Source organism: Homarus americanus, unplaced genomic scaffold (genome assembly GCF_018991925.1).
Source record: "Homarus americanus isolate GMGI-L3 unplaced genomic scaffold, GMGI_Hamer_2.0 scaffold39155, whole genome shotgun sequence".
NCBI classification, from domain to species: Eukaryota; Metazoa; Arthropoda; class Malacostraca; order Decapoda; family Nephropidae; genus Homarus; species Homarus americanus.
The window spans coordinates 13,351,730-13,423,818 of record NW_024737042.1 but is presented as its reverse complement, the minus strand read 5'-3'; the positions used below and the strand labels follow the sequence as shown (position 1 = coordinate 13,423,818).

General features: G+C 43.9%; 1 protein-coding gene across 1 annotated transcript; it reads left to right on the top strand.

Moving 5' to 3' along the window:
• The first annotated feature begins 28,737 nt into the window (after window positions 1–28,737).
• On the top strand, window positions 28,738–59,397 carry LOC121872805 (keratin-associated protein 16-1-like). Its single transcript, XM_042375862.1, has 8 exons — window positions 28,738–28,755; window positions 31,945–32,095; window positions 54,595–54,762; window positions 57,286–57,499; window positions 57,657–57,845; window positions 58,293–58,466; window positions 58,885–59,043; window positions 59,247–59,397. The coding sequence occupies exons 1-8, from the start codon at window positions 28,738–28,740 to the stop codon at window positions 59,395–59,397; spliced, it is 1,224 nt and encodes a 407-aa protein (XP_042231796.1).
• Window positions 59,398–72,089: the final 12,692 nt, after the last annotated feature.

Here is a 72,089-nt window from a genome sequence, read left to right as displayed (position 1 = left end):
TGGGAAGTATAAATGTTGAGTAAACACTGAGGAGCTCGGGCGCAAGAACTCCGAAGGACTTGAGACGGCGGAGGAGGCTGAGCCGAAACCTGGAGGATTAAACAACTATACTGACGTGTGTTTTGCAATTTAGTTTGCTATCTATAGTGACGCAGAGGAGCTTAGTGGACTCCACAACCCGGAGTGTGTTGGGGCCCAAAGTAATGGAAGGAGGTGAGATAAGGTCGGAGGAGAGGTTGTTGTACATAACCTTGGTCTTGGTATGGTTGATGGTGACGTGATTGTTGGTGGCCCAATTTTGGAGACCTCTCAATCAATCCTGGAGGGCGAGTTGCTGAGACTGATCCCAATGGTGGAGTCGTCAACATATTTCCAGCGAGCAGAGGTTTCTCTTGCGGCATCATTGATAAGCATAAAGAAGCAGAGCGGTCCCATCTTGGTGCCTTGGAGGACGCCACAGGTGAGTGACTGAAAAGTGGAGACAGATCCTCGGAAGCGTACGGCTTGGCGTCGGTCACTTAGGAAGTCTGTAAGCCATGGTATAAGACTTCTTCGAAACCCGAGGTCGATAGCTTTGTTGGTGATTAAATTGTGGTCGACTAGGTCGAATGCTTTGTAGAAGTCAATGAAGGCGACATTCACAGACGGTTGAGGAAGTTTTCATATTGCCAAATTGCTGAGGATCTATGGCGCTTGCAATATCAGCATAAGCCCAGTGAAGCACGAAACTTTCACAGATTAAGCTGGGTATTGGGGTGATGGCAATGGGTCGTAGCTCATTTAAGGATTGTGGGCTGGTTGACTTGGGCACTGGTGACACATATGAGGTCTTCCAGTCAGCTGGGCATCTACTGTCAGTGGGAAAGGAGGCTGGTAGGTAAGCGGGGAGACTGGTTGTGTCAAGCCGGGGGAGTGTCTGGCATATATTTTCGAAATGGTTGTTTGATTGCTCACCTGCGTCACCATTAGTGAGATGGCTACGGAAAGGGAGGGGGTGTGTCTTATGTTTAGTCCACAGAGTTTTTAAGCTGGTGTTGGTCTGCTTCAGGTGTTGCAACTTGGTTCGGTAGTGGGACTTATTTGCAGTGCATATTTCACGGATCACTTGGTTGCGAAGGGACCTGTCGTGGTTGTGGTCATTGAGATAAAAGGCGCTGTCTCTCTGCTGCATAAGTCGTTTGATACGAGGTGTGATCCAGGGCAAGTCAGCTGGGTGTGATCTGATGGACTTTTCAGGGAAGAAGTGGTGGTGAGCTTCCGTGGTGGTGTTGGTGTATTTTATTCAATTGGTGTTCGCGTCATCCACACTGATTACTTCACTGCCCGAAGAGACGCACTGCAGAGTCAGTAATTGGCCTGTATGTCTTGATGTAGGGTCTCTGCACTTGCCTGGTAGTGGGAGCTGGGGACCAGAGCACTGATAGGTGTGTGCTACACCTGATAGGAGGCATTGGTTGAGGTGGCTGGTACTGGTCCGCTAAATCAGTTAATAATATATAAGCCAAGAGTATTTTGACCGTGTGTGGGGAAGTTCACAACTTGTGATAGTAACAGCTGGTCCTGGATATCAGTGGCGTCAATTTCTTTATAATCCCTGCCTAGTACTAGCTTGGCATATGGGTACCTAACCCTGAGGTGGTAATGAGGTGACTGATAAAAGTGTCTCTAGTGGGTGAGTGAGGCGGGTGGTATGCCACACAGTATATGATAGAAGCAGTGTGGCGTTGGTGGGCACGTACCACAACACATACCCATAATTCCTCCACATGAGCTGGCATGAAGGGCGTAGTTCATCTTGACAGACGAGGGCAATGCCCCCTCTGCATCCATGTGAATGAAGGTGATGAAAGAGTTGATATCTCTCAACGTAGCACGTTTTAGGAACAATTTAACAAGCTTCACATATGGTAACGACGTTGGCAGCGACTGATCGGACTGTGGTTACCAGTTCGTCATATTTCTTATCTAAGGAAGTGGCGCTAAAGAGCAGTAAGGAGGTTAGGCTGTACCATATTCGGGGAACTTTAGTGTAGTGGTACGATCCGTCAGGCGTAGGTTTCTCTGGTTTTATAGTAGAGGTGATGATCCTAATGGGCTTCTGTTTATGACGTTCTTGTCTACAGCTGTGAGCATGGAATATACTCAGTGATTTTAGTTGCGCAATAACACTGCCATCAGGATAACCGGTTGGTTGAACGGTACCGCTCTTGCCTTGCAAGAGAGATGTCACGGGTTCGATTCCCGGGCCGGTGGAAAGTTGTTCGGACACACTTCCCAGCCTCCCTTGGTCCCTGTTCACCTAGCAGCAAAGTAGGTACCTGCTGTAAATCGAAAGTTGCGAATTCGTATTCAGGGACAAGTTGTTGGAGCTTTCAATAACTTGCTTAAGACATAAACCATTGACTCTTCAGGCTTCTTCGCCCTTGACTCTTCAGGCTTCTACGCCCTTGACTCTTCAGGATTAACATAAGAACATAAGAATGGAGGAAACTGCAGCGGGCCTATTGGCCCATACTGGGCAGTCCCGTTTACACCCAACCCCTATTGCTCATATAAGCATCCAACCTATGTTTGAAGCTATTCAGCGTATTCGAGTTAATGATGATATTTGGTAACTTGTTCCATTCATCCACTACTCTGTTTCCAAACCAGTGTTTACCTATTTCACGCCTAAATCTAAATTTATCTAATTTAAAACCATTGTTACGAGTTCGCTCCTGGTTGGATAGTTTGAGTACCTTTGTAATGTCCCCTTTGTTTAGCCCTGCCTTCCACTTATACACCTCTATCAGGTCGCCCCTCGCTCTACGTCTCTCGAGGGAGTGCAAATTAAGATGCTTTAACCTGTCTCTATACTCAAGGTTCCTAATGCCGGGATTAGTCTTGTCATTCTCCTCTGAATTCTTTCCAAGGATTCTATATCCATTCTGTAATACGGTGACCAGAACTGAACTGCGTAATCCAGGTGTGGTCTCACAAGAGCAAGATACAGTTTTAGGATGACCTCGGTAGTCTTGTAACTAACACTCCTTTGTATGAACCCAAGTACTTTATTAACCTTGTTACGAGCAAAAACACATTGTTTACTTGGCTTAAGGTTCCTACTTATCATTACTCCTAAATCTCTCTCGCAGTCGGATTTCTCTATGGCATCGTTTTTCATCTGGTATCTGGTTTCCCTGTTTACATCTCCTATGCTGAGTACTTTACATTTGTCCATGTTGAATTTCATCTGCCATTTTTGAGACCATTCGAAAAATTTGTTTAGATCTTCCTGTAGTTTTGTGGAGTCCTCGTCAGATTTAATAACACGTCCTATTTTAGTGTCATCAACAAATTTGCTTATGTTGCTGTCTATGGCGATATCTATGTCGTTTATGTATATAATAAATAATAATGGTCCAAGTACTGAGCCTTGGGGAACTCCACTTGTGACGTTGCTCCAATGGGACTTAGTGCCATTAATACTCACTCGCTGTTTCCTGTCCTGCAACCACGCCCTAATCCATTTAAGGATATTTCCTTTACTGCCATGTGCTTCTACCTTTCTAATTAGTCTTTCGCGGGGGACTCTGTCGAAGGCTTTGCTAAGAATGAGCCAAGGTGGATGACCAGAAAACTTAAACATGACATAGGAATAAAGAAAGGAATGTATAAGAAATTAAAGGGAGGGGAGGAGCAGCTCAGAAATAGGTATAATGAACTATCTAGGAATGTTAAGAAAAATGTAAGGAAAGCAAAGAGAGACTATGAAATCAAAATAGCAAGAGAATCCAAGGCGAATCCCAAGGGATTTTTCCAGGTATATAGGACAAAGGTCAAGGACAAAGTTGGGACTTTAAAGTCAGGGAGGGGAGAAGTGATAAATGGCAGTGAAGAAACAAGCAAAGCATTGAACAGCTACTTCTTATCAGTTTTCACAGAAGAAATTTGCGATGAAATTCCAGAGGTGCAACTGATATTTAAGGGAAAGGAAGAAGAGAAATTAAAGAATATCACTATCAGAAAAGAGGATGTTCTTAAGAAGATAAATAAACTAAAGAAAACAATATCCCCAAGGCCGGATGAAATTTTCCCTCGAGTCTTGAAAGAGTGCAGGGAACAGATTAGCGGACCCCTCGTAAACTTATTTACAAAATCATTAGACACTGGAGTTGTGCCAGACTTGTGGAAACAGGCAAATGTAGTACCCATATTCAAAAAGGGAGACAGAGCATCATCGTCAAATTACCGGCCGATCAGTTTGACGTCAGTAGTGGGGAAATTTCTTGAATCAATTATAGCAGATCGCATCCGATCGCATCTAGAGAAAAGCAAATTAATCTACGACTCTCAACATGGGTTTACAAAGGGAAAATCTTGTCTAACAAATCTGCTAACGTTTTTTAGGAAAGTCTTCGAGGTAGTAGATAATGACGAAAATTACGATGTTATTTACTTAGACTTTAGCAAAGCATTTGACAGAGTACCGCAACAGAGGCTTCTGAGAAAAATTAGGGCTCATGGTATCGAGGGGAAAGCTTTAAATTGGATAAAATCATGGCTCACCGATAGAACGCAGAGGGTCAGCATAGATGGTGTTAAATCTGAGTGGGGCCGTGTAACCAGTGGGGTTACCCAGTGGTCAGTACTAGGCCCACTCTTGTTCATAATCTACATTAACGATCTAGATACTGGGATCAGCAGTGACATAAGCAAGTTTGCGGATGACACCAAAATAGGGCGGCAAATTAATTCAGGGCAGGATGCAAATGCATTACAGGAGGATCTAAATAAACTACAGGGGTGGTCTGAAAAATGGCAAATGAAATTCAACACCAGCAAGTGCAGCGTACTTAATATTGGAAGAACAAATACTTATAATGTATACAGCCTTAACAACATCAACCTAGAGAAGTCGACTTGTAAAAGAGACCTAGGGGTACTTGTAAGCCCGGACCTACGGCCTAGAAAACAGTGCGTTAATGTTCGAAATAAGGCAAACAGAGCATTGGGTTTTATATCTAGAAGTGTAAGTAACAAGAATGCAGAGGTCTTATTGCAACCATATCTTGCGCTAGTCAGGCCGCACCTCGATTATGCGGTTCAGTTCTGGTGCCCCTATTATAGAATGGATATAAATTCACTAGAGTCGGTGCAGCGAAGAATGACAAAAATGATTCCTGGACTTAGAAACCTTCCATATCAGGATAGGTTAAAGAAACTTAACTTGCATTCCCTAGAAAGGCGAAGAGTGCGGGGAGATATAATAGAAGTATTTAAGTGGGTGAAAGGAATCAATAAAGGGGATATAGATAAAGTTCTTATAATATCCGAGCAGGATAGGACTCGAGCAACGGATTCAAGTTGGATAAGTTTAGGTTTAGGAGGAGATAGGAAGAAACTGGTTCACAAATAGGGTGGTGGACGAGTGGAACAAGCTTTAGCAACTTTGTAGTAAGTGCGGGAACTCTGGAAAGTTTCAAAGGAGGCTAGATAGATTCATGGATGATAGAGAGTGGTAGTAACTCTCGACAGGAGCTGCCATGCGCAGGCCAACCGGCCTATTGCAGACTCCTTATTTTCTTATATTCTTATGTTCTTAAAGTCGAGATATACCACATCATAATTGTGCCCCTCGTCCACCGATTCGAAAACTGATGAAAAGAATGTTAATAGATTAGTTAGACATGAACGTCAGCTTGTGAAGCCATGCTGGGAATCATTGATCAATCTGTGCTTCTCCAGGTGATTTCGAATAGAGTTTGAATTGATTGCTTCCAGTAATTTGCCTACTATTGATGTTAGACTGATTGGGCGGTAGTTAGAGGATAGTGATCTATCCCCCTTCTTGAAAATCGGTATTACATTCGCTATCCTCCAGGATTCTACGCCCTTGACTGTTTGGGCTTCTACGCCCTTGACTCTTCAGGCTTCTATGCCCTTAACTCGTGAGACATAGACAGAACGCCAAGAAAATAAGGAGTCTTTGCAATAGGCCGGTTGGCCTGTGCATAGCAGGTCCTGTCGAGAGTTACTACCACTCTCTATCATCCATGAATCTATCTAGCCTCCTTTTGAAACTTTCCAGAGTTTCCGCACTTACTACAAAGTTGCTAAGCTTGTTCCACTCGTCCACCACCCTATTTGTGAACCAGTTTCTTCCTATCTCCCTCCTAAACCTAAACTTATCCAACTTGAATCCGTTGCTCCGAGTCCTATACTGCTCGGATATTATATGAACTTTATCTATATCCCCTTTATTGATTCCTTTTACCCACTTAAATACTTCTATCATATCTCCCCGCACTCTTCGTCTTTCTAGGGAATGCAAGTTAAGTTTCTTTAACCTATCCTGATATGGAAGGTTTCTAAGTCCCGGAATCATTTTTGTCATTCTTCGCTGCACCGACTCTAGTGAATTTATTTCCATTCTATAATAGGGGCACCAGAACTGAACCGCATAATCGAGGTGCGGCCTAACTAGCGCAAGATATAGTTGCAATAAGACCTCTGCACTCTTGTTACTTACACTTCTAGATATAAAACCCAATACTCTGTTTGCCTTATTTCGAACATTAACGCACTGTTTTCTAGGCCGTAGGTCCGGGCTTACTAGTACCCCTAGGTCTCTTTCACAAGTCGACTTCTCTAGGTTGATGTTGTTGGAAGCTATATACATACTAAGTATTTGTTCTTCAATATTAAGTACCTTTACACTTGCTGGTGTTGAATTTCATTGCCATTTTTCAGACCACCTCACCAGTTTATTTAGATCCTCCCTGTAATACATTTGCATTTGCATCCTGCCCTGAATTAATCTGCCGCCCTATTTTGGTGTCATCCGCAAACTTGCTTATGTCACTGCTGATCCCAGTATCTAGATCGTTTATGTAGATTATGAACAAGAGTGGGCCGAGTACTGACCCCTGGGGAACCCCACTGGTTACACGGCCCCACTCAGATTTAACACCATTTACGCTGACCCTCTGCGTTCTATCGGTGAGCCATGATTTTATTCAATTTAAAACTTTCCCCTCGATACCATGAGCCTTAATTTTTCTCAGAAGCCTCTGGTGCGGTACTCTGTCAAATGCTTTGCTAAAGTCTAAGTAAATATCATCGTAATTTTCGTCATTATCTACTACCTCAAAGACTTTCCTAAAAAACGTAAGCAGATTTGTTAGACAAGATTTTTCCTTTGTAAACCCATGTTGAGAGTCGTAGATTAATTTGCTTTTCCCTAGATGCGATCGGATGCTATCTGCTATAATTGATTCAAGAAATTTCCCCACTACTGACGTCAAACTGATCGGCCGGTAATTTGACGCTGATGCTCTGTCTCCTTTTTTGAATATGGGTACTACATTTGCCTGTTTCCACAAGTCTGGCACAACTCCGGTGTCTAATGATTTTGTAAATAAGTTTATGAGGGGTCCGCTAATCTGTTCCCTACACTTCAACACTGCGGGGAAAATTTCATCCGGCCCTGCTTTCCTGTTGGGAGCTGTAAACCGCTTCGCGCTTCACCTTACACAAGGATGTAGGTGTCAATAAAAAAAAAAAAAAAAAAAAAAAACACATTGGTGGTCCTTGTCACTGGCACTTTGAAGGTGACCGACTAAGTGCCCACGGTCTGGTATTACACTGCTGTGAATCATGCTTGTTTTTGTGCTTTTCCTTGGAAAACACTGTCGGATCACTTTTGGTAACCATTCATTGCACAGATCACTTGAATGTTTTGCTGATAAATCCCGGTGTAGTGTGTTTGGTAGGGTGTTAGGATATGGCAGGGGGGAGCGGGCAGGGCCAAACAGACTTGGCCAGGCTGCCAGTCAGAAGTGCCTACAGAACACATCTTACTTTTATTTGACTTTTACTTTTTTTTGTCTCACTGAGGGCTGACTGATGTGCATACGTGCGTGCGTGTTTGCGAAGGTCTTATTGAAACCCAGTCACTCTCAATTTACGTAAAGTACAACAAACATTTCTGATGGAAAAATATAAAATTAATAGAGCCAATACAGTACATCATTCTGAAGTTATGCCATTACAAAATATTCTTTCATACAATTTCCTTATAAACAATTACTCTGACCTCACTAGGGGAAAGGTCACGGCAGGGTTAGCTCCGGAGGGATAATTATCAGATATGGCCAGTGCTATGTGCGGTCTTGGGTATGAGAGTTTGTTGACCAAACTGGAGTGGTCCATTGAAGAATTGGCGAGGGCCAAGTTAGAAATTGAGAGGGCCATGTTGGAGAACCTGAAATTAAGGAAAGAGCTGGCGAAGTTAAAAGGAGAGGCTGGACGAGTAAAGCCAGTGTCTGACGAAAAATCAAGCGAGTGGAAAATTGTGAGTAGTGGGAAGACAAAGCTGGTGGTGAAGAAGCACACGAAGGATACAACAACAACGACAACAACAGCTAAGTGTACCAACCCGTTCAGTCCCTTGATAGACGAATTGGACGTTAGTACAGTCAGGGGCAGGGATGACAAGGAAGGTATAAAAACTTTAATTGTTGGTGACTCACAGGTAAGGTACATGGACAGGACCTTTTGTGGTAAAAACAAAAACTGGATGAGGGTGTGTTTGCCAGGAGCTGGGGTGGGGTATATAATTGACAGGATGGACAATAACTTGTCTGGTAATGGGAACAAACCCATTATCTGCCTCAGTGCAGGAGGCAATGATATTGGCCGGTGTAGGAGCGAGGAACTTCTTGATAAGTTCAAGGCAGCCATAGATCGTATTAGGACTAAGGGAGGGATCCCTATCATATGCAGTGTCCTGCCTAGAAGGGGAGTTGGCATTGAATGGTTGTCAAGGGCAGTTGGTGTCAACGACCGTCTTGACAGATATTGCAAGTCAATATCAGTCCCATTCATTGACAACTGGGACAACTTCTATGGCAGAAGGGACCTTTATGCTAGTGATGGGGTGCACCTGTCTAGGGATGGAGTAGCAACCCTGGCTGGGGCTCTAGAGGGGGCAGTTCAAAAGATATCGAAGTCTTTAAACTGCTAAGAGAACATATGGGCACGGGGGTGGAGGAGACTGCAGTGGGAGCGGGTAAACAAGGCGAAAGATTACAGGGAAATAGTGTTAGGAATGATGACAAAACTAAATTAGACAGGGAGTTTAAAACTAAACGAGGTAAGGGGAGGACTCAGAACACGACTAACTTAAATGTATACTACGCTTAACAGTAGAAGTTAAGGAAATCAAAAATGGATGATATTAGGCCTTGTAGGTACCAAGAAATCGATATAATTGCATTCACTGAAACATGGATCAACCTAGACACACACGTGAATTATCAGGTCGAATACCAAATTGCGGATTACAAATTGTTCCATACCGATAGGCCGTCCAGGAAAGGAGGCGGAGTAGCCATCTATGTCAGGGATAATCTGAAGTGCGAAATAAATAAGGAAATAAAAACTGAGCGGAATACAGAAACAATTTGGATAGAATTAATCAACGGTAGGGAAAAATTAATCACAGGAGTAATATATAGACCTCCCAATCTTGATAGAGTTAATGAGCGACTTATCTGGGATGAAATGCTCAGGGCTTCCATACACAACAAAGTCTGTATAGTAGGCGACTTTAACCTTGGCCAAATAGATTGGACTGACCTTACGGGCAACTCAGAATCAGAGGATTTTCTCGAGACGATCCAGGACTGTTTCCTAAGTCAACATATAACCGAACCCACACTGGGTAATAATATACTGGATTTAGTTCTGTCGAACAGAGAAAACCTCATTAGCAATGTCGAGGTAGGGAACGAACTTGCAAACAGCGATCACAAAGAAATTCGATTCCAGTTAGATTTTCAGGGCAGACGTAAGGAAAATTCCACTAAAGTACCAGATTTCAGAAGGGCAAACTTTGACAGTTTAAAGAGACAGCTGAGAGAGGGGGTGTCGCGCTTGGCCGTGAACCTGACAGATGACACTGACCTGATAACGAGATCTGAGATTGCCGAGTTCCACGATAATTTAAATAGTGAGTTACTTAATGCACAAAGGCAGAACATACCATACAAAAAACTCAGATCAGACAACAATGACCCTAAATGGATAAATAATTATTTTTATAGAACATCATTGGCCAAAGGAAGGCTATAGGTAGAAGGATAAATCGTGGCGAAATTCACCTCCGGGACTATTATAGGGTATTGGCGAGTAGGGTTAAAACCGAGATAAGGAAAGCAAAGAGGAATATTGAGGTAAGGATAGCAAGGGAGGCGAAGACAAACCCCAAAGGATTCTACCAAATGTATCAAACCAAAACACGAGAAAAGATTGGACCAATACGGTCAGACTCCGGCGAGCTCACTGATAACGATGGAGAAATGAGCAATAATTTGAATAAATATTTTTCAACAGTTTTCACCACCGAAAATTTAAACATGATACCTGAGGCACCGACTCTATTCAGAGATAGTGAAGAAAACAAATTAAGTGAGATAGTAGTGACTAGTAACGATGTTAGTAAGCAAATAGACAAATTAAAGCCTAATAAGTCACCTGGTCCCGATGAGATATTTGCCAGAGTATTAAAGGAATGTAAGGAAGAGCTTAGTATGCCCTTAGCAAAGTTGTTTAACATGTCCTTAAAAACAGGTGTAGTACCAGAATCCTGGAGGATAGCGAATGTAATACCGATTTTCAAGAAGGGGGATAGATCACTATCCTCTAACTACCGCCCAATCAGTCTGACATCAATAGTAGGCAAATTACTGGAAGCAATCATTTCAAACTCTATTCGAAATCACCTGGAGAAGCACCTATTGATCAATGATTCCCAGCATGGCTTCACAAGCGGACGTTCTTGCCTAACTAATCTATTAACATTCTTTTCATCAGTTTTTGAATCGGTGGACGAGGGGCACAATTATGATGTGGTATATCTCGACTTTAGTAAAGCCTTCGACAGAGTCCCCCACGAAAGACTAATTAGAAAGGTAGAAGCTCATGGCATCAAAGGTGACATCCTTAAATGGATTAGGGCATTAACGGCACTAAGTCCCATTGGAGCAACGTCACAAGTGGAGTTCCTCAAGGCTCAGTACTTGGACCATTATTGTTTATTATATACATAAACGACATAGATATCCGCATAGACAGCAACATAAGTAAATTTGCTGATGACACTAAAATAGGACATGTTATCAAATTTGACGAGGACTCGGCAAAACTACAGGAAGATCTAAACAAATTTTTCGAATGGTCTGAAATATGGCAGATGAAATTCAACGTCGACAAATGTAAAGTACTCAGTATAGGAGATGTAAACAGGGAAACCAGATACCAGATGAACAACGATGCCATAGAGAAATCCGACTGCGAGAGAGATTTAGGAGTAATGATAAGTAGGAACCTTAAGCCAAGTAAACAATGTGTTTTTACTCGTAACAAGGCTAATAAAGTACTTGGGTTCATACAAAGGAGTGTTAGTTACAAGACTAGCGAGGTCATCCTAAAACTGTATCTTGCTCTTGTGAGACCACACCTGGATTACGATAGTTCAGTTCTGGCCACCGTATTACAGAATTGATATAGAATCCTTGGAAAGAATTCAGAGGAGAATGACAAGACTAATCCCGGGCATTAGGAACCTTGAGCATAGAGACAGGTTAAAGCATCTTAATTTGCACTCCCTTGAGAGACGTAGAGCGAGGGGCGACCTGATAGAGGTGTATAAGTGGAAGGCAGGGTAAACAAAGGGGACATTACAAAGGTACTCAAATTATCCAACCAGGAGCGAACTCGTAACAATGGTTTTAAATTAGACAAATTTAGATTTAGGCGTGAAATAGGTAAACACTGGTTTGGAAACAGAGTAGTGGATGAATGGAACAAGTTACCAAATATCATCATTAACTCGAATACACTGGATTGCTTCAAACATAGGTTGGATGCTCATATGAGCAATACGGGTTGGGTGTAAACGGGACTGCCCAGTATGGGCCAATAGGCCCGCTGCAGTTTCCTCCATTCTTATGTTCTTATGTTCTTATTCAAGAGTATCAGGACAACTGCCCCCTGGATAATTGCCCACCGGACAACTGCCTCCCGACAACTGCCCCCCCTGGACAACTGCCCCACCCCCATAGGACAACTGCCCCTGGACAATTGCCCCCCATTGCCCGAGTGAAAATTATGTACAGCTGACCAAAGACCTGACCTGACTTACTGAGTTCATTTTAACCTACCAGTTTAGGGATTATCCTTACCTTACCCTACCTGATCTGACCTGACCTGACCTGACCTGACCTGACCTGACCTGACGTACTTTGTTAAACCTGCCAGTTTGAGGAGTAGCACTGACCAGTCCGGGGGGACAATTGTCCAGTGGGCAGTTGTCCTAGAACCCAATCAAGATAATAAGACGAAATAACCCTGAGTGGATATTCATATACGTCCATCACTGTCAGTGTTGGACGTGAGAGAAATCATTGTCATGAGATTTGAATATCCCTTCATTTTCATGTAATAGTTAGGATACAGCTACTACCAGTACCCAGGATACAGTTACTACCAGTACCCAGGATACAGTTACTACCAGTACCCAGGATACAGTTACTACCAGTACCCAGGATACAGCTACTACCAGCACCCAGGATACAGCTACTACCAGCACCCAGGATACAGTTACTACCAGCACCCAGGATACAGCTACTACCACCACCCAGGATACAGCTACTACCAGTACCCAGGACTACCAGCTACTACCAGCACCCAGGATACAGCTACTACCAGCACCCAGGATACAGCTACTAACAGCACCCAGGATACAGCTACTACCAGCACCCAGGATACAGCTACTACCAGCACCCAGGATACTAGCACCCAGGATATGAAGCATTACCAGCACCCAGGATACAGTTACTACTAGCACCCAGGACACAGTGCTACTACCAGCACCCAGGACACAGAAGTTACTACCAGCACTCCAGGATACAGCTACTACCAGCACCCAGCACAGTTACCACTAGTACCCAGGATACAGTTACTACCAGTACCCAGGATAGCTACTACCAGTACCCAGGACACAGCTACTACCAGCACCCAGGATACAGTTACTACCAGTACCCAGGATACAGTTACTACCAGCACTAGGATACAGCGCCATTACTAGCACCCAGGGATATAGAAGCATGGCTCAGGCACTCAGGATACAGCTACTACCAGCACCCCAGGATAGCGCTATCACCAGCACCCAGGATACAGCTACTACCAGCACCCAGGATACAGCTACTACCAGCACCCAGATACAGCTACTACCAGCACCAGGATAGCTACTACCAGCACCCAGGATACAGTTAATCACCAGTACCCAGGATACAGCTACTACCAGCACCAGGACATAGCTACACACAGCACCTAGGATACAGCTACTACCAGTACCCAGGATTATTGAAGCTACTACTCAGCACCCAGGGGATACAGCTACTACCAGTACCCAGGATACAGCTATTACCAGCAACGGTGGATACAGCCACTACCAGCACCCAGGATATGCTACTACCAGTACCCAGGATATAGTTACTACCAGTACCAGGATACAGCTACTACCAGCACCCAGGATACAGTTACTACTAGCACCCAGGATGGGTTAACTACTACTTTTTAGTACCCAGGATACAGCTACTACCAGTACCCAGGATACAGTTACTACCAGTACCCAGGATACAGCTACTACCAGTACCCAGGATACAGCTACTACCAGCACCCAGGATACAGCTACTACCAGTACCCAGGATACAGTTACTACCAGTACCCAGGGTACAGTTACTACCAGTACCAAGGATACAGTTACTACCAGTACCCAGGATACAGTTACTACCAGTGTTCAAGATACAGTTACTACCAGTACTCCGAATACAGTTACTACCAGTACCCAGGATACAGTTACTACAATTACCCAGGATACAGTTACTACCAGTACCCAAGGTACAGTTACTACCAGTACCCAGGATACAGTTACTACCAGTACCCAGGATACAGTTACTACTAGTATCCAGGATACAGTTACTACCAGTACCTAAGTTACAGTTACTACCAGTAGCCAGGATACAGTTACTACCAGTAACCATGATACAGTTACTACTACTACTCAGGGTACAGTTACTACCAGTACCCAGGATACAGTTACTACCAGTACCCAAGGTACAGTTACTACCAGTACCTAAGTTACAGTTACTACCAGTACCCAAGGTACAGTTACTACCAGTACCAAGGATACAGTTACTACCAGTACCCAGGATACAGTTACTACTAGTATCCAGGATACAGTTACTACCAGTACCTAAGTTACAGTTACTACCAGTAGCCAGGATACTGTTACTACCAGTATTCAAGATACAGTTACTACCAGTACTCAGGTTACAGTTATTACCTGTACTCAGGATACAGTTATTACCTTTACTCAGGATACAGTTACTACCAGTACTCAGGATACAGTTACTGCCGGTACTCCAGATACAGTTATTACCTGTACTCAGGATACAGTTATTACCTTTACGCAGGATACAGTTATTACCTTTACTCAGGATACAGTTACTACCAGTACTCAGGATACAGTTACTGCCGGTACTCCGGATACTGTTATTACCTGTACTCAGGATACAGTTATTACCTTTACTCAGGATACAGTTACTATCTGTACTCAGGATACAGCTATTACCTTTACTCAGGATAGTTACTACCAGTACTCACGATACAGTTACTGCCGGTACTCCGGATACAGTTATTACCTGTACTCAGGATACAGTTATTACCTGCACTCAGAATACAGTTACTACCGGTACTCAGGATACAGTTACTGCCGGTACTCCGGATACAGTTATTACCCGTACTCAGGATACAGTTACTATCAGTATGTACAGTGACTACCAACCGCCAATATTAAGCGTACTCAATCGTTTAATAGTTTTACCATAAGTAAAGTGTTTTGAAAAAAAAAAGTAGTTGAATAAAATTTTTTGTTGGGGGAAAACTGAGATTGGTTGTGTGTTAGCTGCAGCGGGACATGGAAATGGCCAGCATAATTTAATCTAAATTCTAAAAAATAGTAGTACACTTTTTCAAACTGGACGTTTTCAATAAGTCGACGGCAAAAGTTTTATTTCATTTTCTGTTCTCAATGTGAAACCAATACTTTTTTTTTCTGCTGCCTCTTTCAACTGATATATTTTTATAATATTTTCTTCTTGACAATACTGAAAAGTATTTAAAAAATTTAATCTGTTTATGTTCATCTAATAGAGTGGATATTGTTTTAGAGTTAACTTGGTATTTTGTGATTTAAATATCACATGACTGAATTCTAACAACAATGACAACCATCTCTAAATTATTCAAAGTTGTTATCTAGTGACTTAAGTGTATGAGAAAAGAGACATTAGCTGTTGAAGGGCAGAAATGCTCGGACATAAAAGTAACATCATCATTTCGTTGACCATATACTTACAGTATACAAAGAGAAGATTTTCCTATAATTTTCTTCAAGGTGTCTGGATACAGTACAATGAAATCAATAACTGCCCGGCTTCATGTTTTTTAAATTGTTCATTGTTGGTTGAAAATATAAATTTTCTTTTATATTTAATGATTGATTGAATGAAAACAAGTACGGATATGTAAAGTAAAAAGCGACTGTGAACACTAGAGAAATGATCGTACGGTAGCGGCCGGTGGTGACGTGATATCAATTATGATTTAAATGACAGTCGTAACGATATATTGTTCCATTAAGACTTGAGATAATCAGACTAAACACAGCAATTCTCTCTCTCTCTCCACACACACACACACTCAAATCTCTCTCTCTCTCTCTCTCTCTCTCTCTCTCTCTCTCTCTCTCTATATATATATATATATATATATATATATATATATATATATATATATATATATATATATACACCTTATTACATTATTGGCGATGGTCCGGAAACACACAGACAGACTCAAACACAAAGGGTCATTCCAATACCATGTAAAGCCCTTAGGAGGCGAGTTAATATAAAGACACGCTAGTTACTGCTCTCGTAAGGTACCGGTATGTTTATTTCCTCCGGCTTAAGGAATAAGTATATATTCTGGCTTAAAGAAAGTGTATATGATCCGGCTTCGGAAATGTAATCCACACATAATTTTTAAGTGATGTAGGAAGGAAGGTGTAATGAGCAGAAAAATTTTTTAATTGTATTAAACTGGAGAATGCAGAAGTGCCCTTTTCTCTTCTATATTGTCATAGATAAGAAAAGACATTTGCGATTATAAAGGTGGGTCTAGAAGTATTAAGTGGACACTGAAGTCTGAGTAACAGTGTATGACTCACGACCTTCATCGTCAATATGGTATATAATATCACCCCTAAATTATGAAAGATTACAACTAATCGATGGCAGAGTGAGACTCGTGGTCCCTCCTGCCTCGCTGGCCCGGAGTGTGTTGGTGAACGACGTTTGGCCGTGATACCAGGGCATCTTATGCGTGTCCCTCCCTGGGATCACTTCTTCACGAAATATGATGACACTTGTGTTATCATATCATAGAGGAGTGGTATAGACCAGTGTGTGTTGCTTCGGATCTATGTGGTTGTTGTTGTATCTGTCAAAGTTTTCTTCCACATATTATTTTTATTAATTGTTTCAGTTATTTTATATTGGTATTTTTTTCCTGGTACAACAAGTTACAACAAGACTCAAGAGTAAAGAAGTTAATACCCCTCTGAACCTGACTTAATTTGTTATAGGACAGTTTTATGTTACACTCGGTATCAGTAACGAATTGTAACGAAATTAATGCAATAATTGCTTTATCCCAGATTAATAGTGAGAGGATTACTGAGGCGCATAATGCAAGGCGAGCTGTGAGTGACGGTGTAAAGCTCTGTATATCAGTCAAGGAACATAATGTAATTTAAAGAAATATCGAAGTGTCCTTTAACCCCTTGTGTACGATGTTCCCCATCTGAGCTGAATAAAATCGTCTGGCGCTCGGTAGCCAAATAAAATACTAAAAGTGGCGTCCCTGTAGTGAAGGGGTTGCTAAGTGGTCCACACTAAGTCTTTTTAATTGTATATGGACTGACAGTGTGCTGTCATTACACACATAAGCTGAAATCTCTCACTCAGGATGATAAATTTGGTGAACGCCATAACTACTGGTGCTAACAGACAGACATCAATAGTAAATAGATAGGAAGATCATGGCAATAGAAAGATAAATAGTGATTCTCACCCGCTGAGGAAATAGGGAATAGATAAATGATTCTCACATACCACCGATGATAACAGACAAGGGACTGTCTTACCCACAGATGGTATAGAGAGAGCGAGACAAGAGACTTTCCTTCACTAATGATAAAAAATAGACTGCAGATGACACACAGACAATAACTGCCTCACCTGTCACTTATATTACCTTGTTACTATTAACATTACAATTTATTCGGTGGAAGGTATTACGCTCCGCCCAGCTGGTGTTTTATCCTTTGTGTTGAGAGAGAGACCTCTGTTGTGCTCTCACCCAGGCGTTTTAGGGAATAATTGTGTTATAGGGATAATTTCACCTTAATTCGTATTTATATAGTAAATTTGAAGTGATGTGTACGCAAAATGTGTATGCAAAGTATAACCTAACCTAACCTAACCTAACCTAACCTAACCTAACCTAAGTACAGTCTGGTAGTGCTAAGATAATGAAGGGGATCTTTTTATGGGGTTATAACAATAATAAAAAAGTTACCCCTAGCTCACACGAGACCATTGTGTTTTAAGGCCAATCAGATGATCACCCAACAATTGTATGTCAATTACTTGCTAAAGCTACAACGGCCACGGCTCTAACACGGCAGGTTAGGTTATGTTAGGTTAGGTTTTCTCTAAAACAATGTACGAAATCATATGATTGATCTATTTTACCGGATCCAACCATACAGTATATAAATCATTAAATGTGTCTCGATTTCCCTTAGTTTAACATTATTTTATGCAACACGACCACTTCTGCTCCACACTTCATTATTTCCAATTGTGTCTGTGTGTCTGTAGAAGCACCTCAAGAGACTACAGCCTTACAGACAAACTATGAACACAAACTAACTATACCGCATACTTACCGCTGAAGGGGTCAGTGAGGTGAGGGCACAAATGATGACCTCTGACCTTTATTCCGGTCACAAGGATAACATTACTGGCTTGACTGGCTTACAGGGATCGGCCAGTGAGCCCCTGTAAAGCACAGCGGTGACGGTCAGAAGTCGACGAGAGCTGAGAATGACACGGCCTGTAAAGATAGACATTGTGAAGGGAGAGTCAGTGTCACTTTTTGTTTACATATTTTCCAATGTTGTTATATGAATCTGTATGTGATGTTATGTATTATGTAGTTATATGATTTTATATGTAGTTTTGTGTATTTCTACGTAATTTTATGAATTTGTATTTGGTTAATACATTTTTATATAGTTTTGAAACCTTTAGTATGTGATTTGATACATTTTATACGCGGATATACGAGTAAAAGTGTTTATGTAACTTTATCTGTAAATTTAGTTTTGTGATTTTGTTTAATTATCATGATTTTGATGATAAGTTAATTTAAAACTAGGTTGTCTCAAAAAATGAATACAGGTTGCTATAAAGGCTGTATTGTTTGATAATGAGTGTAAACATTTTTGAGACACCCTGTATACAGCTGGAACGCATCAACATTAGTCCTATATGAATAATGAAACTGTTGTTTATATTTTGTCATGGTAGGCACAGGTAGCAGAAACAGGAAGCAGTCACAGGCGGCAGACACAGACAGCAGACACAGACAGCAGACTCAGGAAGCAGGCACAGACATAGGCAAAAGACACAGATAGACACAGATGGAAGAACAAATACTGTCAATGTATACAGCCTAAACAACATTAACCTAGAGAAGTCGACTTGTGAAAGAGACTTAGGGGTACTTGTAAGCCCGGACCTACGGCCTGGAAAACAGTGCGTTAATGTTCGAAATAAGGCAAACAGAGTATTGGGTTTTATATCTAGAAGTGTACGTAATAATAGTGCAGAGGTCTTATTGCAACTATATCTTGCGCTAGTCAGGCCGCACCTCGATTATGCGGTTCAGTTCTGGTGCCCCTATTATAGAATGGATATCAATTCACTGGAGTCGGTGCAGCGAAGAATGACGAAAATGATTCCGGGACTTAGAAACCTTCCATATCAAGATAGGGTAAAGAAACTAAACTTGCATTCCCTAGAAAGACGATGAGTGCGGGGAGATATGACAGAAGTATTTAAGTGGGTGAAAGGAATCAATAAAGGGGATATAGATAAAGTTCTTATAATATTCGAGCAGGATAGGACTCGGAGCAACGGATTTAAGTTGGACAAGTTTAGGTTTAGGAGGGAGATAGGAAGGAACTGGTTCACAAATATGGTGGTGGACGAGTGGAACAAGCTTAGCAACTTTGTAGTAAGTGTTGGAACGCTGGAAAGTTCAAAAGGAGGCTAGATAGATTCATGGATGATAGAGAGTGGTAGTAACTCTCGACAGGAGCTGCCATGCACAGGTCAACCCGCCTATTGCAGACTCCTTATTTTCTTATGTTCTTATGTTCTTATAGGAAGAAGATACAGAAAACAGACACAGGAAGCAGACACAGGAAGCAGACACAGACACAGGCAAAAGACACAGATAGACACAGGAAGTAGACACAGAGAGCAGACACAGGAAGTAGACACTGGCAGCAGACACAGGAAGTAGACACTGGCAGCAGACACAGGAAGTAGACACTGGCAGCAGATACAAACAGCAGATGCAGGAAGCAAACACAGACATCAAACATAGGAAGCAGACGCAGGCAGCAGACACAGGAAACAGATACAGACAGCAGACACAGGAAGCAGACACAAGAAGCGGACACAGACGACAGACACAGGAAGCAGACACAAGAAGCACACACAGGTAGCAGACACAGGCAGCAGACACAAGTGACATACACAGGCAGATGACAAAGGCAGCAGACACAGGACATAGACTCAGGCAGCAGACACAGGAAGCAGACACAGGCGGCAGTCAAAAGACACAGACAGCAGACACAGCAGACACAGGAAGCAGACACAGACAGCAGACACAGGAAGCAGACGCAGACAGCAGACACAGGAAGCAGACACAAGAAGCAGACACAAGAAGCACACACAGGTAGCACACACAGGTAGCACACACAGGCAGCAGACACAGACAGCATACACAAGAAGCAGACACAGACAGCAGACACAGGTAGCAGACAAATGGAGCAGACACGAGCAGCAGACACAGACAACAAACACAGGCAGCAGACACGGGAATGAGTCACAGGCGGCAGGCACAGGCAGCAGACACGGGAATCAAACACAGGCGGCAGACACAGGCAGCAGACACAGGAAGCAGGCACAGGCGGCAGACACAGGCAGCTGGCACATGAAGCAGGCACATGCAGCAGACAGAGGAAGCAGACACAGGCGGCAGACACAGGCAGATGGCACAGGCAACAGGCACATGAAGCAGACACAGGAAGGAGACACAGACAGCAGACGCGTGAAGTAGACACATGAAGCAGACACAGGCAGCAGACAGAGGAAGCAGATACAGGCGGCAGACACAGACAGCGAACAGGCGGCAGACACAGGAAGTAGATACAGACAGCAGACACATAAGTAGACACAGGAAGCAGAAATAGATAGCAGACACAGGCGGCAAACACAGGCAGCAGACACAGGAAGCTGACATTGGCAGCAGGCACAGGGAAGCAGACACAGACAGCAGGCACAGGAAGCAGACACAGGCGGCAGACACAGGCAGCACAGACAGGCAGCAGACACAGGAAGCAGACACATGAAGCAGACACAGGAAGCGGATTCGAAACAGACTCAGGAAGTAGATACAGGCATTAACCACAGGAAGCAGACATAGGCAGCAAACACAGACAGCAGATACAGGCAGCAGACACAGGCAGCAGCCACAGGCGGCAAGCACATGAAACAGACACAGGAAACAGTCACAGGAAGCAGATTCAGAGACAGACACAGGAAGCAGACACAGGCAGCAGACACAGGAAGCAGACACAGACAGCAGACACAGGCGGCAGACACAGGCAGCACAGACAGGCAGCAGACACAGGAAGCAGAGACGGGCAGCAGACACAGGAAGCGGATTCAAGAAGCAGACTCAGGAAGTAGATACAGACAACCACAGGAAGCAGACATAGGCGGCAGACACAGACAGCAGACACAGGCAGGAGGCACAGGAAGCAGACACAGACAACAGACACATACAGCAGACACATACAGCAGACACATACAGCAGACACAGACAAGCAAACGCAGACATCAGACACAGATAGTAGACACAGACAGCAATCACAGGAAGCAGATGCAGGCGGCAGATACAGGCAGCAGACACAGGCAACAGACACCCAATGCCACTCAGTCATCTCTTACTGGTTATTAAATATTAAATCAAAATATTCCACTTCCATTAAGAAATGCTAATTTACCTCACTGGATTAATTTATTTCTTCCTAATTCACTTCCTTTATATCCGGATATTCTCCATAATAAAAATCTCGTGCACAATCTTTACTTATTCTATTTCAGTGTTTTCCTTCTTACCCGTTCACTTTTACTGAGAAGGAAATGAAAGAGAAACTGAGGTAAGATTACAAAATAAATGATGTACACAACCGACGATGTATAACTCACTCCATGAAGTATCTTTACGGAGTGGTCCGATGAATTTCTAAATGAACACTTCGATTCCTGTTGTCTCCAGTGTGTTATATTGTCTAACACAAAATTGTAAAAATACATTTTAGAGCGAGTAAGCAAATAATAAAGAAGAAAGCAATTGTTCTTTTCCTGGTACAGAGTGTCGTGTTGTCACTTGAGTGTAAGGTAAGCAGGGGCTAGCTGCCTGGCACCTGTATTACGTCATAATTGAAAGAAAGCACACTGCTATGACGACGAGGCCTCCCGGCTTTCACAGAGCTCTTTCTTATTCTCGTAAAAGTAATTTCTTTTCGCTTTGTATTAAATTTTATGTCGGGAATCTGGCGCTAAAATACTGTACGTTCATCACTCAGCAAAGTCTGACTGAAGTTTTTTTTTCTATAATTTCATTTTAAACAGAAAAAAAAACAAGATTAAAGAGCAAACAGAAATGAAAGTTTTATGGTGTTGACTGGGGAGAGGGAGACTCACAACTTCCTCGGTGGCACTTTCTTGACACAAGTGTTCAAATGTTTCACCGTTTCACTCAAGTAGTCTTTCACGGCGGTTCATAATTCACTCTTTTGCTACATTACTGCTTCAATGATTCAAAGTTTCGCGTATTTACACCTGGAATTTTAAACACCCTCTTCCGTTGAAGAGGGTCATCGTGTTTCAACCCGAGTTTAAAGAAAAATGAGTCCTGAAGGACACCGTAGTACAGTACTTGTGGCGGTAAAACTAACAAATTCCAATATTATAAATTAATTTAATTAGAATTAGCTAATTTTAGCGCCACACCACCCCGTCAAGTACTGTACTGAGGTGTCCTTCAGGACTCATTTTTCTTTAAACTCGGGTTGAAACACGATGACCCTCTTCAACGGAAGAGGGTGTTTAAAACTCCGGGCGTCACTCTCACACTGCTTCTATTAGTTCACTTTCTACTCCACTTTTTATATTTTCTCTCGTTATTTCGTTGCTTATATTCCTCACTATTTGATTACTTCACTGTTTCATTTCCAAGTATTTCGTTGTTTTACTGTTTCACCAATCTGCTGTTTCATTGTTTCACTTCTTTATTTTTCTAATATTTTACTACTCTGCTACTTTATTACGTTACTAATTTACAACTTTTACTATTTCACTACCGTATAAATTTCAGTGTTTTATTATTTCACTGTTTCATTATATCAAAGCTTTATTTTAACCAAAGATACAAAATATATATTAACAAATGTAATTATGTTTTCCCTGTTAATAAGTAGTTGTTAATATTATGTTTTACTAAGCATTGGACCATGGCGGTTGAATCGGTACAGTGCTCGCTTCCAGTCCCAGGGTCGGTGGTTCGTTCCCAGGGCACTTTGAGTCGACCCAGCTGTACCTAACTTTACAAGTTGAGTAAGTGAAGGCGGTTGTGTGCAGTACTGGCCACGTTCTCTCCTTGTGTTCCTATGACTTGGCATATAGAATGTTGTATTCACACTGCCCTTGTCATTAATAGGCAGTTATTGCCTACAAGACTCACATCTAGGGTATCCAAGCGCGTATCCTAAGCTAATACAAACACTTAATTGGTATTGAGCGCTTTCTCCTTTGCATCTCATCTTGATAATTATCTCTTATTCAGGTGATCTGCTTGTAGATGACTAAGTTATTCCCAATACTTGAAAACTCATAAACATGCGCTCATTATAGATGTCACGATCCTGCAGTGGCAAACATTATAAATATTACAAAGACACGAGTTGATCATCAGAGGGCTAAAGCAGCCGTAGATAGACGAAGGAATGATTCTTGTATACAATGGTGAAAGAAAATTCTTCAGCTCCATCAACGGAGGTAACCAAATTTATCTTACCCTGGTTGACATCTGGTCCGCCCAGACGCAATAGAAAGCTCTTTTAAAAGCGAATTAGTGAATATTAGTGAGAATCGTCAACAGTATTGTCTTCCTGATTTACCTAACCTAACAAAAAAATCTTTGACTTAAGTTAATGTATTCTGGAATTAGGTTTATCAATTATCATACGTTGGTAATTCATCACTGTCATTAATCTAAAAGAAAGGAATTAGTTTGTGTTATATAGTTTATCACAAAAAAATTTCTCACTGATGGACCCTTGCAGTCAGAACATTCAAGCATTCAGAAAAGCTGGGGTAGTTGTTCACCCGGGCTGCTCTCCCCGCCTGAATATATGATTTAGAATTTTTTAAATCATAAGAAACGCATTATATAATTGTGGTGAAAGAAGACTAGAGTCGACCTTTTTCTAGTCTTTATTGTTCATATAACTGACCAAGGGTAGTATGGCATCTGGAAGAGAAGCAAGGAATATTCTAGTAAGTGAAGGGAACAATGAAAATTACTAATACTATACTGTACTATAACCCCAAACAAAACAAAACCCAATGATAAGAAACATAACATATGTACATACACGCATAACAAGATAGAAGCCATGGGTCCAAGTGTACAAGTGTAGCATAACTTTATTACAATAATGAAATTCTCTCTGGGCGTTATAAATGTCCTTTTTGGTCAGTGTAAATAGCGATCCAGCTGGTGTAGAATTTCATAATGACTGTCGACTTTCAGGTAATTGAGTAATAAAGCTTTGTATTATGAGAAGTGAGTCAGCTTGGTGAATAAGACGTGTCTACAGTGACAAAGTGAATGATTCTTGGTGTTTGTTCAAAGAAACGATAATCTACTGGTTTTAAAAGGTAAATGAATAATCACAAACAGGGAAATACTAGAGGGAGGTGGAGGATGGAGATGGAAGATTTGATGTGGACAGCAACGATGGAGAGTTGGGAAGAGCAGGTGTGTAAAATGAAGGTGGAGGTGGGTAGGCAGCCCCAGACGTGTTCGGCTTAGAGGTTCATAAGACACAGGTGTTAGTTTATGTTTAGTGAAGCACAGGTGTTTGGGATGGTTGTAATAGGCGTAAGAGTGTTGGGAATTATTTTAAAGGTGTTTGAGATATTGAGAATGAGAGGTAAGGTAACTCAGGAGTTTGAAACGAGTGGTAAGATAACTCCAGTGTTTGAAACGACCTGTGAGATAACTCAAGCTTCATTATAACATGAGAAAGCTTTATTTACACCATGATCTGAGTCAGCTGTGCCATAGAAGACACGGAGGCCTCATAAATTCTGGGTATCTCAACACCTTCCCCTCATCTCTCATAACATCTCTGAGCAGTTTCGAAAAATATATATGATCATTCTTTATTAAAAAAAAAGATAAATCATACCTTAAAGTGAGTTATAAGACAAGCTGTGAGACCAGGGAGGGATGAAGTGTTAGGAATTGTCACGAAAGCTAAAATGTCGCCTTAGCAAGTAATTCCGCGAGTCATATAAATTCTAGAGGCCGAGTGAGCAGCCAATAGGTGTGTGTGTGTGTGTGTGTGTGTGTGTGTGTGTGTGTGGAAGACCGTAAAGACGGTGTAGGGAGTCAGTGGTTGTGATCGCCGAGCGTTGGAAAATAACATTCATATTCTGGTGTACAGAAGAGCCATGACTACCAACGTATTGTGTTTTTGTCAGAACGTTTTTAGTCAGGCGTTTCTGCTGTCTATAAACCTGTTTTAACCAGACTCCTGAAGGTAAATATGTAATCAAAGTGCTTGATTTTGAGTCCTAATGCTTTTGTTTTTATTCAAGATGAGAATTTCTAAGATGAGCATCTATTGGTGAGTTATTGACACACACACCTATTGGCTGCTCACTCGGCCACTAGAATACTAGAATTTATATGACATTTTCTGTTTGAGGTAATGTACTTGTGTTCCTTTTCTCCGTCCGTCCTTCTCTTTAATACCTAGCTCTCTAACAATGTCTTAACACTGGTGACGTGAGGTGTGGGCGCGGAGAAGTGGTGCAGCCATAGTTGATTCACTTAGTTGTCAAGAAGACCCAACTCCAGCACTTCCTGACAACCAGGGTTCCGTCCTCGCCTTAATGCTCCCAGTGTAGGCTTGATTCTTGATTAGTCTGGCAATAACTGACTGTCTTGTATCTTTATTGCAAATATCCCACGTAGCAATATTCCACGTTTCTGGTATCATATCTTAAATCTCATCAGATAATCGTGGTATACATTGTTGGCTTCAGACGCAGAAACGTTGCCAGAAATAAGAAGTTGTAATTAATTTTGAGTAAAATCTATATGTTTTTACTTTGAAGTTTCAACAGTTCTGAAACAAAAAATATGAATTTTTGTTTGATATGGTATTGTTGTCCGCAGGTGAGCAGGCACTGCCTGTGTGTGTGTGTGTGTGTGTGTGTGTGTGTGTGTGTGTGTCTGTGTATGAGTGCATGTGTGTTTATGACTCCGTGTGTCTATGTTTGAGTGCACGGTGTATGACTATAGGCCATTCTTTTAAACACTCGGGGCAGCAAGTCCGAAGAGCAATCCCGAATTTCGGGTTACTGTTTGGTAACCCGTCAAATGGATTCGTCAAGCTCGAATATCAATCCCGAACATCGGGTTACTACAGTATATAGTAACTCGAACGCCGCAACTCGATAGGGTTGATACGCCTTATCCAAGATAAATGTAAACAAACCAGGTTGATCTACGCGCCAAAATTGAAGCATAATTATGAGTTGTGGAGATAAAAGTTCCTCTTCGAGGGAGAAGGCAGTCACCACCACCAATCGTGCCAGCGTCTGCACCAGCAGGAACACTTGGATCAACTGATCCATCATCAGTTGGCTTATCAACAACAGGAGGTCCACTTTCAACAGTACCACCACCAGCAACAGCAGGTGAACACGGGGAATGAATCAATGCCACTAAAGACACTAGAACTGAATGGTGCTATAGTGGAGACCTTAAAGGCCTTCACTAGTATGTACAATACATTATCAACCCAATCTGTACATAATGTATTTTGAGCAAGCATTAGAGTTGTTGACCAGTGGCATATGTCAAGGGCACAGCGATAATTCCACCTCTGTCTGTAGGCAATTAAGTTAATTTATGGAGACTTTACCGTAAGTGTCATAATTGATAATGTATAAACAAGAGTGCAGCCATAATTCCATCTCTGTCTGTGGGCAATTTAGTTAAATTATGAAGATTTTACCAAGAGTGTCATAATTAATAAACTGATTGTTTTCTATCGCTCTGTTAACTGGTTTTTTTTCACTTTATGGAGAATATGAATCATATTTTTTCATCTTCTAACATTATTTTGTTTTCTTTTACTTCTTGTGAAACAAATAGATTATTTCAACTTATTTTTTGTTATAATGTCAGATACAATATACTGTGATATACTTATTGGGGAAATTTAATTTTTTTTTTATATCTTCATGCTAACCGTTTTTTTACACTTAAAGGAGAATGTGAAATCATGTTTTTTTTTTGTTCTAACATTGTTTTATGATTTTTTTTGTTCTTTTAGTTCTTGTGAAAAAAAAAAACAAAGATACCACGCACCAGCCCTGATCCTTCGTGACGGGAAAGGCAAGCTCGAAAAAATGCAAAATAAAGCCCTTAGAATTATTTTAGGCTGTCCGATGAGCACTAAATTACTAATATGAGGAAAAAACTAGGTATACCCTGTGTCAAAGATAGAATAAATACAACTACAACTAAATATATGAGGATGTTTGGACTAGACAATCTGTACAAAGCTGAGACACAGCAGCGCTTCCTGCCACCCTGGCGGACAATTCCCTTCGATATCACAACACCCACGAACCCGCCTAAACGACTGACCACACATAATCCTTATCTCCAACAAACTGCCAAAGTGAGACCTCTTGACCACATACATAAACTGCAGATTGAACATAACATCACACACACCATCTACACTGACAGCTCTCTTAACACTGTGTGGGGGGGGGGGGGCTGGGAGTGCTGTCATTTTGACTCAGCCTAACGGTAATGTAATAGAGAAAGGAGCTAGAATTAGTAACTGGACATCCACTCTACAAACTGAACTATTTGCCATACTCACAGCCCTGAAACTTGTTGAAGACACTGCCACTGACAGTCTCATCGTCACTGACTCCTTATCCTCACTACTTGCTCTTGATACTGTAGTGGACGTCTCCCCTACAACTGCGTATCGCATTCCCACGCGCTGCCGTATCCTAGCAACCAAGCCAGAGCTGACACCAGATGGTACGGTAGCCTAGCAACGAAACTATTCACCGGCGACTTTCTGGGTTTTCCCAACATGATTCATAGAGGACTGGCGGCTGCTGCTGGGTATATAAGCTCTGTCTCTCCATTGAGATTCATTCTGCCCATCTTCCTGAACAAGCAACACCTCCTCCAGCAAGCTCCACGCTGTCAGCATTCATTCAACCAGGAGGCCAGCAACAGGCAACATCTTCTCTAACGAAGCTCCTGCACATCTACCTCCTTCAACACTCTACTCACCGAACGTCTCTACTGAGCAGCTCCTCACCACACGGCACCTCCAGTACCAGACTGTCTATCATATAACTTATATTATACAAGAAAACCACCTTAGAGTTTCCATCCATCCTGAGTGCTAGACAACATTATACCACGAATACCTACAATACCATTAGGACAAGGTTACGTTTTGTTTAGTTTTGCTTATTTAGAAGGGTGTAGGATCATGATATACGGCAGAAATTGGTATTATTGGAGAGTTTGCCCCTAATCGCATACATTTTTGTGTGTGCTCTTTCATATTCTTGACCCAAAATAGGATGAATGCTATTATTGCAGTTTTTCACAACCATCGAATCGAGAATTTTTCAATTGTGTAACACTTAAAAGGCTATTATAAGAAACCTTTATTCTATACCATTTTCGTCGCAAATGCATAATAGTGTCGGAAATTAAATAATTTATTTACGTAAACACGATTTTAGTACTAAAAAATAGTTTTTAATAACGTAATGATTTGGGACCAAACGCTCTATTTATACAAAGCAATGAAGGTCAAAATCGTTTGATACCCATAAAAACACACTCACAAGAAAAATGTCCATGTTCAAAGAGGTGAGTGGTTGAAAATGCAATTTTATCCAATAAAATAACAACGAAGAACAACCCTTGCAATAGTTTAATTAGATTTCTCTTTAATGACACCTTCCCCTCCTTGCAGATGTGAAAAGTGGTTACAGGTTGCACAACTGTGTTTAAATAAGCCACTCTCAAAACTCACCAGGGGTTTTGTTCTATGCAGCCAACACTTCACCAAGGATTCATTCAAACCACGCAGCTCTCGTCCAAAACTGAAACACTTGAATGCTTACTTAATGTGTTTAGAAATAGTTGTGCTTTTGTTGGCTGACAGTTCTTGTAATAAAAATAAATATTCGTATACTACTGTATTTTAACTTAAATTCCATTTTAATGTATTCCCCCCATACTTTTTGGGGGATGGCTTTATAGTGCAAGCAAACTAATTTGTCAGTTTAAAGGGGACACAAGATTTTCAGTTTATGTACATTGAATGATTGTGAATACAAAGGAGCCACTATTAATAATGATAACTGAAAACACAACCATATGAAATGTTGCCCCTCAAGTACAGTATATACCATGTAAACAAGTCAGTGGAATGAAGTAACACTGCAATATCTACAATGTAAATCATTTACGTGAAATTGCATTGCCTGTTTTGATTGATTTCTAGCATGCCATGCGGTATAATACATAATGAATGGCAATATTCTAATAACATTAACTAGGTAATTATTAAAATAAATGAAAAGTCGCATACTGAAGGCACTATGGGGGTATAGGCGGTCACGAGTTTTAAAGCAGTTACTCCAGAGAAGTTTTCTAATTTCGTACCTTTCTCACACACTAGATGGCGGGGTTTACACGGGGGTAAAAATCGTACTAATAAAGGGTATTTGGTAATCCATCAGAGTTCGCACGGGCTACTCTTGAAGAGCGCCGCGCTTTCCACTCTTTCTTTAACCCTCATTACTCCTGTGCAGGCTCAGAGTTTCATATCAATTAGCTAGTCTGCGACTCTACTGGACTGCACTAGTGTTCTATCGCAGCTTGGCAAATCATTCATCGTGTATTTGAAAATAAAACTCCTGCTATTGATATTTTTTAGGCTTGTGGTATTCTGCCAACCACTGTGAAGTGCTACAGGCGTTCATACGCAAAATATAGAACGGTTGAGGAAGGATATCAAGAGTTGGGTGCTTCGTACCGGCAATAAGAAGGAACATAACCGACAATATTTTGCTCTGAACACGTTCCAAGCCGAATACAACAATCACAAAATAACATCACTTTATCCTCTAGCATCTGTTAATTAAGGTAAGTTTTTTAAACAACAGGGGTCAGGGGGGCTAGAAAGTTAGGTTAGATCCTTCTGGTTTCTCTGGTTAGGAGGTTTCGTTAGGTTTCGTTTCGTCATTTTTGTTCTCGTGTTTTTATCCCACAATTTCCCTCTACTTCGAAGCCCTGCTCACATTGTGCAACCAATATTGTTGATAACTGGGGTCGTATCTCCATAACGGCTTATTTTCGACGGAAATTTGAAGGTTAGATTTGCTTGAAGCACCACAAAATATATTAAGAAAACCTATTTTTATAGTAGTTTCCGTGATCGACCTTTTCCGAATGTGCATCGTTTCTTTTAAATGTAAAACTAAAGTGATTTTTACCTATGTGAATTTTATTTACTTTTTCATTCACACACATATGCCAGTTCATGAACTAGGTAAGATTTCACAAGCGCATCGAAGTAGCAACCTCTGTGTGTACAACCAAGAATGTCTAGTTTAACTTGAAGGTCCTGGGTTGACTCCTGACTTATGAGGTATTATTTGTATATTGAGATCCGCATGCATTTGGACTTATTAGATACTATTTAATAATAATAATAATTAACTGTTTATTGCAAGAATATGGCAGCCAAAAGGCTGGAAATATACCTTTGCATAATTAGGGAATGGGTCACTTGGTTGACAAATAATATGCGTAACATAAGTGGTACAAATTTGATATATAATAAAGAGGGGGAGAAGAACATACAACAGGGAATTTCTATAGTAACAGTGCAAAAGTAAGATTGGCAGGGAGTGAACACACTGGTTAACTACGAGTTGTTGATAATTTTTACAATGGTTGGAATTGGGCTGCTCTTATAGCGTTCAGTATGTGCTCTTATGGGCTGGATGCAGTTGTAGTGTCAAATGGCAGTACGCGGACGAGAAATCTCCGGTGGAAGCAGCAGACGGTGTCGAAAGTGGTGCAGAAGCTTCTCCTCAAATTTGCAGATGAAGTCATGGTGATGATCAGAGAGAGCCGAGAGGGTGAGTGTGTTGAGCGCTTCGTGGTTTGTGAAGTAAGAGGGGGAGAGAATAATTTTGCACGCCCTCTTCTGCACCTTTTCTAAAAGTTTCCGCTGTGTGGCATTTAGGGTGGAAGACCAGACAGGGAAGCATAGGTAAACTTGAAAAGTTTGAAGGTTAAGTAAGCACCGAGGACATCGGGCGCGGGAACTCCAAGGGACTAGAGACGGCGGAGGAGGAGACGAAAACTGGAGGATTTGACAATTGCATTGAGGTGTGTATTCCAATTTAGTTTCTCTCTAGTGACACCACGGAACTTGGTGGAGTCCACAACCTGGGGTGTGCTGGGGCCCAAAGTAATGGAGGGAGGTGGGACAAGGTCATAGGAGAGGATGATGTGTGTAACCGCCCGATGAGCGACTGTGGGATAATGAGACCCTTGCACATAGGACTCGATTGTTCTTTATTCAGTCAAAACCTGCAGAGCACAAATTACATATGTTACATATGAGATAATTAATTCACTCATACGTTCCTTCACTATTAACAACTACATATGATATATTTGAATAGAGTAGGGTGTTAAACCATATAAAAATTTACGTGTTTCGGGTGTAATGTAGGGCTTATTAGTTCCCTGACCTGTTAGCTCACTGGACTAGAAACTATCTTCTGGACCCCACAGGGAGTGAGTTAGTCAGCCCCGAGGCGAGGGCCATCTGTTTCACATTTAACACCGCAGCAAAGTTCGTTGTAAACACTCCCTCTGTCTCTCTCCTGTCTCCCTTTCTATATCCCTCTCTCTCTCTCTCTTCTAGTTTATCCTACTGTGGCGGTAACAATGTGCATAATCCTGGTCGTGGTATGGTTGATGGTGACACGGTTGTTGGCGGCCCAATTTTAGAGACTTAAATATATTCCACAGGGCGCTGTAGTCGGGAGCCGAGTTGCTCATACTTATCCCAAAGTTGGAGTCGTCGGCATATTTCCAACGAGCAGGAATTTCTCCCGGGACATCATTGATAAGCATGAGGAACCAGTGTGGTCCCATCTTGCTGCCTTGGCGGACGCCATGGGTGAGTGACTGAAGAGGTGGAGACAGCCCCTTGGAAGCGTTCGGCTTGGCGTCGGTCACTAAGGAAGTCTGTAGGCCTTGGTTTAAGACTTCTCCGAAACTCGAGTTCGATAGTTTTGTTCCCCAAGGCTCAGTGCTTGGACCATTATTATTTAGTATATACGTCAAATATATAGATATCGACGAAGGCTTTGCTAAAGTCGAGATATACCACATCATAATTGTGCCCCTCGGCCACTGATTCGAAAACAGATGAAATGAATGTTAGTAGATTAGTTAGACATGAACGCACGCTTGTGAAGCCATGTTGGGAATCATTGGTCATCTTGTGCTTCTCCAGGTGATTTCAAATAGAGTTTGAAATGATTGCTTCCAGTAATTTGCCTACAATTAATGTTAGACTGATTGGACGGTAGTTAGAGGATAGTGATCTATCGCCCTTCTTGAAAATTGGTACAGGTTGACAACCCTTTATCCGAAATTCCGAAAAGCTCTGAAAACCGAAAGTTTTTTTGTGGAGCAATTTTTTTTTTTTTTTTTTTTTGGGGGTAACAGCCCACCCGGGCACAGGTCACTGACCCACATCGGGGCCTGGGGGATGAAAATGTAATAGTAATAATATTTATAATAATGATAATACAGTAATAATAATAATTATTCATAGTAAATAAAATTTTTAATAAAAAATACACAAAAATATAATAAGAATGATAACAATAATAATAATAACAATAATACTGTAATAATAAAATAATAATAATAATAATAATAAAGAAATACAAGAATGAAAAAAAGATCAAAAGTGAGAAACACGACCTACAGTAGACCTATGAATTATTATTATTATTATTATTATTATTATTATTATTATTATTATTATTATTATTATTATTATTATTATTATTATTATTATTATTATTATTATTATTATTATTATATTTTAGCCCCAATGTGGGTCAGTGTCCTGTGCCCGGGTGGGCTGATCCCTGTAAAAAAAACAAAAAAAAAAAAACCATTCTGAAAACCGAAAAATTCTAAAAACCGAAATGCATCTGGTCCCAAGGATTTCTGATAAGGGATTGTCAACCTGTATTACATTAGCTATCCTCCAGGATTCTGGTACTACACCCGTTTTTAAGGACATGTTAAACAACTTTGCTAAGGGCATACTAAGCTCTTCTTTACATTCCTTTAATACTCTGGCAAATATCTCATCGGGACCTGGTGACTTATTAGGCTTAAGTTTGTCTATTTGCTTACTAACCTCGTTACTAGTCACTACTATCTCGCTTATCATGTATCATGTTTAAATTTTTGGTGGCTAAAACTGCTGAAAAATATTTATTCAGATTATTGCTCATTTCTCCGTCGTTATCAGGTTGCTCACCAGTATCTGACTGTATTAGTCCAATCTTTTCTCGTGTTTTAGTTTGATACATTTGATAGAACCCCTTGGGGTCTGACTTCGCCTCCCTTGCTACCTTCAGTTCATTATTCCTCTTTGCTTTTCTTATCTCGGTCACAACCCTACTGGCCAATACCTAATAATAATCTCGGAGGTAAACTTCACTCTCGATTTATTCTCCTACCTATAGCCTTCCTTGGTCCAATAATATTCTTTAAATAATTATTTATCCATTTAGGGTCATTGTTGTTTGATTTGAGTTTTCTGTATGGTATGTTCTGCCTTTGTGCATTAAGTGATCCCTCGGTTAACGAACGCCTCGGTTAACAAAATTTCGGTTAACGAACTGCCTTCCATTAGAATCTTCAATTCGGTTAACGAACAAAAATTCGGTTAACGAATTTCTTACGAACCGACCTCAACACGTTTTCGCTTGCACTGGCCGGGCAACCAGCTTTAGTATCAGTCCGCCAATACATTAATCGGTTCTAAGGCTTAAATTCCTTACTATTTTAGTAAATATCAAGAAGTTTATACTATTCAATAATTGTAAAAGTTTAATATTAACTTTTTTAGTCATTTTAACAATTATTGAACATAATTGAAGGTAAAGAAACTAGTTTCTGGCGTGCCATCCAGCCTGTTAACCCACCAGACAGGCGTTAGTCTCTCTCTGTTTTCAGTGGAGGTAACATCTTGCTTGAGACTCTCTTCAACTAAACGCTTTTTTTCTGTGTTTCCAAGCAAATTATTGGTCATTTTGAAATATATTTTACATATTGACAATATATAATGCAGTGCAGTGTTGATTTAAAGAAAATAATCTTGAAATACACCAAGAGAACTAAAATTTTATGGGTGAAATGGTGCCATGGGGTGACTTCACTTCCACCCCAATGCCTTCTCTTCTTCCTTCTCCTCCACCCCCATTCTAATTCCCATCATCATCCTCCAGGAGCCTTCTACATACACACCTCAAAGTAAGTGAACTTTTCTACCATTTTTGTTGAATTTAGGAAATTTTCGGTGAGCTGAAACCAATTACCCAAAAACCCATTGAAACAATGTTTCGGTTAACGAACTTTTCGGTTAACGAACAACCTGCTGGAATGGATTGAGTTGTGGAACTCGTCAACCTCAGATCTCGTGATCAGGTCATCCTCAACCGTCAGGTCTCCAGGTAAGGTGAGGTCGCCCTCTGTGGGTACATTGTGTGAGGTCACCTCATGTGAGGTCATGTAATTCACTCCCAAGCGTGATACCCCTTCTCTCAGCTGCCTGTTCAAACTATCAAAGTTTACCCTTCTAAAATCTGGGACTTAAGTGGAATTTTCCTTGCGGCTGCCCTTAAATTCTAATTGGAATCTTATTTCTTTGTGATCGCTGTTAGCAAGTTCGTTCCCTACCTCGACATTACTAATGAAGATTTATCTGTTTGACAGAATTAAATCGAGTTTATTATTATTGTAAAGGCCTGGGACTTAAGGGATAGAAATCCCTTACCAGACTAATCAGGATCTTAATAAAGGAATGTCAAGGACCATGATTTTCTGAGGAATAACAAACAACCGTTTGAGATTGACATCTCTTTACTATAAAAATATAACACAAAACTCTGACACCACTCAACAAACATCAAGTAACAATTACAGGAGTCAAACAATTTATGCAGTCAACAGTTAATGGAGTGAAACTATTAATGGAATCAAACAATTACTAGGGGTCGACATATGATAGAATCAAACAATAAAAGGGAGTCAGCAATTAAAGGAATCAACAGCAAAAGAATCAAACAATGAACAGATATTTCCTACGGCAGTGGCCCTGGGGGAAGGTTCTGGAACACGGTGATCCACACTCAGGGTAGGGAAGCGTCCATTCAACTCCACACTCGAGCGACAGCAGCCGATTGCACAGGCGGAGGAGATGAACTGACGGTCATGGTATGCGGTGGTGGTAGATGACCAGAGAATTGGCAGTCGATAGGTGAAGGTCTGGGAAAACAGCCCACGAGTCCAGGACCTATGATGAGATCACAGCCAGAATTTGACGAACAGCTGGGTAGCTAGATAGTGACTGTATGGCGGCTGGGGTGAATCTGCCGGTGACACAGGTAGCAGCAAACAAGCGAGTAAGCAGCGGTAACGAGCAGGAAGATAGTTTCCGCCCTTACAATTACCCTGGGTGGGTTGGGTTATATGTTGACTTCGGAAACAATCCTGGATTGTTTCAAGAAAATCCTCTGATTCTGAGTTACCAGTAAGGTCAATCCAATCTATTTGGCTAAAGTTAAAGTCGCCTACTACACAGACTTTGCTATGTATGGAAGCCCTGCGCATTTCATCCCAAATAAGTCGCTCATTAACTATCAAGATTAGGTCTATATATTATACTCCTATGATTAATTTTTCCCTTCCATCGATTAATTCTATCCAAATTGTTTCTGTAATCCGCTCAGTTTTTATTTCTTTATTTATTTCACACTTCAGATTATCCCTAACATAGATTGCTACTCCGTCTCCTTTCCTAATCTGCCTATCGGTATGGAATAATTTGTGATCTGCAATTTGGTATTCGACAGGTAACTCACGTGAGTCTAGCTGTATCCATGTTTCGGTGAATGCTATTATATAGATTTTTTCGGCACATACCAACGCCCTGATTTCATCCATAACTCCCTGCTTTCATCCATTTTGCTTCTCATATTCCTACTGTTTGCGTAGTAAACATTTAAGTTAGTCGTATTCTGAGTCCTCTCTTTGACGTGTTTTGGTTTTAACTCCCTGCCCAATTTTGTTTTGTCATCATCCCTAGCACTATTTCTCTGTAACCTTTCACTTTGTTTACCTGCTCCCACTGCTGTCTCCTCCACCACCGTGCTCATATGTTCCCCTAGCCGTTTAAGGACTTCGACAACTTTTGAACTGCCCTCTGGAGAGAGCTAGCCAAGGTTGTCACCCCAGCCCTTGACAGATGTACCCCATCCCAAGCATAAGGGTCCCTACTGCCGTAAAATTTGTCCCAGTAGTCAACGAATGGGACTGATATTGACTTTCAATAACTGTCAAGACGGCCGTTGACACCAACTGCCCTTGACAACCATTCATTGCCAACTCTCCTTCTAGGCAGGACATATGAGAGGGAATCCTCCCTTCACCCTAATACGTTCGATAGCTGTCTTGAACTTATCAAGGAGCTCCTCACTCCTACACCGGCCAATATGATTGCTTCCTTCACTAAGGCAGATGATGGGTTTGTTCCCATTACCAGACAAGATATTGTCCACCCTGTCAACTATATCTCCTACCCCAGCTCCTGTCAAGCAACCCTTATCCTATTTTTATTTTTACCACTAAAAGCTGTATCCAGGTACCGTACCTGGGAATCGCCAACAATTAAGGTTTTCGTACCTTCCTTGTCAGCCCTGTCCCTGACTATGCTAACGTCCAATTCGTCTATCAAGGGAATGAAAGAGTTGGTACACTTAGCTGTTGTTGTCGTATCCTTGGTGTGTTTTTTCGCCACCAGTTTGGTCGTTCCTCTCCTCACAACCTTCCATCCTCGCTATCACTTCCTTTAATTTCAAGATTTCTTCCTTGGCCCTCTCTAACTCGACCCCCAGAAGGGCACAGCCCTGTTCACAAGTAGCACTTGCCATACTCTCACACGATGATTCAATAGTGCACGTATTGCGCAATAAAAATCAAACCGATTTTGATTCCTTCAATATATTGCGTTATTCTTCAATACTTACCCTAAACTATCAATATTATTGCGCAATATAGGTTTTTGCGCAATAATATTGACTGTGTAGGGGCCGCATTAGACAGTTTGAGACAGGCTGATTCAGGCTTCTATAGCGGTTCCCCGTGTGCATTAACTAATAGAATTGTATTTGGACTATTTTGGCATCAAAATCTTTTTTTTTTATATGTTCAAGAACTCACATATATTAGAATGAAATATAATGCATCTTTGTTTTCAAAATTTTTATGAACTCAGACGTATTTACGATAGACCCATAATTCGGTGCTAGGAACATACAGTAGATGTAGTCGTCAGAAATGTTCCTACTGTGTGTTTTGACATGTTGTGAAGATTAAAATTATGATGCCGAGAATTAAACAATAAACGGTGTAGAAGAGGATAATTATGTTCACTCTAACAGTTATAAATAAATAATTACTTATGCATTATAAATATGGGTTGCGATGTTTATTTTCTGTTTGCGGGTCAACTATATAAACAAATGCTGCAAATGAGTGAAAACATGTTCTCAACCAACCACAAAACAACTACACCTTCCCAGTGAGCAACTCCATATGTGTGAAATTTTCCGATACCTGGTTATTGTTTCTTTACCTTCAAGGAGGAATAACACCACCAGCCAATACTCATCACCACCAGCCAGCACTCATCACCACCACAACCAGCCAATAACCATCACCACAACCAGTAAATAACCATCACCATCAGCCAATACTCATCACCACCAGCCAACACTCATCACCACCACAACCAGCCAATAACCATCACCACAACCAGTAAATAACCATCACCATCACCACCAGCCAATAACCATCACCACCACTAACAGCCAATAACTATCATCACCACCACCAGCCAATAACCATCATCACCACCACCAGCCAATACTCATCACCACCACCAGTCAATACTCATCACCACCAGCCAATAACTATCATCACCACCACCAGCCAATAACTGTCATCACCACCACCAGCCAATACTCATCACCACCACCACCAGCCAATAATCATCACCCCACCACCAACCAATAACTATCATCACCACCACCAGCCAATAACTATCATCACCACCACCAGCCAATACTCATCACCACCACCACCAGCCAATGCTCATCACCACCACCACCAGCCAATAATCATCACCACCACCAGCCAATAACCATCATCACCACCACCAGCCAATAACTATCATCACCACCACCACCCACAACCATCACCACCACCAGCAGCCATAATCATCAACACCAGCCAATAACCATCACCACCAGCCAATACTCATCCACCACCACCAGCCAATAACCATCACCACCACCAGCAGCCAACAACCACCACACCACTACCACCAACACTACTGCCATCACCTCCAGCAGCCAATAACTACCACACCACTACCACTGCTCACACCACCACCACCGTCACCACCACTACCACCACCACCACCACCACTCACATTCACCAACACTAACAACACTACCACCACCCACTACTACCACCAACACTAACACCACTACCACCAACACCAGCCAATAACCGCCACCACCACCACAAACACTACTACTACCACTACCACCACCACCACCACCAACACAATCACCACCACGACCATAACTACCGCCACTACCACCACCATAACTACCACCTCACCACCGCCACTACTCCAACCACCACCACGACACACACCACCACAAGTACCACCCCCACCACCATCATCACTTCCACCTTCACCACTGCCACCAACACCACGACCATAACCATCACCATCACCACCACCATCACCACCACCACCACCACACCACCACCAGCAACCACCACCAACCTCCCACCACCAACCATAACCACCACCACTCCTACTACCACCATAACTACCACCAGTACCACCACCACTAACCCCTTCACAACCACCACCACTAACTACCACCACCACTATACCACCACCACCACCACTAACCACCACCACCACCACTAACCACCACCACCACCACTAACTACCACCACCACTATCACTACCACCACCACTATCACCACTACCACCATTATCACCACCACTACCACCATCAGAAATACCCCCCCCACCACCACCATAATCACCACTAACCACTACCACCACCTCTCAGCCTCGGGGGAAAAAATGGACCATTGATCTTGGAGAACTAGAGGAAAATCACAGGATATCGGCACAAAAATTCTTTCATTAGTTGCTGGTAATTTGTGGCTTAAAGGTGAGTGTCGTGTAGTGGTGTTCAGCTTCCTCCCACCATTATGTGTACATCACTCTGTACTTGTTCATGTACTGTACATAATTCTCTCTTGGAACTTCACCACTCTGTACTTATTCCTGTACTTCACTCTGTACATGTTCCTGTACAACACCCTGTACTTGTTCCTTTACATCATTCAGTAATTTGTTCTGTACATCACTTGTACTTTTCCTGTCGCTCATTTTAAGTAGGACTTGTAATATATATGTTAAAGAGAAATTATATCAGTGAAAATCTCTTATTTTAAGATGTAATACCAATGTCAGTGTTGATTTAAGGGAACACACATATTATGATAACGTTTTCGTTATCACAATAGCCACCAAACAGCTTCTATATAAAAGAAACAATAATCTTCAGATAAATAAAATGCGTATTTATTGATATTCAAAAGAAACTTAAAACAAAACAAACAGGTTCAGATGTCGTTATCCATTTATGACTGGCGAGAATGACCTCTGAAGCTAAATGTAGTTATAACACCAATCAAAGATTAGAATTCACAATGATTCTAAATTATATGTAGGGCTATAATAACTCGGGTTTATTCTAAAGAAAATGTATTTTATCGAGATATTTTTGGGTTTATCCATTAGCTGTATTGGTTTCTTGGGCGCTGGGGTATGTGCACGTGACCCATACCCCTCCTGAGACGGTACCCACACCTGGCCTACAATGCCATTACCTACCACCACATCTGCCCACACTGCCATTACCTGCCACTACACCTGCCCACACTGTCATTAGCTTCCACACTGCCACCACACCTGCCCCACACCAACACACCTGCCACTATACATGTCCCACACCGCCATTATCTGCCACCCACACTGTCCCACACCGTCATTACTCCTCCCCCACACCTGCCCCACACCGCTATTACCTGCCACCATACCTGTCCCATAACGCCATTCCTGCCACCACACCTGTCCCACAACGTCATTACCTGCCACAAGACTTGTCCATAACGCCGTTATTTGCCACCACACCTGGCCCATACCCTCGCGACCTGCCACCACACACCTGGCCCATACCTCGAGACCTGCCACCTGGCCGCTCACCCCACCACCACCTGCCACCACACCTGGCCCACACAGCTCCACTTCCCACCACACCTGGCCCACACCCCCACCACCTGCCACCACACACCTGGCTCCACACCTCACCACCTGCCACCACACCTGGCCCACACCCCTCACTCACCTGCCACCACACCTGGCCCACACAGCCACACTTGCCACCACACCTGGCCCACGCCCTCACTCACCTGCCACCACACATGGCCCACACCTCACCACCTGCCACCACACCTGGCCCACACCCCACGACTCCTGCCACCACCTGGCCCACACCGCCATTCCTGCCACCACACCTGGCCCACACCCTCACCACCTGCCACACCACACCTGGCCCACACCGTCACATTTCGCCACACCACACCTGGCCCACACCCCCACCACCTGCCACACCACACCTGGCCCACACCACACACCACACCACACCTGGCCCACACCTTCACCACCCCACCACACACCTGGCCTACACCCCACTCACCTGCCACCACACCTGGCCCACACCGTCACACTTGCCACCACACCTGGCCCACACACCTACCCCCACCACAACCTGGCTCCACACCCTCACCACCTGCCACCACAACCTGGCCTACACCACATTTGCCACCACACCTGGCCCACACCTCACACCTGCCACCACACCCGGCCCACACCGACACCACCCACACCTGGCCCACACACCTCACCACCTGCCACCCCACACCTGGCCCACACCGCCACACTTGCCACCCCACACCTGGCCCACACCCTCACCTCACCTGCCACCACAACTGGCTCCACACCACCACCACACCACACCTGGCCCACACAGCCACACTGCCACCACACACCTGGCCCACACCCTCACCACCTGCCACCACACCTGGCCCCACACCCCACTACCTGCCACCACACCTGGCCCACACAGCCACATTTGCCACCACACCTGGCCCACACCACTACCTGCCACCACACCTGGCCCACACAGCCACACTTGCCACCACACCTGGCCCACACCCTCACCACCTGCCACCACAACTGGCCCACACCCCACTACCTGCCACCACACCTGGCCCATACCCCTCACCACCTGCCACCACACCTGGCCCACACCCTCACCACACCACACCTGGCCCACACACATTTGCCACCACACCTGGCCCACACCTCACCACCTGCCACCACAACTGGCCCACACCCCACCCACCTGCCACCACACCTGGCCCACAGCCACACACACCACACCTGGCCCACACCCTCACCACCTGCCACCACAACCGGCCCACACCCTCACCACCTGCCACCACACCTGGCCCACACAGCCACATTTCACACCACACCTGGCTGCTCACCCCCACCACCTGCCACCACACACACCTGTCACTACCTGCCACCCTCACCCCACCATCCGCCACCCCTCACCCTCACTCACCTGCCACCTCATCCTCACCACCCACCCCTCACCTCACTACCTACCACCCTCACCCTCACTCACCTCCCTACCTCACCCTCGCTACCTGCCACCACCCTCACTACCTGCCATCCTCACCCTCACTCACCTCCTACCTCACCTCACTACCTGCCACCCCTCACCCTCACTCACCTGCCACCCCTCACCCTCACTACTCCTCCTACCTCACCCTCTACCTGCCACCCTCACCACCTCCCTACCTCACCCTCACTACCTCCCTACCTCACCCCTCACTACCTGCACCCCTCACCCCTCACTCATCACCTCCCTACCTCACTACCTCCCCACCTCACCCTCACTACCTGCCACCACACTGGCCACTCACCCTCACACCTGCCACCACACCTGGCCCACACCTCACTACCTGCCACCACACCTGGCTGCTCACCCTCACTACCTGCCACCACACTGGCCCACACCCTCACTACCTGCACACACAGCCTCACAGCTGTGCCCTTACCACACCTGGCCCACACCCTCACTGCCTGCCACACACTGGCCACACCCTCATTTGCCACCACACCTGGCCTCACCGCCTGCTTGCCACCACCTGGCCCACACCCTCACTGCCATCACACATACACCGCATTACTTGCCACCACACCTGGCCCACCCTCTCTATACCACACCTGGCCACACCCTCACTGTTGCAGTAAGATAAGCTAGAAGAGAGAGAATAGAGAGGATATATAATAAGATAAACTAGGCAGAGAGAGGGGGGTGAGATAGAGATATAGTGTTGACAACAATTTGCTGACCAATCTGCTGAGGTGTTCAATACGAAAACATATGGCCCCTCGCCTCCCGGGAGATTTGCCCTCGAGGTAGTCTACTGATTTCTACAGGACAGACAACACGTTGGTTCAGACCACTAGACCCTAAAACGTGAGTGATCGTGAAGTAATAGAATCTGCTAAGAACTCCTAAGTAACTTTAATAAGTATTTGTGTACCGTAATTTAGTCATATTATACCAATTGTCTCCTGTATCAATAGTTATAACATGGAGTTATATTTAAGATGTTAACAGGCTATGTACTGTATATTGATTGTATTATTCATACTATGTGTCCTGAGATAACACCATTTGTTATGAAATTGTTCTTTAGGTTTGACCGAATTATATGGTACGCGTCAACGTTGAGGTTCTTTCTCCAGCAACAAACCAATAACGCTCCTATGAGCGTTAACACTCGCTACCTGCCACCACACCTGGCCCACACCGCCATTACTTGCCACCACTCTGGCCCACCACTCGCTACCTGCCACCACACCTGGCCCACACCGCCATTACTTGCCACCACACCTGGCCCACACCCTCACTACCTGCCACCACAACCTGGCCACACTCACTACCTGCCACCACACCTGGCCCACCCTCACCTGCCACCAAGCCTGGCCTACACCGCCATTACGCACACACACCTGGCCCACACCTCCCCACCTGCCACCACTGTGGCCTACACCGCCATTACTTGCCACCACATAGCCTAGTGGAACGAGTAAATTTGGAAATGTTAGAGGAGACAAACTATCAAACGGCGGAATGTTTTCATGTCACTCCGCTGTGCTGAATATTGGTATACCAGTAATTAGCATCAATTTTACATACACCCTTACCAAGACTCCGGAAGTAGTATTATAAAGTGATTTTAACTATTCTGCCTTTAAGGCAGGGTACGCCCATGTTAAGTGGTTTTGAGGGTAGCTGGTGATAATTCTCAATTATTTTGTTTGCATTATTTCAAGTCTCTAACACCTTATAGTCATCCAAGAATCAGTACAGGTGTGTGATATTTTTTTCAGTATTCTTTACATAAGCTAAGTAAATTATTTTAATCTTAGCTTTAGCAACATAAAGGGTTCTGTTTTTACTGTTGTAAAGATTTTGAGTTTTTCTATAAAAGAGAGCGATCAGCTGTAGAACGATATACGACTTTCATAAAGAGGAAACAAAATTAAGAGGTTTGGTTTTAATTTTAAACCTTTGGTGATCCTCGTCTATGATTACCAATTTGCTAAACGCGTTAATTTGCTTACAAAATAAAAACCAAGACTCTCACTATTTAAGCAGTTCAGGATCATTAGTATTTAGTGGTGGGGTGTTTTGGTGTGACTGATTATGATGAGTTATGGGGACATCAGAGGCAAGGTTTGGTGGAAGGGGAGAACAATTTTTTGATGGAGGAAAAAAAAGATTTTTAGGGGAATAATGAAGATTTATGAGAGAGAGAGAGAGAGGGCATAAAGGGCAGGAGAGAAAGGGGAGGAAACGTGACGTGGGTAATGTAGGACAGGTTAGAGAGAGGTAGGACGGGCAGGATCGGTAGGTGGGCAAGTTTAGGATGGTGTCAAGACCAAAATATCTGGACAAAATAAAAAATTAAACATATTGATTGTATAAAAACAAGCAAACAAACAGGCAAGTAAACAAACAAATAAACAGGAACCACCATATCATTTGTTGCTACACCTCCACTGAACATGTATTATTACCTTTATAATGTGTTTGTTACCTCGGTCTGTGGTGAAATGGGCTGTGAATTAATTAAAAAGTAATCTCTTATTTTCTGTGTCTGTGTCTCCGTTTCTCTTTTTTTCTCTCTCTCTCTCTCTCTCTCTCTCTCTCTCTCTCAGGGAATAAGCAAGGAATGTCGGATGTGATAATCAGAGGTCCGGCGGTCGTAGTAACATTACTTTGCTCTTTATCAGATTACCTGTAATAATTCAGCCTTAGGTAACATGTCTTGTATAACTTGCTTTCACGGCAGGGACGGTCGGCGGGAGGGTTAGGAATGGAGACGGATGATAGTTAAGGGAAGGGAGGGGTAGGGAGAAAGACTGTTGGGGGTTGTGGGGAAGGGAGGTGAAAGGGGAGGAGATCGTGGAAGTAATTTGTGGGGAGCGTGAGGGAACTGAGGTTGATTGAGGGAGGGGGGTGGGGCAGGGTAGTGAGATGCACGTAGGAAAGTACTTTTGACTTGTGTAGTTAAGGTTTTTTAGGCCAATATGATCGTATATAATCTTTGGGATCTTCGTCATTTATAGGACAAGTCTGAGTTACAAGTAGTTTAGATTCATGGTGCAATTTCGTCCAACTATAGACGTTGCTGCATTCAACAAGCATAATTTCAGATTGGTTTCCAAGCTACACTCTGAAATTCCAGTGCAATCTAAACTCTACTCTGTCTGTTAAAGCTTTCTGGTAATTCGGCGTAATTAGTCGTAGTTTGTTCTAGTGAGCTGATTAAACTCTGGTAAAATAAATGCTCAGGTAGTTACTGCATCGTTGACGCAGGGCACAGGACCCTCCGCTCAAAGGTATCAAGCTGCTGTGCCATCTGCTTCAGCTATACCTGCAGGCGGTACCAGTGTGCCATAGTCACCTCTGGTACACTTCTGCAGGTACAGTCAACAAAAAAAATTCTGCCCTAAGTGTTTTATACAATGACACCGGACCAAGAATTCGAACAACACTCATGGGTTTTGGCGTATCTTGTTAATTTCTCTGTATTACTGTAATACGTGATATACAAAATACATCGTATTAGTTACACAATGCATCATACAATCAAGTACTAACTATCAAATGAACATGGCCTCAGTCAGTGATCGTTGAAGGCCGTCACACAGGGATGCAGAAATTGTTGTTGTTGATTGTACATAATTTAGTACCACTGTATTGGACTAAGCAGGTTTAGTGAATTTGTGATATATAATACAAAAGTCGATTCATCAAGTATATGCCACTGAAAGAGATTTAATTAATTTCATTGTGTATTGATGCTGAGTTGTTAATTAATATTTTACCTGAATGATTTTATTTTTCTTTCAAACGTTTTATTACGGATATGAATATTTTCATGTTAGAAATACTTTTGTTCTGTCTCTTCCCCTGTAACATTTGATACATAATTACATATCAACCTTTAATAATTACAAGATTAAGATTCAAGTAAATAAGTCTATGTATTGCAATGGAATATTATTTTATTAGCTGAATATAATATTACTGACAACATCTGCATAGTAACACTCATCACCTGATCTACTCACTACTTACTTACTTTCACAATAAATTATGGAATACACAAATGATAATTATATTGTCCTTAAATTTTGAATTGTTTCTCGGGTCTTGGGAATTTATGAAATTGTTGCTTCAATCTAAAGACATGTAACTTTTTATTTTTGTTTAATTCCTGTAAGTTATGTGAATGTCAGCAGAATAAAGATCATAATTATGACTTCTAATTATTTTGTTATTACTGTTGCTATGTCTCTTAATTACTATCATTGTTACCAATATCTATATCTATCTATCTATCTATCTATCTATCTATATCTATCTATCTATCTATCTATCTATCCCTATCTATCTATCTATCTATCTATCTATCTATCTATCTATCATCTGTCTGTCTGTCTGTCTGTCTGTCTGTCTGTCTGTCTGTCTGTCTGTCTGTCTGTCTGTCTGTCTGTCTGTCTCTGTCTGTCTGTCTGTCTGTGTAATAATAATTAATAATAATTAACGGTTTATTGAAAGAGCATGGTAGCCGGAAGGCTGAAAATTTACAGTTACATAATTGGGGAATGGGTCTCTTGATTTACAAATAATATACAAGTAACATAAGTGATACAAATATGATCTATAATAACTAGGTGGGGAGAAGGTCAAACTACAAAGCATTTCAACATAGTGACAGTGGAGAATGTAAGATTGACTGGCAGTGAATATACTGGTTCATTACAAGTTATTGATAATATCTACAATGGTTGGGACTGGGCTGTTCTTATAGCGATCAATTCGTTGCTCGTACGGGCTGGATGCGGTTGTGGTGTCGAATAGCAATTCTCGGGCGAGGGATCTCAGGTGATAGTAGGAACCGGTGTCGAGGATGGTGCAGAAGCTTCTCACCAAATTTGCAGATGAGGTCGTGGTGATGATCAGTGAGAGCCGAGAGGGTCAGTGTGTTGAGCGCTTCTTGTGTAGAGTAGGAAGGGGAGAGAATAATCTTACATGCCCTCTTTTGCACTTTTCTAGGTGTTTATGTTGTGTGGCATTTGGGAGGGAAGACCAGGTAGGGGGCATAGGTGAGCTTGGGAAGTATGAATGTTGAGTAAACACAAGGAGCTCGGGTGCAGGAACTCCGAGGACTTGAGTCGGCGGGAGGTGGAGGAGACGGAACTGGAGGATTTGACAACTTCACTGACGTGTGGTTTCAATTTAGTTTGTTGTCTATGTTGACGCCGAGGAGCTTAGTGGAATCTACCCTGGGTGTGTTGGGACCTAAAGTAATGGAAGGGCGTGGGGCAACGTCGGAGAGGTTGATTTGCATAACCATGGTCTTGGTATGGTTGATGGTGACGTGGTTGTTGGTGGCTGAGTTTGGGTCTGTTCAATAAATCCTGAAGGGCGGTATACTCGGGGCAGAATTGTTGACGCTGATCCCAATGGTGGAGTCGTCGACATATTTCCAGCGAGCAGGGTTTCTCTTAGGGCATTATTGATAAGTATAAGGAAGCATAGTGGTCCCATCTTGGTGCCTTGGGGACGCCACAGGTGAGTGACTGAAGGTGGAGACAGCCCATCGGAAGTGTACAGCTTGGCGTCGGTTACTGAGGAAGTCTGTAAGCCATGGTATAAGACTTCTTCGAAACCCGAGGTTGATAGCTGTTGATGATTAAATTGTGGTCGACTAGGTCGAATGCCTTAGTGACATTGAAGGCAGCTACAGACGTTTTTCGTTTCTCCAGATGGCGGTATATGTAGTCGAGAAGCCTGACAAGACAGTGAGTGGTGGAGGAAGTTTTCATATTACCAAATTGCTGAGGATCTATGGCTCCTGTAATATCAGCTGAGTATTGGGTGATTACGGGTCGTAGTTGATTTAAGGTTGTGGGCTGGTTGACTTGGGCACTGGTGACACATAAGAAGTCTTCCAGTCAGTTGGACATCTGGCTTGAATAGAGAAGCATTGATGATGGAGCAGAGGGGTTTAGCAAGCTCCGGGAGAACTCCTTGAAGAGTTTCATTGGTAAGTCAGTGGGGGTGGTGGAGCGTTTAACTTTAATTTGTCCAGACGTTTGCTACTTCAAATTCTTCTACTAAGTCAGTGGGAAGGGCTGTCTGTCATATTTCCTGTGTTATGTTCACTCGCCAAAGGAAAGGTTACGGTAGACTTAGCTTCGGGAAAATTGTCGATAATGGCTAGTAATACTTGTGAACAGAGTTGTACCCTTCTGAGGGCCGAGCTACTGGCCGAGTTAGTGAAGGTCAAAGAAGAAAACTTGGAATTAAAGAAAGTGATAACGGGGATGAAGGAAGAAGACACGAGACAAGGAAAGCCAGTGTCTGGCGAAACTTAGGCGAATAGAAGCTTGGAGGAGAGGAACGACCAAAATGGTAGCGAGAAAATATACCAAGGAAACGACAACAGCTAAGTGTACAAACTCTTTAGACCTTTGATAGACTAACTGAACGTTAGCATAGTCAGGGACAGGGCAGGCAAGGAAGGTACGAAAACCTTAATTGTTGGCGATTCCCAGGCATAATACCTGGATAGAGCTTTTTGGTAAAAATATAAATAAGATGAGTTTGTTTGCCAGGAGCTGGAATGGGGATATAGTTGACGGGATGGACAATATCTTGTTCTGGTAATGGGACCAACCCATTATCTGCCTCAGAGCAGGAGGCAATGATATTGGCCGGTGCAGGAGTGAGGATCTTCTTGATAAGTTCAAGACAGCTATAGAATGCATTAGGCTGAAGGGAGGATCCCTATCATATGTGGTGTCCTCTCTTGAAGGAGAGTTGGCAATGAATGGTTGTCAAGGGCAGTTGGTGTCAACGGCCATCTTGACAGATATTGCAAGTCAATATCAGTCCCATTAATTGACTACTGGGACAACTTTTCGGTAGAAGGGACCTTTATGCGAGGGATGGGGTGCATCTCTCTAGGGATGGGGTGGTAACCTTGGCTGGCTATCGCGAGAGGGCAGTTCAAAAGAAGTCGAAGTCCTTAAACCGCTAGGGGAACATATGGGCACGGAGGTGGGGAGACTGCAATGGGAGCGGGTAAGCAAAGTGAAAGGTTACAGGAAATAGTGCTAGGAATGATGACAAAACTCAATTCGGCATTGGAGGACATATTCTAAAATGGATTAGTGCCTGGTTACAGGACTGGAAACAGTGAGCATTAACGGCACTAAATCCGATTAGATAACGTCACTAGTGGAGTACCCCAGGGCTCAGTACTTGGGCCATTAATATTTATTATTTACATAACGACATAGATATCGTAGACAGCAACATAAGCAAATTTGCTGACGACACTAAAATAGGGCGCGTAATTAAATCTGACGAGGACTCCGCAAAACTACAGGAAGATCTAAAAATAATCGAATAATCTGAAAAATGGCAGATGAAATTCAATGTGGACGACGATGTTATAGAAATCCGAATGTGTGAAGGTTTTAGGGTATTGATAAGTAGGAATCTTAAGCCAAGTAAGCAATGTGTATTTGCTCAAAACAAGGCTAATAAAGTACTTGGGTTCATACAAATGAGTGATAGTTACACGACTAGAGGTCATCCTAAAACTATATCTTGCGCTTGTGAGACCTCACTTGGATTACGCAGTTGAATTCTGGACACGTATTGCAGAATGGATATAGAATCCTTAGAAAGAATTCAGAGGTGAATGACAATACTAATTCCGGGCATTAGGAACCTTGAGCATTGAGACAGGTTGAAGCATCTTAATTTGCACTACCCTGAGAGACGTAGAGTGAGGGGCGATATGATAGAGGTGTATAAATGGAAGTCAGGGCTAAACAAGGGGATATTACAAAGGTACTCAAACTATCCAACCAGGAGGAGCCAACTCGTAACAATGGTTAGACAAATTTAGATTTAGGCGTGAAATAGGTAAACATTGGTTTGGAAATAGAGTAGTGGATGAGTGGAATAAGTTACAAACATCATCATTTACTCAAATACGTTGGATAGCTTCAAACATAGGTTAGATGGATATATGAGCAATAGGATGGGTGTAAATGGGACTGCCCAGTATGGACCAAAAGGCCCGCTGCAGTTTCCTCCATTCTTATGTTCTTGTGTGTGTGTGTGTGTGTGTGTGTTCCTTATGCATTTCCAGCGTTTAAGATTGACAGTTAAAATTTAGTAGTGATGTGAAGATGGCCTGAGGAAAGGTTGCGCACTATCTCTTGCCTCTCACCCTGGCGAATCCGTATAACTCATTACTCTTATTGTCCTTACGTGTCTCAGTAACCATAATGCTACAGGACCATTCTCACAAGCAGTACTCATAAATACATTTTCAAGCTAACAGATGCATCCAAGAGTCACCGACAAGGTTCAGAACTAACACTGTGAACCCGAGAGGTAGTCAGGTTCCTAATCTTGCACTGGTGTCTTCAACATCCTCTGACACGTTATTGAATTAGGAGACTGGACCAACAGTCACCACCACCATATTACAAACTTGTAGTTTGATTTACCAAATGCTTTTATATTTCAATGATTGGTGACTGGAACTGAGTCACTGACACGTCGCAGAGAACTGTAGACGACACCGACGACACTATACAACCTAGACGACACCGACTGCACAACACAACCTGTAGACGATGGCCACTACACTACACAACCTGTAAACGATGGTCACTACACTACACAACCCTGTATACGGCGCCCACTACACTATTGAACCTGTAGACGACGCCCACTTCATACACAGCCTGTATCCGACACAACCTGTAGACGACGCCCACTACACTATACTGTACAACCTAATGACGACGCCCACTACACTACACAACCTGTAGACGACGCCCACTACACTACGCAATCTATAGACAACGCCCATTACAATAATAGAACCTGCAGACGACGCCCATTATACTACACAACTAACGGCGCCCACTACATTACACAACCTGTAGACTACGCCCACTACTCTCACACAATCTGTAGATGGCACCCATCATACGACTACACACACTACAGAGAGACGAGGGAAGGATGACCTAATCTGACACTGGAACATCCAAGAGCATGTCATCTAATGGATAGGTAATTAGTCTTCGTCAAGATTATTAATCAACTTACCAGCCATCCCAATAATTAATTCAGCATCTCATCACCTTCCTGTGACTGGTTATCCATGTGAAATAACAAGTGATAATCATGATGCATGTTAAGTACCATACAGTCCATTTAGGCGTCTGTATGTCCTAGAGGTGGAGTATTTTCATTTTCTTGCTCATGATGCACCAATGAAACTTAATGTAAATCCAGGTCATTTACATCATCCTTCACAGAGAACGCTGTCACGTATCTCGCTCAGTCCATTTTATATTAGAAAAATAAAAAATAGAATAAGGGCAAACATAACTTTTAGCAACTAAACAATATATCATTAATATTGTACAGCATCGAATATTTTTTTAATATTTATAAAATGTAATTTAATTTGGGTCTTTTGAAAATAAAATAATAAAATACTCAACAAAACATTTTTATAATATTTATTTATGAAACTTTAACTGGAAGTGTAGTGTATCTTATATCTTCTAGCTATTTTAGGCATTTACTGAAAGTAGTTCCATTACATTTAATTAATCTATATATATATATATATATATATATATATATATATATATATATATATATATATATATATATATATATATATATATATATATATATATATAAAACAAAGAAGTATGTGTATTTGTGTGTCCACGAGAATCTTGGAACCTACTGCCGATCTGTAGTGATGATGGATGGTGTTAAATGTAGTGATGATGGATGAGTGTTATATATAGTGATGATGGATGGTGTTATATGTAGTGAGATGATGTTATATGTAGTGATGATAGGTGGTGTTATATGTAGTGATGATGGATGGTGTTATATGTAGTATGATGTTATATGTATGATGATGATATATATGTAGTGATGATGGGTGTTATATGTAGTGATGATGGATGATGTTATAGGTGATGATGGATGATGTTATATGTAGTGATGATGGATGATGTTATATGTAGTGATGATGGATGATGTTATATGTAGTGATGATGGATGATGTTATATGTAGTGATGATGGGTGGTGATATGTAGTGATGATAAGGCAATAAATAATACAGTTTAATGCTAAAAAATATACTTTGCTGTACCGTTGTAGTGGAACTTACATACACCGTTAATGAAATATTGATGAAGAAGAAGAAATTTTGGGGACTGAACAGTGAGACAATGAGCTCCCTGAGGCTTGGCGTCCTACCGTGCCTAGAAGCGAATGAGCCGCCCGGACCAAACTTGGCATGGATAGCAAGTGTCATGTGGAGATCTCAAAACAAACCTCCAACCAACCCGATCCGACACACCCAACCCGACCTGTTAAACCACACAGAGGTTGAAAAGGACGGAAATATGAAAGTCCTCAACTTAGCTCACTAACATGGTCTACCCAAACATTATCCACCACTACAAGGATCAAGGCTGCGTGAACGCAATTCTAGCACCAAAGAATGAAACAGTGGCTGAAATCAACATGACTACTCAGACAGCTTCCAGGCAGTGAGACCTCATTCAAATCTGTTGATACAGTAATCGACCAGGACCAAGCAGTCCAGTACCATGCAGAATTTTAATTTTGGAGCCCGCTGAATGCCTCCTCATCACCTCACACTCAAGATTAACTCCTATAATGCTCTTAAGAAATCTTGAACCTAGGGTGAAAGAGCTCCGGAGGCGTGATTCCTCTAGTATTTATTATAAATCTTTGCCAAATGAACGTTGTCCAGTATTGTATTTCAGATAATTCGGCAGTCCATAATTATTCACTGTTTCCTCACTATGGTGGTGCCATTTTTTTTATTTTACAGAAACTATCATAACTCTGTACCGTAAAGTATTTATGTCTTGAGAATAAAGCCATATGCATTCTGTAATTACCGCCAGATATTCAGTTATCTGTGATTTAAATACCGGGAGGAAAGATGAATTCTGAGACATCTTGTATCCGTCAAGTCTAGCCCACTTATGGGACCCTTTTCCCTCCTTGTCTTAGATAAAACTGTAAGGAATTAAGATATTTTCGACGGGTGTTATGGTGTCTGTCTGTTTCTCTAAATTTAGGTAACGATAGAATTTCACCCATTTCATCACAAACAAATTTAATAACTTTTTCAACGCCAATAGAAAATACAGTAAATCCTTTTTGAAATATGACACACATACTCAGTAGTTTTCTTTTCTGCTCTGAGAGCAATTCTCTCCCAAAACATAACAAATCAGATCTTGCATGCCAAGCCTATTTCTTCATACGATTTCAGCATCGAAGTCGTTACCATGAGATGATATAGAGGTAGGGACATAACATCATTCCTTGTGATCTGGATATTTGTGATCCAGCTGTAGTTGTACGACAAGTCAGTAGTGATAGTGATACTGATAGTACTGGGTCTCGTAGGATTGAACTTATACTTTGCTTCCTAAACGAATTCAAACCCATTTCAGTACAATATCCACCTGCCAGAATCCCCACAATGTAACTAATTACATTTTGCCGGATGTGTTCCTGGCAACAGCCTCGGTGGAAAATTTCTTGATTGTATTCCAGCTTAACAAAAGCATAAAGCCTCAACAATGCCTTTGCTTAATTTGAAACTATTTTCCGTCTTTAGATTTTATAAGCGACTGAATAACTCTTGTTCGAGCATTTTGTTTGTTCTGGAATTATTTGCTTTTACGCAAAAAAATGCAAAATGATAATTTGAAGGAGAAGGAAAGAAACTAGGAGAGAAAAGGGAAAAGAGAACAGTAAAATAATTAATATAAGAAAAGGTGAGAGAGAGGATATCAGAATTAGTCAACCAACAACCAGTATCGTTAACTTATTCTCGTTCCCAATTAGTTTTAAGCATTGCCCCAAAAACAAATCTGACAACAACACTCATTAGCCCCACATAGATTTTAAATGTATTTTTTCATAACTTTTTGTCGAAGCCACTGTCTTCATTGTCATGAAATGAATGACTGCAAATAAAATTGCTATTGAATTTTTACCATTACTTTATTTCAAATTGTGTATTATACAGTAATTATAATATTGAACATGAAATCCAACTTTCATTGAATGTCATTTCGGTTGGTGGCCATTTCTTGAATCCATGGGGATAACTTTGTCAGGTCACATCTGATATCACTTTCCGAGTTCAGTCTATTTCAATCTTTTGCTGCTGATGTTCATGAGGAACGAAGCATAAGGACCCAAAATTACAACCATCAGTTCTGTCTGATGGACTCTGTTCCCAAAAATGCCAAATTCCCCCATGGAAGTAATTTACACCAAATTGGAAAACCATGTTAACCTCTGCAAGCGTAAAGACAAATCTGGTACGATATGTTAAAAGTTTCCGCTTTATGTAGTTAATATTCATCATACTATACCTGTTTTATAAAGTGAGACTGGTCCAGCCGTGTGTGCAGTGTGCTCCGGTCTTTGCAGTGTGCTCCAGTGTTCTGCAGTGTGCCTCCAGTCTGTGCATTGTGTTCCAGTCTTGCAGTGTGCCTCCAGTCTGTGCAGTGTGCCTCCAGTCTTCTGTAGTGTGCCTCCAGTCAGATGCTTCCAGTCTGTGCAGAGTTCCTCCAGTCTTTGCAGTGTGCCTCCAGTCATGTAGAGTGCTCCCCATCCTTTGCAGCATGCCCCCAGTCTTGCAGTGTGCCTCCAGTCTTTGCAGCGTGCCCCCAGTCTTGCAGTGTGCCCCAGTCTTTGCAGTGTGCCTAGTCTTTGCAGTGTGCCTCCAGTCTTTGCAGTGTGCTCCAGTCTTTGCAGTGTGCCCCATCCTTTCAGTGTGCTCCAGTCTTGCAAGCCCAGTCTTGCAATGTGCCTCCAGTCTTGCAGTGTGCTCCAGTCTTTGCAGTGTGCTCCAGTCTTTGCAGTGCCTCCAGTCTTGCAGTGTGCCTCCAGTCTTTGCAGTGTGCCCAGTCTTTGCAGTGTGCCCAGTCTTGCAGTGTGCTCCAGTCTTTGCAGTGTGCCCAGTCTTGCAGTGTGCTCCAGTCTTTGCAGTGTGCCTGTCCTGCAGGTGCCCAGTCTTGCAGTGTGCTCCAGTCTTTGCAGTGTGCCTCCAGTCTTTGCAGTGCCTCCAGTCTTTGCAGTGTGCCTCCAGTCTTGCAGTGCCTCCAGTCTTGCAGCGTGCCTCCAGTCTTTGCGTGCCCCAGTCTTTGCAGCGTGCCCCCAGTCTTGCAGTCCTAGTCTTTGCAGTGTGCCCCAGTCTTGCAGCGTGCCCCAGTCTTTGAGCGTGCCCTCAGTCTTTGAGCGTGCCCCAGTCTTTGCAGTGTGCCCCAGTCTTGCAGTGCCCCCAGTCTTTGCAGTGTGCCTCCAGCCTTGCAGCGTGCCTCCAGTCTTTGCAGTGTGCCCCAGTCTTGCAGTGCCCTCAGTCTTTGCAGCGTGCCCCTCAGTCTTTGCAGGTGCCTCCAGTCTTTGCAGTGTGCCTCCAGTCTTTGGAGTGTGCCCCCAGTCTTTGCAGTGTGCCCCCAGTCTTTGCAGTGCCTCCAGTCTTGCAGTGTGCCCCCAGTCTTGTGGTGTGCCCCCAGTCTTGCAGTGTGCCCCCAGTCTTGCAGGTGCTCCCAGTCTTTGCAGTGTGCCTCAGTCTTTGCAGCGTGCCCCAGTCTTTGCAGTGCCCCCAGTCTTTGCAGCGTGCCCCCAGTCTTTGCAGTGCCCCAGTCTTTGCAGTGTGCCCCAGTCTTGCAGGTGCCCCAGTCTTGCAGCGTGCCCCCAGTCTTTGCAGCGTGCCCTCAGTCTTTGCAGCAGGTGCCCTGCCTTTGCAGCGTGCCCCCAGTCTTTGCAGCTGCCCCCAGTCTTGCAGTGTGCCCCCAGTCTTGCAGTGTGCCCCAGTCTTTGCAGGCCCCCAGTCTTGCAGTGTGCCCCCAGTCTTTGCAGTGTGCCCCAGTCTTTGCAGAGGCCCCCGTCTTGCAGTGTGCCCCAGTCTTTGCAGTGTGCCCCCAGTCTTTGCAGTGTGCCCCCAGTCTTTGCAGTGTGCCCCAGTCTTGCAGTGCCCCCAGTCTTTGCAGTGTGCCCCCGTTTTGCAGTGTGCCCCCAGTCTTGCAGTGTGCCCCAGTCTTTGCAGTGTGCCCCAGTCTTTGATGTGCCCCAGTCTTGCAGTGTGCCCCAGTCTTTGCAGTGTGCCTCAGTCTTTGCAGTGTGCCCCCAGTCTTGCAGTGTGCCCCCAGTCTTTGCAGTGTGCCCCCAGTCTTGCAGTGTGCCCCCAGTCTTGCAGTGTGCCCCCAGTCTTTGTGCAGTGTGCCCCCAGTCTTTGCAGTGTGCCCCCAGTCTTGCAGTGTGCCCCCAGTCTTGCAGTGTGCCCCCAGTCTTTGCAGCGTGCCCTCAGTCTTTGCAGCGTGCCTCTAGTCTTGCAGTGTGCTTCCAGTCTTTGCAGTGTGCCCCCAGTCTTACAGTGTGCCTCCAGTCTTGCAGTGTGCCCCCAGTCTTTGCAGTGTGCCCCCAGTCTTTGCAGTGCCCCCAGTCTTGCAGTGTGCCCCAGTCTTTGCAGTGTGCCCCCAGTCTTGCAGTGTGCCCCCAGTTTTGCAGTGTGCCCCCAGTCTTGCAGTGTGCCCCCAGTCTTTGCAGTGTGCCCCAGTCTTGCAGCCCCCAGTCTTGCAGTGTGCCCTCAGTCTTGCAGTGTGCCCCCAGTCTTTGCAGTGTGCCCCAGTCTTTGCAGTGTGCCTCAGTCTTTGCAGCCTGTCTTGCAGTGTGCCCCCAGTCTTTGCAGTGTGCCCCAGTCTTTTGCAGCGTGCCTCTAGTCTTTGCAGTGTGCCTCCAGTCTTTGCAGTGTGCCCCCAGTCTTGCAGTGTGCTCCCCAGTCTTGCAGTGTGCCTCCAGTCTTTGCAGTGTGCCTCCAGTCTTGCAGCGTGCCTCCAGTCTTTGCAGCGTGCCCAGTGTTTGAAGTGTGCCCAGTCTTGCAGCGTGCCTCCAGTCTTTCAGCGTGCCTCCAGTCTTTGCAGTGTGCCTCCAATCATTGCAGAGTGCCCCATCCTTTCTTCAGCATGCCCCAGTCTTTGCAGCGTGCCCCAGTCTTTGCAGTGTCCCTCCAGTCTTTGCAGCGTGCCTCCAGCCTTTGCAGTGTGCCTCCAGTCTTGCAGCGTGCCTCCAGTCTTTGCAGTGTGCCTCCAATCATTGCAGAGTGCCCCATCCTTTCAGCATGCCCCCAGTCTTTGCAGTGTGCCTCCAGTCTTTGCAGCGTGCCTCCAGCCTTGCAGTGTGCCTCCAGCCTTTGCAGTGTGCCTCCAGTCTTTGAGTGTGCCCCCAGTCTTTGCAGGGTGCCCTCAGTCTTTGCAGCGTGCCCTGTCTTTGCAGCGTGCTCCAGTCTTTGCAGCGTGCCCCCAGTCTTTGACAGTGTGCCCCAGTCTTTGCAGTGTGTCCCCAGTCTTGCAGTGTGCCCCCAGTCTTTGCAGGTGCCCCCAGTCTTTGCAGTGTGCCCCCAGTCTTGCAGTGTGCCCCCAGTCTTTGCAGTGTGTGCCCCAGTCTTGCAGTGTGCCCCCAGTCTTTGCAGTGTGCCCCAGTCTTTGCAGTGTGCCTCCAGTCTTTGCAGCGTGCCTCCAGTCTTGCAGCGTGCCTCCAGTCTTTGCAGGTGCTCCAATCTTTGCAGAGTGCCCCATCCTTTGCAGCATGCCCCCAGTCTTGCAGCGTGCCCCAGTCTTTGCAGTGCCTCCAGTCGCGAGTGTGCCCAGTCTTTGCAGCGTGCCTCCAGTCTTTGCAGCGTGCCTCCAGTCTTTGCAGCGTGCCCCAGTCTTGCAGTGTGCCTCCAGTCTTTGCAGCGTGCCTCCAGTCTTTGCAGTGTGCCTCCAGTCTTTGCAGTGTGCTCCAGTCTTTGCAGTGCCTCCAGTCTTTGCAGTGTGCCTCCAGTCTTGCAGTGTGCCTAGTCTTTGCAGTGTGCCTCCAGTCTTGCAGGCAGTGTGCCTCCAGTCTTTGCAGTGTGCCTCCAGTCTTTGCAGTGTGCCTCCAGTCTTGCAGTGTGCCTCCAGTCTTTGCAGTGTGCCCCAGTCTTTGCAGTGTGCCTCCAGTCTTTGCAGTGTGCCTCCAGTCTTGCAGTGTGCCTCCAGTCTTTGCAGTGTGCCCCCAGTCTTGCAGTGTGCCCCCAGTCTTTGCAGTGTGCCCCAGTCTTTGCAGTGTGCCCCCAGTCTTGCAGTGTGCCTCAGTCTTTGCAGTGTGCCCCAGTCTTTGCAGCGTGCCCCAGTCTTGCAGCGTGCCCTCAGTCTTTGCAGCGTGCCTCTAGTCTTGCAGTGTGCCTCTAGTCTTTGCAGCGTGCCTCCAGTCTTGCAGCGTGCCTCCAGTCTTTGCAGCGTGCTCCAGTCTTGCAGCGTGCCTCCAGTCTTTGCAGCGTGCCTCCAGTCTTTGCAGTGTGCCTCCAGTCTTTGCAGTGCTCCAGTCTTGCAGGTGCCCCAGTCTTTGCAGTGTGCTCCAGTCTTTGCAGTGTGCCTCCAGTCTTTGCAGTGTGCCCCCAGTCTTGCAGTGTGTGCCCCCAGTCTTGCAGTGTGCCCCAGTCTTTGCAGTGTGCCCCCAGTCTTTGCAGTGTGCCCCAGTCTTGCAGTGCCCCCAGTCTTGCAGTGTGCCCCCAGTCTTGCAGCGTGCCCCCAGTCCTTGCAGCGTGCCCCCGTCTTGCAGCGTGCCTCTAGTCTTTGTAGCTGCCTCTAGTCTTTGGTAGCTGCCCAGTCTTTGCAGCTGCCTCCAGTCTCTGCAGCGTGCCTCCAGTCTTTGCAGTGTGCCTCAGTCTTTGCAGTGTGCCCCCAGTCTTTGCAGTGTGCTCCTCAGTCTTTGCAGCAGTGTCCCCAGTCTTGCAGTGTGCCTCCAGTCTTGCAGCGTGCCTCCGTCTGCAGCCGCGGCCTCCAGTCTTGAAGTGTGCCTCCAGTCTTTGCAGCGTGCCTCCAGTCTTTTGCAGTGGCCCCCAGTCTTTGCAGTGTGCCTCCAGTCTTTGCAGTGTGCTCCAGTCTTTGCAGTGTGCCTCCAGTCTTTGCAGCGTGCTCAGTCTTTGCAGTCGTGCCCAGTCTTGAAGTGTGCCTCCAGTCTTTGCAGCGTGCCTCCAGTCTTTGCAGCGTGCCTCCAGTCTTTGCAGGTGCCTCCAGTCTTTGCAGTGTGCCCCCAGTCTTTGCAGTGTGCTCCAGTCTTTGCAGTAGTGTGCTCCCAGTCTTTGCAGCGGGCTCAGTCTTTGCTGCTTCCAGTCTTGCAGCGTGCTCCAGTCTTTGCAGGCGTGCCAGTCTTTGCAGCGTGCCTCCAGTCTTGCAGCGTGCTCCAGTTCTTTGCAGCGTGCCCTAGTCTTTGCAGCTGTGCCTCCAGTCTTTGCAGCGTGCCTCCAGTCTTTGCAGCTGCCTCCAGTCTTGCAGTGTGCCCAGTCTTTGCAGTGTGCCCCCAGTCTTTGCAGCCCCCAGTCTTTGCAGTGTGCCCCCAGTCTTGCAGTGTGCCTCAGTCTTTGCAGGTGTGCCCCCAGTCTTTGCAGTGTGCCTCCAGTCTTTGCAGCGTGCCTCCAGTCTTTGCAGCGTGCCTCCAGTCTTGCAGCGTGCCTCCATCTTTGCAGTGTGCCCCCAGTCTTTGCAGTGTGCCCCCAGTCTTGCAGTGTGCCTCCAGTCTTTGCAGTGTGCTCTCCAGTCTTTGCAGTGTGCCTCTAGTCTTGCAGTGTGCCTCAGTCTTTGCAGTGTGTGCCTCCAGTCTTACAGGTTCCAGTCTTTACAGTGGCCCAGTCTTGCAGTGTGCCTCCAGTCTTTGCAGCGTGCTCCAGTCTTGCAGATGTGCCTCCAGTCTTTGCAGTGTGCCCCAGTCTTGCAGTGCCCCTCAGTCTTTGCAGTGTGCCCCCCAGTCTTGCAGTGTGCTCCCCAGTCTTTGCAGTGTGCCCCCAGTCTTGCAGTGTGCCTCCAGTCTTTGCAGTGTGCTCAGTCTTACAGTGTGCCCAGTCTTTACAGTGTGTCTCCAGTCTTACAGTGTGCTTCCAGTCTTTGCAGTGCTCCAGTCTTTTACAGTGTGTCTCCAGTCTTACAGTGTGCCCCTCAGTCTTGCAGTGTGCCCCCAGTCTTTGCAGTGTGCCCTCAGTCTTGCAGTGTGCCCCAGTCTTGCAGTGTGCCCCAGTCTTGCAGTGTGCCTCCAGTCTTGCAGCTGCCTCAGTCTTTGCAGCGTGCTCTAGTCTTGTGCAGCGTGCTCCAGTCTTACAGTGTGCCTCCAGTCTTGCAGTGTGCCTCCAGTCTTTGCAGTGTGCTCCAGTCTTTGCAGTGTGTCTCCAGTCTTTGCAGTGTGCCTCCAGTCTTTGCAGTGTGCCTCCAGTCTTGCAGTGTGCCCCCAGTCTTTTGTGTGCCCCAAGTCTTGCAGTGTGCCCCCAGTCTTTGCAGTGTGCCCCCAGTCTTGCAGTGTGCCCCCAGTCTTTGCAGTGTGCCCCCAGTCTTGCAGTGTGCCCTCCAGTCTTGCAGTGTGCCCCCAGTCTTGCAGTGTGCCCCCTGTCCTTGCAGTGCCTCAGTCTTGCAGTGTGCTCCAGTCTTGCAGGTGCCCCCAGTCTTTGCAGTGTGTCCCAGTCTTGCAGTGTGCCTCAGTCTTGCAGTGTGCCCCAGTCTTGCAGTGTGCCCCAGTCTTGCAGTGTGCCCCCAGTCTTGCAGTGCCCCCAGTCTTGCAGTGTGCCCCCCAGTCTTTGCAGCGTCTCAGTCTTTGCAGTGTGCCCCAGTCTTTGCAGTGCCCCCAGTCTTGCAGTGTGCCCCCAGTCTTGCAGTGTGCCCCAGTCTTTGCTGTGTGCCCCTCAGTCTTGCAGCGTGCCTCTAGTCTTTGCTTCAGGTTTAGTCTTTTGCAGTGTGCTCCAGTCTTTGCAGTGTGCTCCTGGGGTCTTTGCAGTGTGCTCCAGTCTTGCAGTGTGCCCCCAGTCTTTTGCAGTGTGCTCAGTCTTGCAGTGTGCCTCCAGTCTTTGCAGTGGTAGTGTGCTCAGTCTTTGGAGTGTGCCTAGGTCTTTGCAGTGTGCTCCAGTCTTTGCAGCGTGCCCCAGTCTTTGCAGCTTGGCCTCCAGTCTTTGAAGTGTGCCTCCAGTCTTTGCAGCGTGCTCCAGTCTTTTTGCAGGTGCCTCCACTTTGCAGAGTGCCCCATCCTTTCCTTAGCAGTTCCCAGTCTTTGGAGTGTCCCCAGTCTTGCAGTGTGCCTCCAGTCTTTAGCGCTCATTTTGCAGCGGCCTCCAGTCTTTAGCAGGCCTCCAGTCTTTGCAGCGTGCCTCCAGTCTTGCAGCTGCCTCCAGTCCTTGCAGGGTGCTCCCCCAGTCTTTGGTAGCGTGTCTCCAGTCTTTGCAGTGTGCTCCAGTCTTTGCAGTGTGCTCCAGTCTTTGCAGTGTGCTCCAGTCTTTGCAGTGGCCTCCAGTCTTGCAGTAGTGTGCCTCCAGTCTTGCAGCTGTGCCTCCAGTCTTTGCAGTGTGCCTCCAGTCTTGCAGTGTGCCTCCAGTCTTTGCAGTGTGCTCCAGTCTTGCAGTGTGCCCCCAGTCTTGCAGTGTGCTCCCCTCATCTCTTTGCAGTGTGCCCCAGTCTTTGCAGTGTGCCTCCAGTCTTGCAGTGTGCTCCCCAGTCTTGCAGTGTGCCCCCAGTCTTGCAGTGTGTGGTCTCAGTCTTTGCAGCGTGCCCCCAGTCTTTGCAGGTGTTCTTGAAGTCTTTGCAGAGGCCCTCAGTCTTGTAGTGTAGTCTCTAGGCCCTGGAGTGTGCCCCCAGTCTTTGCAGTGTGCCCCAGTCTTTGGCTGTGCCCCTAGTCTTTGGTAGCGTGCCCCAGTCTTTGCAGCGTGCCCCCAGTCTTTGCAGCGTGCCCCCAGTCTTTGCAGTGTGCCTCCAGTCTTTACAGTAAGGTGCTCCAGTCTTTGGTACAGGCTCCAGTCTTTGCAGTGTGTCTCCAGTCTTTGCAGTGTGCCCCAGTCTTTGCAGTGTGCCCCCAGTCTTTGGAGCGTGCCTCCAGTCTTTACAGTGTGCCTCCAGTCTTTACAGTGTGCCTCCAGTCTTTACGTCTCCTTTAGTTATGTTCAGTATTGTGTTTGTCACTCTTTGTGTTTGTGTACTCAGCTAGACGGTATTGCACGGCCTTGGTAAATATTTGGTGAGGAGAGTGACCGTCCATTACTAGCCTGTCCACGTGATGTATGACGTCAGTTGCACTACCTCTGTAAAGAAAAAATTTTCCCCAGTGGATGATATACACCAATATCTGTGTCGCCTGATGTTGACTTGTGTGTGTCATGTGTGATCCTTATATGTATTCCCCAGGTTCTCTGCCTGTGTGTGTCTCAATATCTTTGGCTCTATTACTAAAAGTCAGTATTCACCACTTTCTCTTCCTCATCTCTCTTTCTAACACTACGTTTTAGTATTCTTCACTGTCTCAGTTTGCACACACACACACACACACACACACACAGATCAGATATGATAAAATTACATGGGCAATGTTTGATTATGATAACTTGCCACACTTTTGAATACGATGACGGATACAAAAATATTCGATTGCAATTAGTTGCATGATTACAATCGTGATTACTTCTAAAACATATATATTCTATTTTAATTTCTAGTAGTAAATAAATTTTACACATCAATGTCAAAAACGTTGTCAGTGTTGAAGTTGAGTAATATATAACGTGGTCATTATTATTGACGAAGGTTTTGATTCTGATTATACATTTGTGCCGTAAGCTTTCACGGGTCCTGCTGGCGTACTGGTAAAGTCTAACACTGTCCAATACTGTGACACTTTTAATGTTTAAGTAATAAGTATCTGATAAATCATGGTCACAAAAAAATGGTTAGGATGGCACTACCAACCAGTTTAGAAAATTTAATACCATGAACTTTGAGCTAAGGAGATTATGAAGTAGTCATGTATTTGTCTTTTATTCAATAACAGTTCATTGGCAGTGTGATTAATAAAATATGATACTGTGCAATATATATTAATGCACACAGTACTGCAACACACGCAGTACTCCAACACACACAGTGATCTCAACACAAACAGTACTCCAACACACTCAGTACTCCAACACACTCAGTACTCCAACACAAACAGTACTCCAACACACTCAGTACTCCAACACACCAGTGCTCCAACACACGCAGTACTCCAACACACTCAGTGCTCCAACACACTCAGTACTCCAACACCTCCAGTACTCCAACACACGCAGTACTCCAACCACCGCAATTGCTCCAACACACGCAGTACTCCAACACCTCAGTACTCAACACAAACAGTACTCCAACACACTCGGTGTACTCCAACACACGGTACTCCAACACACTCAGTACTCCAACACACACAGTACTCAACACACTCAGTGCTCCAACACACAAAGTACTCCAACACACATATCCAACACACACAGTACTCCAACACACGTCTCCAGCGTACTCCAACACACACAGTACTCCAACACACACAGTACTCCAACACACTCAGTACTCCAACACACCTAGTACTCCAACACACACAGTACTCCAACACACACACAAGTACTCCAACACACACAGTACTCCAACACACACAGTACTCCAACACCTCAGTACTCCAACACCTCAGTACTCCAACACAGTACTCCAACACTCAGTACTCCAACTCACAAAGTACTCCAACACACTCAGTATTCCAACACACTCAGTATTCCAACTCACACAGTACGCCAACACACTCAGTATTCCAACACACACACAGTACTCCAACACACTCTCACCACACACAATACTCCAACACACTCAGTAATCCAACACACTCAGTACTCCAACACACACGATACTCCAGCACGCACTGTACTCCAACACACAAATACTCCAGCACGCACTGTACTCCAGCTCTCAAAATTAAGCACGCACAGCACTCCAACACACATGGTACTCCAACCCACACACAGTACTCAACACACACACACACACACATACATGGTACTTCCAACATACAGTACTCAACACACACCGGTACTTCCCACACACTATGCTCCAACACATGCACAGTACTACACACGTACTCAACTGTTACATATGTCAATGTATTTACAAAATATTAAGAAGTGTGCTGTATATTCATTCTGTATCAGTAACCGTTGCAAGAGCCGTTTTTGAAGGAAAGAAAGTTAAGAAATGTAGAGTATGTCCTTTGTAATATTTTTTTTACATTTGATGTGAATTATTTTGCTTCTGTGTAATTTCTAATATTTTGTAATAATTTAATATTATGTTCTTATGTGAAGAAGTTTGAATTAATATTCTAATTGTAAAGGATGTACTGTTTATTAATGATTAGAGTCTTCTCTCCGCCGGGGTTATGCAGTAGTATGTGGATGTGAGACCAAGATAGTGACTATAATCTCATTTCACCCATCGTTTATCCTATATTTTGGTATTAATTTACTCGCCAGTATCGGAGGTGAATATTAGGTGATACCTTTGTGATTGGAGGAGAACCATAATATATAGGATTAAGATAGATAAACTACTAAATTAGTTGGGTCACAGGACCATGCAGTACATTGTCTGTACTCTTGAATTTCTGTAAATACAATAACTGTTAATTGTTATAAGCTGGAATTTCTTCGAATCCTGGTTACGCAATTTAATGAATGGTCTCCTTGGGTGTATTCTTGCAAAGTAATTACATTAAATGTCATCTTCAACTGTCAGCTGGAGGTAGCAAAGGATTTTCCCCAATACATGATTCTGGTCTGTTAACCAACGCTGTTACTTTAGAATGTAAGTCTGATTAGCTACCAGGAGTTGAATCACTGCTGAAAGGAAGGTATTCTTAAGTAGCGTGACACAACACACACACATACACACTGTACTCCAGCACACAATGCTTCAACACACACACGGTACTCAGCACCATTACTTCAACACACACGAGGCTCCAACATACACACGGTACTCCAACATGCACTACGGCACTCCAACATACATACGGTACTCTAGACACACACACGCCCACACACACACACACACACACCACACACGCACACACACACACACAGTACTCCCAGTACTCACACACACACACACACACACACACACGGTATTCAACACACAGTGCTCCAGCACACACAGTACTCCAACGCACACAGTACTCCAACGCACACATACACACACACGGTACTCCAACACACACACCCCGGAACTCCAACGCACACAGTGCTCCAACACACACACACAGTACTCAGCACACACCCGGAACTCCAACACACACAGTGCTCAACACACGCACACAGTGCTCCAACCCTGACAGTGCTCCAACACACACAGTACTCCCAACACACAGTGCTCCAGCACACACAGTACTTCAACACACACAGTGCTCAACACACACACGGTGCTCAACACAGTAATCCAACACATCACAGTACTCCAACACACCTTACTCAACACACACAGAACTCCAACACAGACAGTACTCAACATCACGCACACAGTATGCTCCAACACACACACACAGTACTCCAAACACATGCACACAGTGCTCCAACACACATACACAGTACTCCAACACACACAGTATTCAACACACACACACAGTACTCCAACACACAGTGCTCAACACACACACATACACTCACACACAGTATTCAACACACACACACACACACACACACAGTGCTCCAACACACACACACACACAGTATTCAACACACACAGTGCTCCAACACACGCAGTACTCAACACACACACACATTGTACCAACACACACAGTACTCAACACACATACCACGTGCTCCAACACACACTTTCCTCCAACACACACAGTGTTCAACACACACACACACACCGTACTCAACACACACACACAGTATTAACACACACAGTGCTCAACACACGCACACAGTACTTCAACACACACAGTGCTCAACACACACACACACACACACACACACAGTACTCCAACACACTTTCCTCCAACACACACACACACACACACACACACACACACAGTGCTTCCACACACACAGTACTCAACACACACACACACACACACACAGTGCTTCAACACACACAGTACTCCAACACATATACACACACACACAGTACTCAACACACACAGTGCTCAACACACAGTGCTCCAACACACACAGTGCTTCAACACACAGTCTCCAACACACACACACACGTGCTCAACACACAGTAATCAACACATACACGGTGCTCAACACACCTTCTCAACACACACAGAACTCCAGCACAGACAGTGTTCAACATGCACACAGTGCTCCAACACACACACCAGTTATAAATGTATATACTCAGTTCTCACACACACATGCAGTCTCCAACACACAGTTCAACACACACACAGTGCTCAGCAGTCTCCACACATACAGTACACACACACACAGTATTCAACACACACACACACACACACACACAGTATCAACACACACACACACAGTATTCCAACACACACAGTACTCCAACACACGCAGTACTCAACACACGCACACAGGTACTTCAACACACACAGTGCTCCAACACACATACACAGTGCTCAACACACACTCATCAACACACACAGTGTTCAACACACACACACCACGGCTCCAGCACACACACAGTGTTCAACACACACACAGTACTCCAACACACGCACACAGTGCTCCAAACACAGTACTCAACACACACACACACACACACACACACACAGTGCTCAACACACACTTTCTCCAACACACACACACACACACACAGTGCTTCAACACACACAGTGCTCAACACACACACACACACACACAGTACTTCAACACACACAGTGCTCCAACACATATACACACACACAGTGCTCAACACACAGTACTCCAACACACACTTTCCTCAACACACACTGTCCTCCAACACACACACACACACACACACACACACACACACACATTATATATCTTATTTATATCACTTATGTTATTTGTATATTATTTGTAATTCGAAACCCATTCCCCAATTAAGTAAATGTATATTTTCAGCCTTCTGCTGCAAGCTCTTTCAATAAACCGTTAATTATTATTATTATTACACACAGTACTCTACACATACAGTACTCAACAGTATTCCAACACACACACACACACACACACACACACACACACACACACACAGTATCTCAACATACACAATATACTCCAACATACACACGGTACTCAACATACACACAGTACTCCGACATACACACGGTACTCCAACACGCACACGGTACTCAACACACATACACACACACACACACAGTATTTCAAGAAACACGGTATTGCAACACACACGGTATTCCAACAAACACGTTGCATCACACACGGTACTTCATCACACACAATACTCCAACACACACACACACACACACACACACACACCAACACACACACACACACACGGTATTCCAAAAACACGGTTTTGGCACACACACTGTCTTCATCACACACACGGTATTCAACACACACACAGTACTCAACATAAACACAGTACTCCAACATACACACATACTCCAACACACACGGCATGGCATTGTGGTGGAAAATGTTTTATCTACAAAATATCACACGTTGTGGCTCCAGAGCCACTGGAAATGTAACTGTTGAGCAAATTTATATTGAAAGTTGGTCTAATAGGCTTGCCGGCTTTTTTATGGTAGTGTCACAAAACACTGATACACAGGTAGGCAGTGTGGCAGGCACAACTTACTGTCTTTTCATCAGTAACTTAAAGTCAGGTACCGAGTACTATTCCACTCGGCCTCTGCACGCAGTAGTCATGATAAAGTGTTAACAACAGTATTCTGTTCTTTAGTACAGTAAAATTTGTAGTTTTGTAATATGTTACCGCCACGCAATTGTGCGCGCCAGCAACATGTGTAAGTGAAGATACAGGCAGAATAGGAAGAAGAAGAGGAGAAGAAGTGAAGATGAGAGGAGACAGAGAAGGAGGTAGAGAGGTGGAGCGGGGACTGTTTGCAGCTAAGATAGTTGACTAAGCGAACGTAATAAAAATACATTGTCCCAACGACGGGCCCCAACTACCCATGAGACAGAGCCTGAGGGCAAACTATCGCCTTCTCCTGTGGAGGCAACATCTTGATTCTCGCTAGCCAACGTTCTCCTGTAGGACATCATCTTTGTCCTCGTTGGTCTACCCTAGACCCGTAACACGTGATTGTGAACTGTTGAATCCTCTGAGGAACACTAAACGGGGACCGGTGGTAGAAGAGGTACCGTTCTTGCCTCGCAAGCGAGATGTCACAGGTTCGATTCCCGGGCCGGTGGAATTTGTTTGGACTTACTTCCTAGCCCCCATTAGTCCCTGTTCACTTCGCAGTAAAGTAGGTACCTGGTGTAAATCGAAAGTTACGAATTCGTATTCAGGGAAAGTTGTTGGAGCTTCAATAACTTGATGACATAAACCATTGACTCTTCAGGTTTCTACGCCCTTGACTCTTCAGGCCTACGCCCTTAACTCGTGAGACACAAAAGGCAAGCATGAACTTAGCATGCTTTCCCTGTTGGGCGCTGTAAACGCTAATGAGCTTAACCTTACACAAGGATGTAGGGGTGCCCAATAAAAAAAAATACTAAACGACTTGAATAATTGTAATTATGTACTTGTATTAGCCCTGTCTCATGGCGAATAACAATAATATAAATTTGGGTTAATACATTTAGTTTATATAATCCAATCACCCACGGTAATTTTCATAAATTGTGAGTTACCATGTGCTGTTCACGTGATTCCTCTATCAGTAGGCCGACCTTGAGAATGTAGGGCTGGCCCAGCCTCTCCTTCAGAGGCACCTCCTCACGAGCACCAGTCTTCACTTGAGCCTCACGCAAATCGGACGGGTGACTTTGTAGTGGATTTCTCCCCTACAAACGCTGTTTGTCGCTGAGTAGCCGACCCCGCAATTCCAGTGTGTGCCTCGTGGTCTGGGTCAACCAGCGCCGCCATACATCACGGAGGTCAACTACTAAGCCACGCCTACCCTCGCTATTTAAGACCTGACCTCGTGGTGATCTCTCTCTTTCTACCTACACCAACCAGCCAGCACAACCTCCTCCGCCTGCCTGGCGGTCCTCGCTCCGCCGGCAGGCATGGCGACCCTGGCTGTGCTCTGAGCACCCTCACCAACCAGCTCTCTCTACATCACGCTTGTAACCATGCTGCCTTCCCAGCACCAAGCTGCATTGTACATCAATACAACATGTATACATGAGAGCACATTGTGAGTTTTCTCCATCCCATCCTGAGTGTGAACCCAGACAACCCATACCCCACAACTACTCAGTCAAGCTGAGCCCTGTCCTTAACTAACACTCACAGCTTACAGTGTTAATTACGATGCATCTACTAATAGACTGTGACCAATATAGTTTACAATAAATGGAAAAAGACCATTTTGGGATTTGTAATTTAACCCTTCAACTTATTTATATATAAGCCAAGTTAAAGGAGCTCTACCCAAAGCTTATATGTAAAGGTGGCAGCGAACAAATATAACCATTAACTGAACCAGTGAAGCAGTGTATACTGTGCAGAACTGATGTCACTGTAACCCAAGTAACAGTGAAATTTTCTAAGTGTCATTCTCCAAGGCAACAGACTATACAGTATACCGTATATATTCTCGTGAGCAACGTTATATTATGTCAAGTGATATATTTAAACGTCATCCCAGATCGACATACAATTTTTCTTACTCAAATAACATTTAAGTGAGTTTAATAATTCACTGTGTGGCAACACTCGTGACGACAAGCAGATGACAGGAGTCCCCTCTCAAGTGGACGTGACCCAGTACATTCGTTACTGCCTGCCGTGTGGGAGATCCATCACTACAAAGACTCAACGTCAGACGCCCCACTGTCCCCAACTCTCAAATGTTGTGGAGATGCTGTCTGTACATTTTTTCCTTCTCAAAGAACAACCAACCCATACAGCTACAGTACAACCCTGTTTCCAAGGCAGAGTTGACAAATGCCTGTTTAGACATTCCAAGTTGTGTAAGTAAGTGTTTCTAGTTTGTAAAAACAGAGTGTGGTAAATTCTTTGTGAACCCAGCTACATCTGGTACAGGCCAATTACTTGACCTGTCAACTCCAAGAGGTCTACCTGCCCCAGGGTGCTTTATAACCTAGTGAGTTCACCGAGTAAGCCATCCATCACCCCTCTAGTGGTTGACCGTGGTTACTCTCGTCAACAATTGCTAGGTTATGTGTTAACTCGGTGACAATGATGAGTCATGTCGTGATGAAAGTACATGAGATGTATTCAACAGGTTTTGACCAAATTACTGTATATTCTTCACGTCAACGTAGAGGGTCCTACTGTCCTGCACAGCCACAATCGCTCCGACGAGCGGTTACAGAATATATAATATATAACACCGGCGATGGTTTCCAAATTATGGACAATATGCTGCTTCTTTATACTGTAAGTGAATAGTGTACGACGATGTTTAATTTGGGATGCATATTAGAACAAAAGAGACCATCAGCTTTTTCCCCACGTTATTATTTTTAGACTTATCTAAATATGTGCATGAAATACAAAAATAGTGCAGACTAGTTTTAAAACAAGAGAAATGAAACGCCTTTACATTCGAAGAAAAGGAAACCTAATGATTTTGTGTAGTTTTACCATTGCAGTGTATACTCACAAGTTATGCAATTGCAGTTGTCAGGTAACATTACGGCTGAGTGGATACCTGATCTGAGTTAACTCCTCTGACCGCCGTTTATATTGTTCTAATATTCGCTGACTTGGCTGAATTTCAAATCCCACCCAGAGCAACCTGTTTTTACTTTTTCGCTACCTGACTCTTTCCAGGTTGTCAATTTGACATCGTCACTAGACTCAACATATTTCCTCGACTTCCTCTTGCCTGTATGTAGTATATTTAATTTATTGCAGTCAAATCAATTCCATTAATTAATTTACTAATTTATAAAAATCGGCAGTGAAGGAGAGGCCTGTAGTCTGTGTGTACCTGTATATTGTTGCTACATTAACAGTAAATTTGTTGGTGTGGCTTTGCAGACACACACACACACACACACACAGAGAGAGAGAGCACCAGCCCGTTGTGTCAACCTATCACACCATATACACACGCACGTTGGCTGTTTTTTGTGTGTTTTGTCACCTACAGCGGCTAGTTTATTGTGCACCCCATACTCATCCTGTGTGTGTGTACGATGGGGAAACATGAGGCAGCCGTTCATGACCTCGAACCACCACTGTTAGAAGTTTTGTAAATCATGTTTATCAGACAATCTTGTAGTTGTAAGTTCTTCCTATTAAAGTTAATATTTTCGTGGCAAAATATGGATGATCACCGCAATGACATTATATAAAGCTCTTACATTAACCTTCATGGTGGTGTTCCCTAGCAGTGGTTATTACTGCAGATCATTCAGGTTCGGCACAGCGACTCGTCGTCAAGTAAGGGTGGAAGGACCTGCTCACTCTCTGGCCGAGTGTATCACGAATTCCTGACCCCGACTGTACATGGTAATTTAGTCGAGAACCCTAAATGATACTAAACAGGAACGTAAAATTAGTAGGAATAAAATTTATCATTACAAAGAACATATGTAGCCATGAGCGATAGGGTTGGGTAAATGGGACTGCCCAGTATGGGCCATTAGGCCCACTGTAGTTTCCTCCATTCTTATGTTCTTATGTTCTTATGTGATCAGACTTTATTCTTACTGATTTTAGATTCCTGTCTGCGCATCTAATTATTTAGGGTTCTCGAATAAAAGAATACCCTGTACAGTAGATGAGATTGTTTTAGTTATGATTTTTTTACAATTCAGGAACCGGTGGATATACATCTTTTTGTCAAGGTTCTTTGTGTTTTTCTCATATTCCTTTGTACTAAGATAAGTTTTTTCTATTAAACAGTGCACCTAAGCAAACAGGGTGTTATTTCATCGTTTGTGTAGCTACATCTCCTGCACTAAGTTTAGCAAGGAGTCTTTTGTCACGGAGTGTCTTTGCACATTC

Coding starts and splice junctions, on each gene's coding strand:
- LOC121872805 (XM_042375862.1), top strand. Junction 57,846..58,292: donor GTGCCTCCAGTCTTTGCAGC/GTGCCTCCAGTC, acceptor CAGTCTTTGCAG/TGTGCCCCAGTCTTTGCAGC. Junction 58,467..58,884: donor GTGCCTCCAGTCTTTGCAGC/GTGCCTCCAGTC, acceptor CAGTCTTTGCAG/TGTGCTCCTCAGTCTTTGCA.